Source organism: Phoenix dactylifera, chromosome 8 (assembly GCF_051530095.1).
Source record: "Phoenix dactylifera cultivar Ajwa chromosome 8, Ajwa_hap1_PhDact_Kaust_v1.1, whole genome shotgun sequence".
In the NCBI taxonomy this organism is placed as follows: Eukaryota; Viridiplantae; Streptophyta; class Magnoliopsida; order Arecales; family Arecaceae; genus Phoenix; species Phoenix dactylifera.
The window spans coordinates 27,543,993-27,616,081 of record NC_143197.1 but is presented as its reverse complement, the minus strand read 5'-3'; the positions used below and the strand labels follow the sequence as shown (position 1 = coordinate 27,616,081).

The following is a 72,089-nucleotide window of genomic DNA, read 5'->3' as shown; positions in this document are numbered from 1 at the left end:
TCCTGAATATTCGTAGTGGTTAAAGTAGGACTCGATGATCCTCCTGAATCACTTTCCAAAAAAAGTTTGCCGAATGCGATTAATACACTTTACAAGCCAAATAAAAAGCAGAAAATTGGAAATTAAATAATGGTGCGATTGCAGAGAGAGAACAAGTCTTCATTTTGTCGGTTTGGAATCCAGGCCAAACAGGCAGGGTAGTGTATATGAAGAGGCCCATAGTGATTGTTGCATGCCCCGTTGGATTTGCGCCACCAAGGATATGGTTTCATTCTATATACTCATTATATATGAGATCAATTAATATCAAAGGAACATACTTTTCTTGGACTTCAAAAAAAGAAAAAGAAAAGAAGATAAAGAGATTTTGATAATTCTCACCTGAGATTGCTTCCATGCATGAAATTGCTTGGACCAAAATTATTTAGTTGACTCACAAGAATTGTGAAAACGTTGCTAAGCACACCTTAAGATTCCATACATTCTTCAACTATATATTTAATGAATATGTACTAGTCATATCTCAATTGTGTATTAAGAAAATTACTGTATTCATAAAAAATAAAAATCTATTTTACTTTTATATATTATATAGTTTCAGTAAATTTTTAAGAAATTTGTTTAAAATGATCAAGACTTCCCTTAGTTTTACTGACCCAATTAGTTATGAACCAATTTCCACTCTGAGCCTTAGTCTACATAATATTTTGGCTTAAGGCCAGCTTACCCCACTCATTCGTAGGGCTGTTAATGAGCCGAGCTGCTCGGGCTCGGCTCGGTAAAAGCCCGGCTCGGGCTTGGCTCGTTAGTCAAACGAGCCCGAGCCCGAGCCCAATATGAGGCTCGTTTACACCCGAGCCCGAGCCCGAGCTCGAGCCCGAGCAGCTCACGAGCCCAAACGAGCTCTAGTCTCCCACTGAAAAATTTTATATCAGCACTATAATTCATAAAAATCTGACCACATAGAGAAAAATAGCCTATTATCAAGCCCAAGCCCGAGCTCGAGCCCGATTACGAGCCCGAGCTCGAGCTCGTTCTGGAGCTTGTAATTGAAACGAGCTTTACGAGCTCAAGTCCGAGCCTTTGCTTTGCCAAGCGAGCGCGAGCTCGAGCCCAATATAGAGCTCGTTACCGAGCTCGAGCCCGAGCCCGAGCCCGAGCTTCTGTGAAACGAGCCGAGCCGAGCTCTCCCAGGCTCGGGCTCGGCTCGGCTCGTTAACAGCCCTACTCATCCGCGCACTGCTCTCTCTCTCTCTCTCATCTCTCTCTATGTGTGCGCGCGCGACAGCAAAATGGTGAGAGAGCCCACCATATTTGCCGGTTGCTATCCCCACATAGATATTCATACTCTTACAACTATCGGTTTGAAAAAAAAAGAAAAAAACACAATGAACAGTTAGAATCAGAATAATGGTCTAATTGAAGGCTCATTAAATCCTAATTCCTCCTTTTTCTTTCCTCTTAACGGTAAATTTATTTTAAGAAGGATTTTTGAGGAAAAAAGATCGATTTTCTCACATTATGCATCTAACACTAAGAACACGCTATGAAACATCTTTGATAAGAGATCCATATATAGCTACATATCAATCACTTTATCGAATTAAAAGAATAGAACATTTTCTCTCTCTTTTTCTTTTTCTTTTTCTTTTTTCTTTTTTTTTTGATGTAATAGAGGCTAACGGAGTTTATCCCATTTGCCGCTAGCTTTTATTGGGATAAAAGAGTTCAGAATGTACAAGATATACTCTGTGATATATACAAGATGTAAATGAGCTTTGAGCGTAAGTGATTTTACAAAAGCAGAGAGAAAAACTTCCTTCTTCAACAAAGGAAGAACACAGATCAATCTAGAAAGTCGAATCCAAAAGAGACAGAGAGGAAGAATCATGGAGAAAGATCCGAGAGTTCCTTTCTTTCCAACACATCCAAACAATAGCTGCAGTTAACATAGGGATAGCCAGCTTCACATCGTTTTCAAAGAGTAAATCCAGGCAAATCCACGAGTTTCTCTATAAATATTATTTGGCACCATTTTGGTCTATCAATTCCTGTGTTTTCCTTTATAAAGTAAATATTCACCTTATTTCCTTTGTTGGAACCTACCACATATAACCAGATTATACATGCCAGGTCTTTTACCGAATGTATAGCCAGATAATACGCTTCCTAGGATCATTTCGACCCCCCTTCTTCCCATGAAAAAAGAAACAAATCAATTAATTCCTATCATCATTTCGAGCCCCTCCCAAGAAAAAAGAAACAAATCAGCTAATTGAAACCTGTTTCCTTAATTAACAAAGGATTGCTTATAAAAACAATGAAACCTCACCCCCCTTAAGTCCTATACCCCGCCCCCTCTCTCTCCCCCCGCGTCGTCCTGCCCATCTCGACAGCCATGGGAAAGGTCACCCCCCACCTCAGCTTCGTCCTCGCTCTTCTCTTAACAACCCTCGCCGCGAAAGGTTATCCCTCCCTTCATCTCCCAGTGGATCCCTTCTAATTTTGCTCTCATCTGCAACTCACTAACCTTTTACAAGCCACATGCATGCAGGAGACGTTGCTGCCTTGGAGCCGCAACCGACCAACGACCAATTCGTACCGATGGGCACGGTCGAGTACCGCCCCATCCACAGTGTCATCGGCGCGGGTGTTGATGCTGCCAACCCCCCCTTCCGTCAATGCGCGAAGTGCCAGTGCTGTCAAGGCAACAACAAGACGAACTGCCCGTCGATGCAGTGCTGCTTCCGCATCAAATGCAACCTTCCCAACAAGCCCTTCGGCACCTGCGCCTTCGTGCCCGAGGCCTGCGACTGTAACTTATGCAGTGGATCCCTCTAGATGCGTGCGATAGAATTAATAAAAATCTAATTGCATTGGGATAGAATAAATTTGGTCATCGACGTCGGTGAATAAGTTTAGTGTCGTTGAATTGATTCCCTTGTCATGCATGTGTTGGAATCGGAACTTAATTTCTAATGTGAACGTACAGTTCTAACTTTCGGCTATTCGTTTTTGCCTTCTTTTTGCATGGTATGCATGTTATTGACTGCATGCCGAGGAGTATATGATGGCTTCTATTCGTATCAAAGAAAGTAGATAAATTTGCCCGTGGAGATCGTAATCCATGTGTGATCTAGAGAGAGAGAGAGAGGATAAAAAGAGAGGAGCAGGAGAAGCATTAGTTACTACATTTACGGCGAAGTTTTCATAGATTGGCACACTTTTCTATTCTGCACAACAGAACCATATCTGATACACTAATTTATGAGAACATACTCAACTTATGGATTTGAAAAATGTTTCAATAGGTATATCTGAAGTAGATGATCATGATTGGTGGGGCAATCCTCAATGTGATTCCAGTATAAGTACAGCACCAAACATAAAAAGCTTGCGGTTGTGATAAAAAGACTAGGAGCGATGGAGTAAGATTAAAAACATAATATGGTAGAGTTAGCAATAATGGTGACAACTAGAGGCTGTGATGATTGCAATGATGGTGGCAACATTGAGATGGAGGCATCAAGAGTGGTAGTGGTAATGATAGTGACTGCAGCAGTGATGGTATGGTCATTTCTTATTTTGAAAATAGTAGAAATAATGATTTCTTGTTTTTATAAATAACAAAAATAATTTTAAAACTGAAAAACAATAGTGCCACACATATTTCTTTGCCTTGGCTTCAATGCTCTTATTTTAAAAATTAAAAAATAAGGAATAAATGTGATATCAAATAGGACCTAAATTCTATGGATTTCTGCATTTTTCTCTAATGATAAATTATTTGCCTTATCATATTTATTTATATCCTACAATAAAAAACCAGATACACTTTCTATTTTAGCAACAAATCACTCTTTCATATCATGTAGATGTGGTATCACCTATTGTATAAACCCCATGTAGTACAAGATTCTACTTACAATTTCTTTTATGAGTAATTATTGCATATGAAAAAATCTTTTCAATTCTAGGAAGTGATTCTACCAAAACATGCAAAAATACCAATAATGGAACAAAAGCACAAGATGAGTTATGAGATACCAACATATAACTAAAGATGCAAAAGAAAATTTCAAATTAGATTAATGAGTTGAAAATAGAAAGATAAATTAAATGGAAGTAGAAAACAATAAACTAAAATATTAAATTGTAAAAAGTATGCATTGATATGATAAATGATGAAGTTATAAAAAAATGAATATATTAATTTGGATACTAAATTTTAAAAAATTAAAATCACATAAAAATAAAAATAAAAAGAATATACGCAACAAATGAATGAAAATTCATCAACCAAAAGTATTATAAAAATAAAACATAAAATTTAAAATAAGTTCAAAAATAAAACTATAATGAACTAAAAAATATAAAAACGTACATAAAATACAATAATGTAAGAAATAAAAAAATCATCAACAAATTTTTGAAATATATATGTGTGTGTGTGTGTGTGTGTGTGTGTGTGTGTGTGTGTATGTATTTATGTATATATATGTATTCATATAGGAGAATATGAGAAAGCTCTTCTTTAAATATATTTTCAGTTTTTCTTTATTTAGAATTCTTTCCAATCAAACCATGTTACCATAGGCAACATTCAATAGTATAAGATAAAATAGAGTCTTTTGCCTTCATCTCTTAATTTTAGCACTGCAGAAGTCAAATGGGTTGTTGAGATCACTAATGCCAATATAATTTTGTATAACATTAATATTCTTTAAAGAAACATATGTATTCTCCATATCATATTGTCTTGAATTGTTGGAAAAAAATGGAGAGGCATTACCCAAAATTTTGTACAAATTGCCCGAAATAGTTTTACCTCAGAAATGTGGCAAAGTTGAGGCGTGGACCAGATAGCTCTCCTGATACAATATTTGCCATCTGAGAAATTTTCCAATGCAATATATCAATAATTTTTTGCACGCCTTCCCCAATATACAACAAGCCCAACCACCCAATTGTATACCTTACAAGTTTGTGCACTTGTAAAGTGAGAAGCACTTCGAATAGCATCTTCTTTACACAAAAAATATAATATCTTCACCCTTGATGAAAAAGAATTGCGAAAGGTATAGATAATATAATGGAGGATAGTGAGAAAGCAAAACTAAAGTTAGAATTTTTCTAGAGCCCATGATTATTCAGCCTTGCTCTACTTACATGCCGATAGGGAGCATCTGGATTAAATAAGTTTTAATGTGCAAACATTTTTTTTCAAATTTTTTAACTAAGCAATGAATGAGATTTTAAAAACGTAAAACTGAAATCATTAAACCTTAATAGCTAAAGTTTAAAATTGAATTTGTAACCCGCTAATGAATGTGATATAATGAAATCATTCTACTTTAATGGCCAAAGTTTCTCAAATGCAATTTTAAAACTGAAATCAGCCAACTTCAATGTAATAGTTGATACCAATTAGCTCCCAAAAAATCTCATTCATTTTTTTTCATTTTTATAAAAATATACCAAGAACTCCCAAAGGCAGCAGCTTTCTTCCCTACATCCACAAATTTTAAAGCTTCCGCCTCACCTTTTTGAAAATTAATGCTCTAATATGCGGATAGATTTCTATGCAATCTAACCATCTCCACAGGTAAGATTCTGGAAAGACCCACGTTGGAGTCTTAATTACAAGCCTAGAAGACCAGTTTTCCCGTGGCTGGCTCTTGCGGCACACCTTTAGAACATCTCTGTTATAAAATGAATAACCTTCTCCATGGAGATTGCCTTTTCAACAAACTATTGGACTTTGAGTCTAATAGGGACCTAGTTGATCTCCTGTAGTTTGTAGTAACACAGTTAAGTATGGCCCAAACACCATAAAGTGGCGTTGGACAACTCCCAGGTCCAGCTTCCCAGTCGACTTCAACTTTTTGTGACAGCTCCATTGAAACCTCGAACCGTCTGAATTGGAGTACTGATCTTCTCCATCCTCTCTGCTAATCTACCATCCTTGCTGGGCCAACCAATCAGGATATTATCCCTCCTTTTCTGCACATCGTGCAATTTGGAAGGAGTGTGATAGCCAAATCTCTAACAAGAAGAACATAAATCTTTAACAAGTGGTCAGCTTATTACTTTGTAGTCCTTTTGCCCTCCTCTCCTTTATCTTCTACATTGTTCAACTTGTAGAAGGGATGCCTGATACCGCTCGGATCGATTTGCAATCCAATAGAAGTGGAAAAAAAGACAAAAATATTTTTTTTTGCAAGGAGGAAGATAACTTTAATTCAAAAACTTGGATGTCTCCTTATTACAATTCATGACTATTTATAGGCAAGCCATAAGTAACATAAAAAGACAAAAAAATAAAAGGTTAAGAGTAACTTACACAATAAAAAAAACATCAAAACTAAAACCAAATTTTTTCAGAGAATTTAAAAAGTCAAAAGACATCTGCTTCTTAAAATACCTATAACTTCCCAACTACAACTCTGATTTTAATGTTCTTGGGCTTGTTGGAAAGAAGAAAAAGAGATCTGAAATTTTCATTTCAATAACTTTTGCAAATTCGTCCATTTAATATTCTTAAAATGGCATACAAAATTATATGGCGTTCATCCACCTACATCAATGCCACTCTCCAGTTGCTCCATCGCCGCTCCCCACCGACCTCCCAGCCAATCCTTGCCACCTACCGACCATTCCTGGCTCCGCTCCTTCCAAGGCAGCACCAAAGAAATGCAACCGTCGTAAGACACCCTCACCATCATCTGGGTGGGAACGTCCACTCTTTCGTTCATGCTACCAAAATTTACACCAGATCCAGAGGGAAGAATGCAGGTTTGGACGCTCAACCCCCAAGAAGGCCGGCCACTCCATCAACAGAAGGCACCATACCCTCTTTGGCATAGCGGCCATGTCACTGCTCGGCGATTCCGCATCACTCTTCGTTAGAACTCCTTTTTGATCTAAAGAAAAGACATCCACGCTTTCTGAAGCCACCATGACCTGCACCACGAGGAGCATGGACCCTAGTGACTTCTAAAGCCAATTGGAACATGGAAGTGGGAAAATACAGGCAAAGTCAACGTCGAATCCCACGAAGCTGACACGACTATATGAACAGCAGGTCATGGTGGCTTCAGAAAATCCATGGTGACCTATGAGATGAACAAAATCAATCATAAAATTCAGCCACAATAATATAACTAAATAAATCCATCATTTATCAAAATAATAATGTTTACTCAATTACAAAATTTTAAATGTTCATCTGGTATCAAAAAAAAGCACTAACTAATTAACGACTCCACAAAAAAAAAAAAAAAGCAATAGCCGGATACGAGCTTTACAACTCAGTAAGAATTCTCTACACACGCACACCGGCATGAAGATGAAAAACAACTTTTAATAAATATATAGTTGATAGAAAAATAATAAGATTTATACATCAACAATTTGGTAATTGAATAAATGCATAACGAAGAATCTAGTGTATATATTTATATAGCACGTATATAAGCCATGCCAACATACACATTAAGTTTTAACACTATAACAACTCAATTGCATATATATCACCATAATAGCAGTCTCGAGATGCATGTCATAATTCATTACAGTTTTATGATACACATCGTATATCACCCAATCAACAATTCCATATTTCAACAGTAACCAATGAGATTACTTATCATTAACTAGTTAACATAGGTCAAATCATGATAGCATTATCATCCTGGTATTGCACTAGTCCTACTCATGCTCTAGCCCATGGCAGGCCAAACACACCATGTTTCCGCCCATGGCCAGCAACCATAATTTCGCAATTTCAACCCACAGTTGAAATCATATTTACTACATTTTGCGTATGCCGACTAGTCCAAATGCTCTTCTTCACCCCGATCTTATAGTTATGTAAAAACTTGGTTTACTTAAAATTAAACATAATTTAGCATTTGATTTGATTTCGCATGGGACTAGTCACAACCATACTCTAGCCCGTAGCAAGCTAAGCACATGGCATGCTTCCATCATGGCTGGCAACTACAATATCATATCTTAGCCAATGGATGATACACCATATTTCACACATGGCCGGCTAGTCCAGATGCTCCTCTCTTTTCCACTAGTACAATTATGCAAAATTCAAATTAATTATGTCACAACTATGACAAAGTGCATCTAATTATTTGGAATTGATTTTTCAAAAATGGATTAGTTACAACCATGCTCTAGCTCATGGTAGGTCAAAACACAATACTGCATTTCAGCTCAAGGCTGTCACAACATATGCACCACGTCTTTTGCATAACCGACCAATCGAGATGTAGCCCATACCCCATCGTACGATATATCAAAGTCATGATTTTTCTTCCTCTAAATTATTTCTATTTAAGCTCCAATTAAAAAATTTCATACAAAGCTAGACTAAGTAATATTATAAACCATACAACATTAAATAATCAACACATAATGTACATACCAATATATAAAATATATCCACAATCATACCGGATATATCTATATGCAAAACTTTCTATAATCATGTAGGTGATTGCATCGAAAAATTCTTACTTCAACCATCATAAATTCATAATCAATAATCCTGAACCCTCTACGTACTGTGTCCATCACTTGTCCTCTAGAGCATGGAGAGAGAAAGAGAGAGAGAAATCAGAGTGAGCGAGAGATTTTTTAAAAATTTCTAGAGAGAGTGCAAGAGTGAAAATAGGGAACTCCTCCCCTTTCAAAAAATTGGAAAGAGGAGCTTCCATGGCCCTCTCAAGCAGGGGAAGAAGGGAGGAGGGCCGGCGACCGAAGGGTATTGGTGAGGAGCACCGACGATGGCAACGACCGGAAGGAGAAAAGAAAAACAGGGCCGGCTGCTCCTTAGATCCGGCAATTGTGAAGCAGAGAAGAACATGAAGAAGGAAATCCTCTCTGAGTTTCTACACTCCCTTTCCGGAAAATAAAAAAACAGAATTTAGGACCGCTTATTATTGTAGGCATCGAATCTAGTGCTTTCTGAGTGAGTTGTTAGATACCAACAAAGACTTGGCCTAATGGTTGCTATCTTAGGCATAACTTGATAATGGCATCAAAGATCAATCTCTTCCCAAAGGAAGATAACTGGCAGCAAAATTCAACCTTTGGGAGAGGTGTATCCAACGGCCCATTGGGCCAGGTGGGTTTGTTCATCCCCCCATTGTTTAGTGACAGCCATGATTTGATCTAGAAACCTACAAGAAAAAGACAATCCACCCAATCCAGCTAAGCCGTGGACTATCTTCCACGTACTGTCGAGCACATCTTGTCCTCCACAAGAACTTAATCATTAGCTCGAGGGACTGACCGGGCTTGGCATGGCTTCGAAGTCACCGAGTTAATAGATAAGGAGGAATCATATACTACTCGCACGGTTCCATGACAGCGATGCTCTCTTGGGAAAGCAGACTTGGCTAATATGGACAATCGATGTGCCACCATAACAAGCACAGACACTTTTGTTCCATCCCAGAAATGAAAGCGCTACGCAACCTAGGCAGCTCTTTTCTTTATTTTTTGTGGATAATTAAAAATTACAGGCAAGCATCTTTCAGATAATCATAGTAGTTTCTGAAATGAACAATGATTGTTAACCAATATGAATCTCGGCTGGATCCCTCTCTATTCCAAGAGAGGGCCAAAGTTTGAATATAGCTAGAAAGTTAAACCGAGAAACATAGACAAGTTATTGAGAGGAAAAAAAAACCCCACTAATAATTCTTAAATTAACAAAATAGTTTTAAGTTCCCCATCCTTCCAATAACAATCGAGCTCCACCGTATCTATGTTACTAGTTACGACAAAATGTTTAAAGCAAAATCTGAGCATGCATGGTCGTTTATGTAATTGGAACAGAATGTAGATTGAGATGGAAACAACTGATCACTTCCCCATAACACAACCAAAGCTTGATTGGTTACCAGGTTTATGGTACGACCCTTATATTTAAATTTGCTGTTCGACTTAACGAGAGAGATATGTTAAGAGGAACAAAATATTCTGATAAGATCCACTGAATTCTCATAGTTGTGCACGAATCTTACAGCTGACAATAGCCTACACATACACAGTTTTGGAGTTTACAGACCTACTCCTCTCTTCCTTTTTTTTTTTGGAAAGGGGGTTGGGGGACTGTGAACAGTGATAAACAGTATTAATATGATGCTTGAGAAAATTTCGAGTGGGATCAAATTAATAAATTTTTGACCTATCCTGTCTGAACTCATCCGTATTTGGTCCAACCCGATCTGACCTGAAAGTCACACAAGTAGTACTGGTAAAATGAAACATTGCTTCGTGCTGTGTTATGTTGAGACTTGTAATATATATATATATATATGTGTGTGTGTGAGTGAGCTGGAGCTGTTTGTTTAGCTAAGTAGAGCATAGACTTTGGTTGCCTGTTGAAGGTCATCAGTCTTTTTTTTTATAAGTTTTTCTTGATTTTGGTCTTACATGGCTTGTGCAATTCTTTATTAGCAGATCCTTCCCTCCACTAATCTGGATTTTGGAAGTATCCCATTTTCCAGAACCGTGGACTCTGCTCCCGCACTCACTCTCTCTTTAGTAGATCCTCTTGGATCCTGTAGGATATTCCAAAATAGGTTCTTGATAGCTAATCACAATCTTGCATCCCCATGCTCTCCCCCTCCTCTTCCTGCACTCCCTCGCACTCTCTTTATGACAGATCTATCAAATCCTACAGGGTTTTCTCAAACAAGCTCTACGCGAAATCAATACCTAGTCAGGGTCCTGTCCAGTTCATACCTGAATTGGAGAGGGTCAAGTATCCAATCACAACCATTCATGATTGGCACGATGGCTATGATTGGATGGGCCACACCGACTTACTGTCCATATACCTCGGATCTAATCATGTTCACCATGCCAATTATGAATGATGGTGATTGGAGAACAGACACTCCATAGTTTAGGTCTGATTATTATGGGGGATTCGAACTCATCAGCACCTTGATATTCATAAAGTAATAAGTATTAGATATTCATAGGTAAAGCTAAAAAGGCAATAAATAAAATTTACATTTCTCAAACAAATTTTTATCAACAAATTTATAAGGTGAATAACTTAACATCAAAAGAATATATATAGAAATTGATAGACCAAAATGGTGGAAAATGAAATTAAAGTGAGCATCTTGCTAACTGTATGTCTAGTAATTGAAATTATTCTCTTGTCCATCACTTTAAACTTGCCATGATTCTCATAGAAAACTAAGTAAGATGATTTTTATTTTACTCCATTACTCCTAGTGTAAATTATTTTCTTAGAATCATAAGTTATCTTTGTGTTCGTTGTTGTCTTCAGACTGGAACCTATGCTCAAGAATTGCTCCATTGATCATTTTCTACTTCAGACATGCTTCTTGAAGTTTTCTGTTTGGTGAATTTCGAAGTTTGTTTCAAATCCAAAAATTCAATATTTTCCCCCGGATTAATGAATCAGGTTATGTTTTTTCTTTTCTTTTAGGTGCAGAATGAGAAGCAGTGTGTCAATTTTTGAAAATTTCATTGCAAATGGAGTAAATATAAAATACTACTAATTGAAGAATTTTTTTCTCCTTTGCTTAGCTTTCTTGTTCTTCCTCTCTCTCTCTCTCTCTCTTCTCTCTCTCTCTCTCTCTCTCTCTCTCTCTCTCTCTCTAGTGACCGCACATGGTACATAGCGTTTCTAAGCAAATATACCTACTTCCAGGGACAAGAATCTAAGCCATCCACGCGCACATATCCCTCAGAATGCAGTCAAGAGCATGCGTACCATGACATATTGAAACCACACAAAAAAAAAGAAGAAGAAGAACAAAAACTCTTAAGTAACTGCGCATAAGACATTCCAGTTCCAACGCATGCATGACAAAGAATGCAGCGCAAACCCACCAAACTTTTATTCACCCCCATCCCGGCGACCAGTTTTATTCTACGCCATCATCATCCAAAATCATGTCTTTTTTCTATCACATAACTATGTATCCGTCCGCCCATATGGGTCTTGCGAGACACCATCTGAGGAAGTCCTAACATGAATCTTTTGTATACCTTAAATCATTAAGAAGAATCAACTGCATGAGGTGCAGTTGCAGGTCTTTGGGACGAAGGCGCAGACGCCGAAGGGCTTGTCGGGGAGGTTGCAGTCGATGCTGAAGCAGCACGGCATCGACGAGCAGTTGTTCGGATCGTTGGTGGCGCAGCAGCGGCACTCCTGGCAGAGTTGGAAGGGAGCCAACTCGCGGCGGTTGGCATCTCCATCCATGGCGACGGCTCTGTCGATGGGGCGGTACTCGACAGCAAAGGCTCCTGCATGCATGTGGCTTATGAAAGGTTAATTAGCGAATCGGTGAGTGCAGAAAATTTGGGATGGAGAGGGAGATGAAGGGAGGGATCACCTTTGGTGGGGAGTGGGGTAGTGAAGAGAAGAGTGAGTGTTAGGATGAGGGGAGGGGTGAGTTTGGCCATGGTTGTCAAGATGTGTGGGGGAAGAGAGAGTTGCAGGGGTTGTGATATATATAACAGGTAGAGGGGAGGAGGGCAGCAGCTTCTCCTTCTTGGATTCCCTAAGAAGTGATCCTGTTGGGGAAATTAAGGAAGTTTCAATTCATAGATTTCTTTCTTCCTTCTTCTTCTTTTTGTTGGTGGAAAGGGAGGAGGAGCAAGGATCAACCATAGAAGTGAAATGACAATATTAGCTATTGGTGTAGCACAAACAGGTGGATGAATGAGATGCCCTTAGACAAGGGTAACTGGCACATTAATTTCTCCACGCATCCCCTCCCTTTGTGATCCACCCCTTAATTTCGTGTTGTTCTGGTTGCAGGATCCGTCCCGTCCATTTGGTTGCGAGGGAAAGAGCCAAGTAGCCAAAATGAGCCGTTGGCCTGCAGCTCGGTGGTCGCCCCCCTCGGAAGAGGACATTAGCTCGAGTCCGGCCAAGAATAGCTGCGGGCTGGAAGCAGCGGTTTTCGGGTGGGACGGATTACCGTAGTTGGCTTTGGTTCAGAGTGGCACAATCTTTTTCTTTTTTATCTATTTTAGGATCAGGATAGGAGGAAATCTAGCCGAAATCGGGTGAGTACGAGACAGGGTTTCATGTTAGCCGAAATGTCAAGTTCGGAGCACCGCTGGGCACTGAAGGATGAGATTGACACTAGAATTTAGCTCTTATACATTACAAAGGAAAGATGTCATTAGATTTTAGAATGTTGCAATAAGATATGTATGTCACGATTGATCCGAACATGACAAAATATGCGCCATCACTAATTGATAGATGTAATATATAATTATATTAATTTCAGCCTATTATGATTGGAAATCAATCAACCAACCATCCCGCTTTACAATCTCAGAGAAGATGAATTAGTATATTGCAAAATACATTTCAGAACCAATGCTTTAATTTAAAAGAGAAGTTAATGTTGATTTAATTATATTGATCGGTATTTGAATATCCTGTTTTTGTAAAGATAAAAATCTAGGAATATATCTGCTCTTTGTGTCTGTACTCTTTCATTCCGACTCAATATAAATTAGGATTTCGGTTCATCTCATATCAGCCACCTATTAAGATGGCCAATATATCGCACCATGCTGGTCTAACCCAGTTTCATGCATGATTTGATGCAGTGTGGGTGCAATTCAGTGTAGGTAACGTATTTGGTCATGATCTAACATGATTTAGGTATTATAAAAGCTAGGTTTTGCATGGACAATTTATGTATTATGTATTTGGGAACCTTGTATCTCTACTCCCCTCTGATAACCATAAATCTGTCCTTAAAAAAAATCTTTAAAAAGAAAAAGTACTAGGCAAAGCTATCTGATATTTTGTGTTCTTGGTTAGGGGGTTAATATATTATCAGGTGCTGAATGCTCAATAACAGGTGCAGTGGCATTTCTAGTACCCATTGTTTCTCTGAGAATAGGAAGGAACGCCCTATCTATCCTTTGTCGAAATTAGTCTTTTCTTATTCTTGTTTCTCTTTGTAATTAAAGCCAACAAGCTTAAGATTTCTCCAAAGGATATACTGCAAGAGGACCCTGGATGGGCAAGATACTTCAATACAAGCCACTCGCAAGTATTTTGCTTTATTACTTTGATCGAACTCAAACCTCTCAAGTGCTTTCCCGTAATTTGCTATGACGGACTGGCGTGCGACAAAAGAACTCGGAAACTTTTCCACACCAAACCCCACCAGGGAAAAACCAGCTCCCCAGTGTCTCTCTTTGCAGAATGGCTTCTAGAGTCCGGTGACACATGGAAACCACTACATGGATAATTTGCGCACGCACTTTGAGTAAGAAATGGGCAATTAATTGAAGGAGGATCCATCGTTGTCCGCCCACTGTCACCAACAAACATAAACTGTAGAGTTTTTCTCAAAAAGATAACATAAACTAATATTTGAAATAATATAATATAATATATGTGTGTGTGTGTGTGTGTAATGACAAAAAAAATAACTTTCATATAAAAATGGAATAAAAAAACTGATCAAGCAAGGAGCTGGATAATGGATAAATAAATGTTTCACAGCCCTTTCGAAACTCATGTTGATACCATGAAGAAAACCTTGTGGCTCCAGCATAAAAATCCAAAGACGCACGCAGAAGCCCAGAATGACGAGCACCCACCGAGGAGGCCGCTAAAGGCCAGCGCAGTAACTCTGCTAGATCTTACGTTCTCTTGCCAACGGGCCGACGACTTACAAATGATGGGGTTGCAAGGTCAGTATCCATCAAAGTTAATGAAAGACAAGGGTTAAATAGGAGAAGGGCAGGTTGACATCACTGTCATTTTTAACAAGTTAGTCTATTTCTTTGATGATTTACTGGGCAGATAAGAAGCCATGCCATTCAAATTTGAAAACGATCCTATAAGCTTTCATGTTGAGAGAACCTGGAGATCAATATTCCTCGCCAGTGCAAAGCGAAAATTGTGGTACAAATGTAACAAAACTTTTTACCAAGACATCCATTTCACTCCCTTGGCTGTTCCTATCAGCCTCTGTTCTTCGTGGTACTCAATGTGGCTCGGATAGTGCGCACCGCGAGAGAATATTTAATGACACGAAAGTCATGCAGCTGTCCATGCAATAAGGAATCTCTTTTCTAACTATCCATTTCAGAAGCATTTCAAACTTTTTTCTGTTAGAGGTTGATCAAGAAAGTGACGATGCTTCCCCCACATACGGAAATAGCTTTGCACTCGGAAATCTTGTGGCAGCTCCACCATAGACGGTGGATAAGATTCCGGTGGCCTCATGTTGGTTTTGTGTACGAGTAGCCCACAGGACTCTATGGGTAGCCACTTATCTTGTCGTCACCGTTTTTTTCCCTGGATAGCTCTTGTATTCTTGTTGAACACTGATTTTGTTCGGGAAAAGATAAAGTGGCCCTCCATATGTGGCAAAAGAAGCTTGTAATCTGCCAAAACTATCAAAACCAATGCGCAGCTGAAATCCAGTGATTTAATTCTCTTCTGTTTTATTCTTGGTGAGTGGGAGCAGAAGCAAGCTACTTCGTATCAACGACAATCATTATATTCCTTATCAAAAGAGGGAGAAAAATATGATGAGTATATCTTGTCATAGTCTTTGGTGGCGATTAAATGTCCTGTGTGGCTACCAAGTATTACATATTTAGCGTCTAGTTAAGGGTCTATTTTGTTTGTTTGCTCGTTAATTCATGCGTGCCACGCGTCATTTGTGAACCTACGAAAGAGAGACCATAAAGACTTCTTCGAATACGCAAGGCATGGCCTCAGAATTTCTTGGCACAGAGCTAGGGGTGGCAAAATATGATCCGACCCGCCAACCCGACCCGTGTTCGACCCGCCATAAACAGGTTTGGGTTTGGCCTAAACAGGTTCGGGTCATAAACAGGTTGACCCGTTTAACCTATTTATTAATTGGGTCGGATACGGGTTTTAGACGTCTGACCCGTTTAACCCGTATAACCCGTATAATCTGTTGGGCTGGTAGATAAGGGCCAGGAGACAAAGGCTCAGGGTGGCCCAACTTTCTGCCGCACGCCCGCATGGGCCCGCATGGCCCTCGGCTCGATTTCACCGCGAGCTCGCGAGGGCACGAATTGATCACTCGATCAGGGATTCAGGGAATAGGGATTTCACCAATTCAGGATTCCCTCTTCCTCTCTTGTCCGCCGTCTTCCCTCCCGTCTTCCCTCAAGACCCTCACAGAGTCGCCGCCTTGCTCAGATCCTCGGAAGATCAGGGACCGCACGTCAAGGGAGTGGAGAGAGGAAGAGATGGGAAAGAAGGCCATGGCTCCAGCGGCGGTGGCGGCGGCGGCGGACCTTGCTCTCGAATCACTGCTTTGCCGAACTCGATCTTTCCATCTCCGCTGTCATCGATCTCGGCCTCACCCTCTCCGCTAAGATCCAAGGATCGCCGTCCCCGACCTCGTCGCCGCTGATTTCAGAGGCGCCCTCTCAATCGGTATGCCTCACTCCCTCTATCCTCCCCCCACCCCATAAACCCTACCACCAAACCCTCCTCCGGCGCCACCACCACCAGTCTATCACTCCATCCCCCTCAACCTCAAGCCCTGAGTAGGGGTGGCCTATCGATCGAAGCAGGCACCTCTCTCTCTCTCCGTCGAACCCTCCCACAATCCCACCTCTCTCTCTCTCGTCGAACCCTCCCACAGAGGCACAGACCACAGTCTCTCCGTCGAACCCTCCCACAGAGGCACAGACCACAGTACCACCTCTCTCTCTCTCTCCGTCGAACCCTCCCACAGACCACAGTCCCACCTCTCCGTCGAACCCCCACCTCTCTCTATCTCTCTCTCGCCAGAAGCAACCCCACCGGCGGCCGAGATCGATGACAGGATGACCAACCCACCCTCATGGCCTCCCATCTCTCTCTCTCTCTCTCTCTCTCTCTCTCTCTCTATTTGGTTAAACGGGTCAGAGAAGGAAACCCGACCTGTTTAAATGTTTAATCGATCTGTTTATTAAACAGGTTAAACGGGTCGGGCCGGGTTACCTGTTTAATAAACAGGTCGGGTTCGGGTTTGTACTTTCCGACCCGTTTAATAAACAGGTCGGGTTCAGATTTATACTTTTCTGACCCGTTTAACATCTGACCCGACCCGTTTATGTCCGACCCGACCCGATTGCCACCCCTACACAGAGCCCAACCCAAATTAGCTGCAAGAGCCTCCACGCCCGGTGCACCAGAAGAGAACTTCATAGCCATGCAGCGAGATTGGAACATCCCGGACCATCTCTACTTCGAGATATATTAGCCGTGTCCAGAGCTAATTAAGTATACAGCAATTGCCGAGATGAAGTACATGTTCCCTGACCTTTAAACATGCAAGCTAGCCAGGGATAACAATCGCAGAAATTATGAGTACTTTGGTAAAAGCATTCGACATTTTGCAAATTGTAGTTTTACACTCAAATAAGCTAACAGAAGTTTAGCTAGAAGAGTGGGGGAAAAAAACTACTCGGAAGACCAAAAGATTCATGGCATTTAGTATGCCTGATTTCAAAATCCAGAAACACGCATCAAGTTTAGAAATGAGGAAGGTGCTATTAAGGACATGTTAGGCAATGCAGTCCATGCTAAAAAATATACATATAATGGAAGTAAATGGGATGGAAAGGAAAGGGATAAGTGATGAAACAGCATTAACATTGTTGCCTTTGAGAAGTCAGTCAAGTCCTGCCTGCGGTTTGCTATAGATGGGATAGCCAAAACTGCCATTTTCAGCAGTTTGAAAAGGTGAAGATCTTATAAAGATGGAAGCTAACTGTGCAGTGGACAGTGAGTTTTTACCAGTCTTTCTCCACATCCTGATTTTAACATGCCCCTACAAGTAAGAAACTACTCAAATGCATTATCCATAGCGTACTGCATAAAGACTTCCAAATTTTATTTCCTTATAGATTTAAGATCAGTTTTTTTCAGTTCAACTAGCTTCCATTAGTAAAATGAAACCCCAGCCCATTTGGTAAGGGTTGCCTCAGTTGAGATACATAAAGACGGGTAGTGAAAATAAAAGACCTTACAAACAGCAACAGTGGGTGGATCACATTTACATCACAAGAATAGCAGAGAAGCAAAAACCCACACAAACAGCGCAACCAGATTGTCAATATACAATAAGTGAACCTATTCCAGAGAGGAAAATATAGGACTCACCTCACCCTGCATGCTGCCACAGGACTGGGGGAACATTTTGGGCTAGGACTTGCTCTACATCCAACACCATTCCCCGTGATCCTGCGGTGCATCCGATAGTCAGGAAGGCCATCGCTCACTGGGGCATGACCTGAAACCTTGCTCCCGCTGCTGCTCTGAAGGGGCTCAAGAGTCTCCACAACATCACTCATAAGGGGCCTTGCTTTTGGGTTTTGGCTCAAGCAGTAATATGCCAGGCTACAGGCCTTCTGGGCAGCTCGCACTGAATACTGACCCTCCAACCTGGGGTCAATGATCTGCAGCATCTTTCTCTTGTCATTAAGCTTGGGGCGAGCCCAGTCAACCAAGCTATGCTCCTTGCAGGGACGGGTCTTGTCCACAGACCGCTGTCCTGTTAAGAGCTCGAGAAGGACAACCCCAAAGCTGTAGACATCACTCCTAGCTGTCAAGTGACCTGCTCATAGAATCAAGTATGATTCAAAATGAACTCAGAGCAATTAATTCGAGAAGCAAATGAATCGATGGTATATTCCATTTGAAAAATGAAGGGAGAAACTGAAGAAGGCACATAGGTTTGATAGATTCTACTTATCATGTTGCTCAAGAAGATCTCATGATCATCATACAAGATTAATAATCAAAGGAATCTCCAAATTATATCCTGAGAACAAATAAAAGGCCATATGGGGGAAAAAATCCAAGTTGTGAAGAGGCAATACCAGTCATTACATATTCAGGAGCAGCATATCCATAGGTTCCCATTACCCGTGTTGACACATGGGTGTCATCACCCTGTGGTCCAGCTTTTGCAAGGCCAAAATCAGAAAGCTTCGCTGTATAATCCTGTGAAGACATGCAGGAGAAGCAGCAGCAAACCATGTCAAAAGGGTTTATTATTTTGAGTGATACATGTAAAACATATAAATGATAAAGAAACTAAGAGCAACAAAATAGACTGCCACTTAACAGAGTCCAACAAAATATTTGATGTCTTAAAATCTCGGTAAATGACAGGCCTTTCCGCATTGTGAAGGAAAGCTAGCCCTTGAGCAGCACCAAGAGCAATTGACATTCTTGTTGCCCAAGATAATGGAGCAGCTGTCTCTGGATGCATCAAGCAAGACAAGCCAGGTTCAGAGAACAATTTTTCATGAGAATAATGAAAGACCATGATTTAATATAGTTTATTGTACAGAAGACAGACCAAAGAAGAAAGCAGGTGAACTTCTTGTAGTCAAAATCTGATATTAATTATCAAAAATGTAGTTGGCAATGTAACAATGCAAATCAATCTAGTGATCTACTATTACATAATTCGGGTTGCAAGAAAAATAAACAAAGAATTCAGAACACCATGCTGACCCGAACCGGATGGTACGGGACGTACCGTACCGTACCAATTCGGTACTGGTACCCGGTACAGATGACATACTCAGTATACCAAAAAAATTCTGTACTGTACCGTACCGGCATTGTGTTAGTGTGGCACCGGTATAGGGTTCGGTACCGAGATGGTGAACCTTGATCCAGAGTACAATGACTAAATAGAAGTTTTCATGAAACCATGTGCAAGAAGTTATGATCGATCGTGAAAAATGAATGAAGATGGCATGCTGGATTGGACAAAGAGAATACACTGTTAAACAGAACCAGAAGGAAAGAAATGCACTGGTAACAAACATTCCCATCATAGCCAAGATTAATAAGTTACCTATGGAATGTTTTGTAAGGAAATTTAGAGATATAAAACAGGCTATCCACCTTAGATTATTTTCTTTGTTTTTTAATTTATTTTAACTCATTGCCTTTGCTTGGTGCACAGAATTTGCACAGCATGGAAGGCCATATTTTTCTTTGTATGGGTCCCTTGACTCTATAGCATGCTAAAATATTTCTTTCAGTGTTCCCAATTATGAACTGCCCATAAAAGAAAATGGATCAATTGCACCAGGTTAACTTTTTACCCCGAACTTTCTAACCAAAAAGTAGTCCAACTAACTAAGAAATAGCAATTTTAGCATCTACCATATCAAATCCTATAGGATCTGCACACTCATTTGGCTCATTCCTTTGTTATCTCACTCAAAGCTTAAATTTGTTAATGTCAAGATAAATCATCTTCCTGTTTGGAAGAATAGGGAAAAATAGATACTTAAGTTAATAGTCTTCATCCTTAAATGGCAGGCTAGAAGTCATTTGTTTTTGAGCTTATTACTTCTATAAGTTCTATTCATTGACCAATAAACAGCCTACTCCTCTTACAACATATGCAAACCCCTTGACTTTCACCTTTTGCCTACATCAACAGTCTCTCACACACCCATAGTCACTAAAGCAACGAGACTGCTATAGGAAGATTTGTGGAGAATTTGGAATGAATATGACAATTATAGTACCATAGTATCTTATCATAAATTTCATTATTACAACTCAACATGCCATGAGAGTCAAAAGTTTGACCCTCTTCAACACGCACACACAGGCAAGCGCACACATATATAGTCACTAAAGCAACCACACTACCATATGCAGATTCATGGGGAAAATAGTATCTGATCTTGAATTTCATTATTACAGCCCAACATGCCATGGGAGTTAAAAGTCTGACCCTCTTCATCATCTAAAAGATTCATTAGGTTATATACTCTCCACACAACTTGCTGAAAAGCAGCTCCATTTAAAAAAAAATTTCATAATATGTATAAAAAACAATTTGTTAACACATCTTCAAGTGTTCGACAACTTTTTATTGCCTCAATTAGTGTTTCAGTGGCTTATAACCTGTTTGTTTGAGATTATCTGGCTCTTTAAGCATCTTATTTTGGCTTTTCAACAATTATCCTGTCATTGTGCTCATCTTGTAGCAGATTTTACCTTCTTGAGCTCTCTCAAACTGATTGGCCTTGAATATTTGCCCTTGTCGGCAAAGAATATCATACCAGGCCCCTGTATGATCTTCCATCTCTTTATTGTTAGAAAAGGCCTACTTTTAGTCCTATTTGTTGAGGGCTTGTTTGGATAACCAAAAATTACAACATATTAGGCTAAGATAGAGAATATTGAGACTTTGTAGTAGAAATTCCAAAGTGTTTGGATAAAGATTTTGGAGTGTAAAAAAGCATGGAGTATAGCCCCAAAACTCTGTAATTACAGCATGCTTCTAACATCCACAAGTAGCTCTAGAATTTCATCCACTGATTACCAGGAGCTTCCCCCTTCCCCATTGGACTCTAATATCCAATCCCCTTATTCCCTTCCTCTCTTGTCAATCAGTTGAAGGCAATCAAACATCCACCATCAATGGCAATAGGAACAACCAGCACCGATGAATATGGAATGGTCAAGAATGATGAAAACAACAGGAATTGCAATGGTGACCCATGTCCAATTGAGATGACAATGGCGACCCACCACGGTCAGCCCCAACCAACACTACTGCCCCATCATTGTTGACATCCCACTTCCCTTCATGACTCCAACAGTTCCCAAACATCACCACTACAAAATTGTCGCTAACACCCACGTCCCTTTCCAACTTTGGTGGAACCCAAGCACCACTACTATCTTAATTATTTCCAATCCCCACCACACCACCCCAACTCTAGTCAGCCAGCTATTGCCGCTGCCCCCAACATGATTGAAACCATGGTCTGCCAAACCAGTCCATACCGGCCGGTTCGGCCCGGTACAGACCGGTCCGGCCCAGAACCGGTATCCAGACAGCGTGGTTACCGATTCCAGCCATTTTCGGGCTGGTACCAACCGGCACGCAGGCGTACCGGTGCGAACCGGATACCGATTTTTTTTTAATTGCAGCGCACGCACTGTAGATTTCAAACCACAGCGCGCACGTTGTGGTGCAGAACGCGTGGCCCGGAAACATGCGGCGCGATTCCACGACGCGCGGGCGCGACTCCCCGCACTGGGAATCACCCCACGCGCGGTTCCCCCGCGCGCAGGGCAGCACGCCCGCACGGGTGCGGGCCAACTCATCCGTGCAGGGCAGCGTACCTTGGTTGAAACCCCAAATCCCCTCTCCCACTCTAACCAACCCAACCCCAACCTCCATTCCACCCCCTGCATCACCACCTTCAACATCACCATCAACATCAACATCACCATCAACATCAACATCACCATCACTACCACCACTGCCACCATCACCACCATCGCAAAATCCACCACCATTACCCCCGCCTTCACCAATAACCATCACTAAATCATCACCATCACCAATTCAGCAACCATCACCACCTTACCACCATCACCACTGCCACCACCAAATACACCATCTTTACCATCAACGACATCACATTCACCATCACCGTCTTAACCATCACTACTAGATAATACTTGAAAACATGGGGCGAGAGAGAGAGAGACAAGACGGTTGTGGTAATGGTAATGGAGTGCGGTTTGAGGATCAGGGCTAGCTAGAATGGGGGAATATGATGGGGAATGATAATTGAACTGATAGAAAATTTTTCTTACAATTTTGTTTAGGTCGCGTCCAAATAGTTTAGAACTCTAGAGTAAAAATGTTGTGGAATATTCACTTGATGCACCACTCCATTACTAGCGTCTTTTGATTGGCTAGAATTTTCCTATGCATCCAAATAGGGCTTGATACTCTTTGATTCTTTTAGGATATGTCCATTTAAATCACAGTAGGCTCCAATGAACTCACCAATTACTACATCACTTGGTCCCTCTTGGTCACTTTCTACATGCCTAGTTCTTGTGCAGCCTTAGAACTCTTTCTAAACCCATTCACATGGTAAGTCCATTTCTTGTAATTCTAACCTACTAAGAGGTTTTATTCTTCTTTTAGCATCTTTAAGGGCCTGTTTGGATGTCTTCCAACAGGACCTTTCTTTTTTAGAAAACACGACTAGAACTATGCCAAAACGAGTTTGGGGCTGCCATGGTAACTCCAAACGAGTTTGGGGCTAAGTAACCCTTGTTTCTTTGGGATAACTAATCATGTCTATGAGGTGATTTATCTAATCCATGAAATGTAGGAATTAGTTACTCCTCTAGCCTCCCTAATCACCTTCGTTCACCGCATTTCTATCATAATTTCAAAGGTGATGCTCCACTAGAAGACCAACATCCAAAAAGGCCCTAAGTTGACTAGGTATTCCTGTGCATGTTATTAACATCATTTCTTCTTGCATATATGTTTGTCTATTCCACTTCAGCGAGCTCCTTTATAGAATCTTTTCATCCCATAGTTGACATCATTTTGGGCACCCCCTTTACCTTCCTGACTTTATAGCTTAGTCTGGTCTCTCAATAAATTTCAAGATCACCTTACTTGTCACATTATTCTTATAGTTTGATTTGAATTTTAGGCTTTGCTCCTTATTAGCTTGTTCTTCATCGCCTTATAGAAGTTTTCTGCTGTTACACCATTTTATATACTGGCCAACTTCATTGTCTGGTTAATGCTCGGTATATATGGCACCATTGCCATATACACCCATAATTGATAGTGTCAGATCCTAGACTTTGGAATTTGCAAGAAAGTTAACATATTCACAAGTATACCACCATCCAAAATAGAATGGTCTAAATCAAGATTTGTCATACCAGTAAGTACCATATACCGACCATATCGAATCGGTTTATGGTATAGGGGGCATACCAACACTCGGTATGCCGAACTGACCCCCGTATCGATCATACCGACACTGTAGTAGGATGGTACCGATACAGGATCCAATAACGAGATGGCGAACCTTGGTCTAGATCAATTAGCAATAAAACCCACATCAGTTTTCTTATTTACTTTTTCCTGTTCCTTTATGGAGGTAACAGAAATTGAATTGTAGTAATTGAGGAGAAAGGGCTAAATCAATAGGATTCACCATATGAACCCTCAAAGAAAAGGGATTAAAGCCTACAGTGAAACTTTTTATTTCATTTAGTGGTTAATATTAAATAATATTTTTCATGATTTGAAGAAAGACAAAGGCAGTGCTATACAAAAGGCCATCTTAGATAGTTTCATGAGGAGATCAGGTCTCATTTTAATCCTCTAATGTCACTAAGAAAGCTACCTAATAAAGTTAATAATCTTAAGGCAAAGTCAACAGCAAGCCCCAATGGGTCATTCATAAATAAACAAGAAGAGCACCTTCCAACATAATGATAAAGCACAAATCATGTATACAATAATGAGTCAAAGCACAGATATTATTCAACAATGCAGGTGAATTAACCTATCTGGTTAAAGAGTTCATTACAAATTCGTGTTTGTCTCTATACTAGAGGTAAACTTAGAATAACTTCCACATTCAGTTTTCATAACTTTCCCCTTTTGTTTTTGCAGTATCCACTCTTGTCACAAGGTAATTTCCAAATGAAACCTATATAGATAGTTAAAAGGATTATGGATAATTTGCAGTATCCTTTGTTGTCACAGGGTAGTTTCCAAAAGAAGCCTGTGCAGACAGATAAAGGATTATCAATCATTTGCAGTATCCTCTCTTATCACAAGGTAGTTTCCAAATGAAACCTATGTGCACAGTTTAAGGATTATGGACAAGTGTTGTAAAATGTGATATAAATTTAGAGTGTCACAACTCACAACTATCTGCAAGGAACTAGTTCTTTAAAAGTTTAATCTTCCAAGAAAACTACACCCTTTTCTTTTTTCATGCATGCATATGTCAACCTTACAATTGAACTGAAAGTCATGGAGACATCATGAAGAAGCAGCAGAGGATTCAAAAAGATCTGGAAGAAACAACCGCATATATAAGTTTATCAAGCAACAAGAATAAAAACTTCTCTAAAAAAGAGAATGCAGAGTTATGTACTTCGAAATAAGTGATTCTCAAGGCTCCCCCGGAACATAAACTCATAGACAAGCAGCCTGTGATCATGCTCGCAGCAATATCCAATCAACTTCACTAGATTAGGATGCCTGAGCTGTCCTAAGAAATTAACCTCTGTCTGGTAAAACAAGGATAAGAGTCAAACTCAAGAAACATTTCAAACTGCCAAATAACAGAGCTAACTATCTTAATATTAGCATTAACCCTATTATGTTGCTTGTTCAAACCAGGGACACCTCTTTGATGTGGCCAGGAAATTGTAAAAACTTAACTGGATGTCATGATTCAAATGTTTACAGAGTCCATTTGCTGGGCTTCGTACTTTAATGCCCTTAACAGAAAGTGAGGTTATGTTCAAGGAATGAAAGTGATAAAAAGTTAAGGAATATCTGATAAGAAATATGGAAGGCTACTCGAGCTATGACATTGGGGTGGCTCTGCATTGTAGAAGCAAGAATAATCTCTCGTAAGAGTACCTAGTTTGCTAGTACCTATCATACCGTACATATTCCATCCGTATCGGTAAATACATATACTTATCTGGTAGAGATTTATACTAAACAAGCATACAGAAAGCCAATGCATGCATATCTTTTCAGACCAATAATTACTGGTTCACATTTTCTCCTTTTTTTTTCTTTTTTTTTTTTTGCTTTAACGAAAAGGGGTAGGGGGGAGGAAGGGACAAGCCCACCCCCGCATAGCAGCCCCCACTAGGCCCCCGCCCCACCAGGAGAATGTTCGATGCGGGCAGAAATGGCCGTGTGTTGGGCACCCCGACCGGTTTTACTCATGCTTTCCCCACCCATGGGCCCGGCTCAGCTACCCCTCTGGGCTCTGGCTCGAGTTCCAAGTGTGAGTACGTCACACCTGGCACCACCCCGGCTACTAGCGGTCCTATACCTCATGTCCAAGCAGTGGCCAAAGCCACATTTTCTCCTGTTTGTCAGAAGAAAAAAAGGGCCAGCAGGAAGGAATAATGGGCAGGATTTCCATGGACGCAATAACCAATAAGAACAGTACACATTGGAGGGGACATCTAGCCAATTTTAGCTTCCCATACATATCTATTGGTTGTTTAACAATATTTATGTGCACTCAAAAATTTCAAACATGTATATCTTATGGCATCTGAAAAACTGCAGCATCTGTCTTTTTTTTTGTTTTGATAAACAGTATCTTCATGTTGGCAAGCAAATAATTCAAAACCTTTGCACTGAAATCTAGATTATATCCTATGTTCAAGCAACAGGAATTAATCAAAGGCTCGAGTACTCATCATCAATGAAGAGAGGCATCTTTTTCCTTGCTCAATGACTTCAGTCACAAGCACGATCATGCGTGCACATTAGATGGGGAGATGGAGGAAGTCGGCTCATGGGAGCAAGTCAAATAGATGTACGAGTAACTTATCGAGCACCCATGTGATAACATGTCAAACCCAGATGAATTATAGAGCCTCTAGAGACTTTACCAGAGCATAAAGGATAAACATAAGATGATGAGAAAGCCCACTTACAAGCCATTCTCTATGCCCTTGATGACCATCTTTATTGAGGACCTTGACGGCAACAGGAAGGGATTTGAGACCGACCCTCACATTCTCATCTATGTATCCCTTGTAGACAGTCCCAAATCCTCCTTCACCAAGAACGTAGTCTGGACGGAAGCTCTTTGTGATTGTCTCAAGCTCAAACAAAGTGAAGGCAATCACATTGGTGTATATTGCAATATTCCTTGCATCTTCGACGTTTCGAGGGGTTGAAGGTTCGCTCATGTCCGAGAAAGAGCGGTGGTGCTTCTTCTCAGGAAGTGCATTCTTAGCAGGAAGTTGGAACATCTGGAGCTGCTGAACTGAAAGTGAGAAAGCATAGAAGACAGGTTAATAAGGAAGCACAGACAACATGGGAACAATCTTTAGGAAGAAACACAATTTACGAATGATTAAGCTAGAAGAAATTTAATCACTGCACATAAAAGCATGCGGAATTAGAACTTCAAATGGTCAAGGGAGAGAACAAGGATGATGTAAAACCAACCAAACTATCGATCCAATGTAGTAAAGTATTTATAGTAAAATAAGTCGAAGACTGAGAAATAGCAAAACAACTCGACCTTCTGTTACTCAACCAAAATGGAATATAGTCATTGAAAAACTAAAAAATAAAGATCTGAAGACAGCTGCATGAAAATGACAAATTTTGCAAGACAAAAAAAAAGTCGCCTTCATGAAAATCAGATTCCAACAACTCCCTGTCGGTGTGATCCTTCGATTCAAAAAGTAACTCGAAGAAAAAGGTCCGAACTCCCCAACGAATTTAAGCTAAATTAAAGAAGAAAATTCCAAATTTGACGAGCTAGCAAAATCAAGGTCATCCCTTTAGTATGAAAAAAAAAAGGTAATATCCAAAGAAGAAAAATAAAGGACCGCTCCTTCACCTTGAAGGAACAACGAAACAAAGATAAAACTAAAATAATAACAGAACCCAGAATGCAGCAATATAAAAGAGGGGCAAAAAAAAACAAACATCAGGACATACAAAATCCTCAGGAACCAGCATGAAGTCCGATCCCACCCAAAAAACCGAACTTTCTAGTAATCCAATGACGATAAAATTCAGTTCCCAAACAAATCAATGGAAACAAATCAACAATGGCCAAAAAAAAAAGGGAGCGGAATAAGAGCAGGCTGAGAGGGGGAAAAAGAGAGAGAGAGGGGGGGGTGGAATCCCAAAGATGGGAACTTGGTGGGAGAGAAAGGGGGGGTTTAGAGGTTTGGATACCTTGGGCGTGAGCAGCGACGACGGCATTCTCCTCCCGGGTTCCGCAGTTGCCCATCCTTCACGACCTCTCTCATTCTTCGCTCCTCCGCTCTACACCAACCAATCCCCCCTCTCGATTCCAAGTCTCATATGGCTCCCAAAGCCCACATAAGAGAGAAAAGAGAGAGGAGAAATTGAGACTTCAACTTGAAGGAAAGGGGTTAAAGGTGACGTTTTTTCCTTTCCTCTGTCTCGCTCTCCCACTCTCTAAAAAGTATAAATTTTTTGACCGCACGAGGAGTAGGAGCAGCACAGCCACGACGGCGAGCACATTCACCACCACCTCCCAAAAGATTCCCTTCCGGAGCGTAATTAATTAAGGGCGAAGGAATTCCCCTGCGAGCGTGACCACGAGGGACAGGTGGGGTGGTGGAGCGGGGGGGTGTGGCCGTGTGGGTAAAGGAGGGGAGGAGCGCTAGGGAGGGAGGAAGGTATCCCATTTACCAAACTAGCCGTACACTGTATTTCTAAAAAAACAATAACAAAAGCTATTTTTTTAAGCATTAAACAATTATATTAGATTTTGTTGAAGAATATTATATTTTATTTTATGTTTTTATTTTACATAATTAGTATTTTTTGTGTTTTATATAATTTTATATGATAAGACTGTGAAAATAACTTTTTTTTATATTGTCTTCTCAAAGGCATTTCATGAGATTATTGCAATGGCGTGGTGGGCCCACCACCCGACAAAAATAGAAGCTGAAGACTGAGGCTGTCAACCGTTGGATTCGGGTTGGATTCTACCACTGAGATCTACATCTTATCTCAGTTTTGTAAGCTGAGCAGTTGAGGGTGCAAAAAGAAGTTGAGCGCAGCCAATCGTTGGGATACTCGAGTTGGGTTTAGAGGGTGTGAAGGGAATTTGAGATCAACGTTTTAGGATTGGTTCATTTGGACAATTATCTAAGCTTTGTCCTAATGGGCTTCACCAACGGCTGAAGCTCTACTCTGAAGGTGCCTAAAACCTTTACTTTTGACGAAAACTAGATTACTAGGTTATTCTTAGAAATATGGTGGGGACACTTGCACAAATTTTGAAAACCTAAACAAGTGGAGAGGAATACTGATTAGCTAAGACTAATCACTATGATGAAAACAATATCTGAATCAAAAATGTCTCCCTATCCTAGCATGTTGGAACCATCTAAATTTAATGAAATAATATTTGAAACCAAATTTTGGATACAACCATCAAAAAATGTGACCAACAGGCGAAGCCGATAATTTTGAATTGTATTTTCGAGTCAATGAAAATTATATTTATATTTCCAAGTTGATTGTTGTTTTAGACTCTATTCTACTATTAGCAAAATCTGGTTTTGTTTGTTTCGGTAGCTCCTATTAGAGCAGCTTCTAATCACATAAAAATTAATATTTTTAAACGAAATCTTGCCTGCTATGTATATAACATATTTTGAAGCGTCATATTGATCAATTAGGATGCAAATAAGTTTTTCCTAAGCCTTCGGATAGAGATGAATGGTCCCCCTTATACGAGTGGAAACATAGATAAAAATCTATTAATTCAAAAATTATGTATAAATACACACAAAATATTTATGTATGTATCCCTCATAAAGCAATCATTCAGCAAGTAATGCTTAAATTATATCATCCTCTCACCTCATCAACTTTCTAAAAATAGGATATATTATTTGTTATTATTTATTTATGTAAAGAAAAGATCCACGACGTATATAATTTGTTTCATGCAACCTCTTACATTTAGGAGAAGTATGCATGTTGCCACTCACTAATAAAGCAGCAGACCTATGCGAAGAGGTTATACCATGGATGGACCTTGATGTGGCCTTTCAACAACAATTGTTCGCATGTGCATAGCTGGGGTTCTTGAGGTTTGGTCTTGGTTAGCCCAAACAGCTATCGATCTTGAAGAAAAGCATCTCTTTTCTCAAATATCATCTCAGGAAACTCGTGGTAGAGAAAAATGGGTAATGCTATAAATAGGAGAGCTTTAGGCCAACTTGGTCTCCTATCTCCATTATTTTTGTGTCACCAAATGAGCCTCTATCGACATAGTGGACAAGCCAACCTCATTAGAATAAAGTTGCCACTTTAGTGGCTTTATTTCAGGCCAATTTCCAACACGCATTAAACTTTTTAACCATGTTGAAGAGGATATTTTGGTCTCAGTATTTCATTTTGTGCGAGCTGAGAAACCTACTTCTATCACATATTGTACTTTATATGCATGTTTTTATGATTCGCATTGAATGGAATTTAAGCAGGGGAAAGCACATCTATGTGGTGGTGTTGTCTTATTATTTATTTGACTCAACATCAATACAAATTTAGAGAGTGATTGAAGATTGAGGATTTTGATTTATGTTTCAACATCGTAGATTTAGTATGATGGATTTCGTGGTCTTATTCATAATTTTTTATCTTTTTATCTCATTGCCTTTTTTTGGGGGGGGCAATGAAGTTATGTACTAGCCTTTTTCATACCCTACACCCAAACCTTGGTGAAAGTAGAAATCGATCCTAGATCACTTAGACCAGCTGCCAAGATCTTTATCAGTTTGATAAGCTATCACCTTCATTTACTTGATTTCTAAAATTAAAAAAAAATTATTTCTACAAAAGATAAGAATAACTAAGTCACCATGATTTTTTTCTCCACTATTTTTTCCAATGTGCACGGTGAGGCCATGCTATTGCATCGTTCTTGTCTCATAAGGGAGCAGACCTGACCACGGTCCGGTTCTAACCAAAGAACTGGACCAGAACCGAACCAGAAAGAACCGGAACCGGAACCGTGTCTCACGGTTCTTAACCGAACTGGAACCTTGAGGAATACGGTTCGGTTAAGGTTCCAGATTTGATGGAACTGGAACCGACGGTTCGGTTTCGGTTCGAACTAAAAAATGACTATTTTACCCCTCCTAACAACTAAAAAATGGCTAGTTTGGAGGTCATTTTGGGAAACGACTATTTTACTGGAGGTCAAATCTTAGATGAGCGACGATCTTATTTAAGGCCGAATAACTTGGAAGCCCAAGCATGTGTTGACGATTGGAGAAAGGCAGAACGTAGATTACAAGATAACACATTTGAGGACAGTGAAGACTTATTTAACATTGGAACTAGCAGATCGTCTACAACCGGCAGCAATGATAATGATTGATCATTGAGGTAAGGAGGTTAATTGCTCAACCACGAAGGTAAGTGAACTACGAGGGCTTTGATTCCTCTAAACCCCAAGAAGATACGTAGGTAGCTTAATTTTAATTAAGTTCAAGCCTAATTTTTTTTAGTTCCAAATTTATTTAATGTAACTTATTATTTTTTTTATAATGTTATCTAGTTGTATTATTAAAATTTACTTTGATAGTAAAAAATAAAATGAGGTACAAATTATCATTTTGTATTAATTACACGATTTATTTGTATTTCAAATTTTTTTCCAAATTAATTACACAATCTATTTTTTTTCAAAATTTTATAGTTTATGTTGAAAAATCGAAATCGGAACCATTTAGAACCGGAACCGGAACCGTCTAGAACCGGAACTAGAACCATCTAGAACCGGAACCGGGACCAGCGATTCTAGAATCGGAATCGAACCGACTATTTTTAATTTCGGTTAAGATTCTAGATTTTTGTAGAACCAGCTATTTTCAATTTTGGTTCAGGTTCTAGATTTTTGTAGAACCGGAACCGCCGGTTGCATAACCAAAACCGGGGGAGTCGCCGCATCTCATATTCTGCATTTGGGCTCTCATACTTGTTGTCCGTCGTAGCGTAGTGTCAGGCTATAAAGGCTACCATTTGAGGTATGTGTCAAACCTAACGGCATGTGACAGTGGGATGCTCCAAGAAACTGGTGGCCAAAAAGATGAGTACTTTACTGGCATTTATCGAACTCCAAGGCATGGTAAGAAGAGGTTGAGGGTGCGCGAGAACATGGCCCACTGGCCTTCTTCCTTATCTTTGTTTCCTTAAAAGAAATAAATAAATAAATAAAAGACAGCACTCGGGTCATTGTCTTTTTTTATGGTACTCGGGCCAAGTCATGAATCCACCTTAAGCATTCACATTTCTGACTTCTTTTGAAAATGGGGAGACAGAAATTTGTCTATAACTTCTGTTGGACGACATCCAAGCCATGACAAGCAGTATCATTAGTTTTTGAGCAAAAAACAGTATTACTAGTAATTTTAACAAGATTTATAGTCTTCATCTGTAAAAATTATTTTAAATTTCAAAATTATAATATCATCTTTGGGCCTACACTCGATTCCTTTCCATCAGAGAGATAACAGCATTAGTTCTGATTAACATCTAACAATGTATCAATGCCCCTACATTCTTTTTAAATTGTTAAAAAAATTTAATCTCACGAAAATCAAGATCTCTGTCGTATAGTAAAAGAACATAAATCATCTCACATAGTAGAATTATAGAAGTACCAAGCAAGGGATCATTTCCCTGCTAATTGTAATACTACATCGACATATAATTTTATAATAGCACAACCATCCAACAAAGACCGTACCTATTTTTAAAGTAATTAGCATCAAACTTAAATTTTTTTAATAAAAAAAGGTGCCATAATTCTCCTGTGCTGACAACATTCCAACGGCTCTTCTAGCATGGCAACATTGAAAAATCATATCACGAATGAAGACTTAAATTAGCAAATTAAATTTGCATCAAGTTTCAGAGGATGAGAGTGATTTTGTCATTTTACCATCAAAAGAAACTTATTTTTTAATTCATGTATCACATATATGAAATTATAACAAGAAAACTATTAGATCAATAATTCAATAAGAAAAATCTTTTTAGCAACATATTATTAACTTATGATTACTGTTACTAACGCCCGCTCACTTGCAAGTAATGATTAGGATTGAGACAAGCATGAGGTACGCAAGGGTCACGCGAGGGAGTGGTGCATCTTAACAATTTATTTAATTAATTAATTAAATATTTTTTATTAAAATAATTTTAGAACATAGAGAATCTGAATAATAAAGGAGTATTTTCATATCTAGAAATTGTCCTCGTCCCTTTCACCTGTTGTTGGAAAATAGTTGGTCCACGTAGCTTCGTAAAATTACAGCATCCTTGATGTGACCTGACCCCAACCAGAATCTTTTCAAATTTCAAAACCTCACATCATTAGATCCCTACATTCCACCAACCATCTTTAGGTGGCCGAGTCATTTAAAAGATGACTAACTAATCCTGTCCCCGTGTCCATACCAATCTAAAGACAAAAAACAAAAAAAAAAGAGCCATCACTTATAAGATTCTTCTTTGTTGAGGTGAATGTAATCGACTTAAATCTGACGAAACCAGATGAACGGGTGCCTGCAGGGGGGGGTCGCTATCAATTTGTACAGTGTCCAATCTATCTTATCTTTAAAAACAAAAGAGCACGAGCACCTCACCGAAAAGGTTGGACACCAAAATCCTATACCATTCACATCATATCAAAATCTCCGGCTATATGATTAAGCCGAGGTTAACGACCGTTTTAAAAATTTTCAAAGATATCTACATATTTAGTTACTAAAAAAAATTTTAAAACCATAAAAATTGATTAAGAATTTTTTTTGTTTGGGAAAGCAGGACTAGTTGACTATAAATCAACAAATCTCGACTGATATTGACATTATGACCAGCCAAGACGATACGCATCAAAACATCAGCCATGTTCTCCTGTCCATTTGAATGCCTGATACCAACACAAGCCAATATCTCAGTCTCAGAAGTCTGGAATTAAAAAAAAAAACAACACACATCGCCAGATTATGAGATTGCACGATTGAGTGGACCGTGGAAATCTCTTAATCCTGAAGCAAATCGAGCAGTAGATCACTCAGAATGGTGGGCCCAGTTTTGTTCAGGCTGAGAGGAACAGTTTTCCTTGGCGGTTATACTAGTTAGAGCTGCAAATGGATTTGAACATGCATTTCGGACTCTGACCCAACTCGAGATGGCAATCTGGTTGGATTGGCCAAGATATGGATTGAGTCAGAGGATAGATCAAAAATCCACCAACCTGCGCCTCTTCTATTTATTAAACAGACCAAAAACCAGACCTAAATTTAACCATGTTATTAAATAGATAAGCTAACCCAATCTAGAATGAGTTGAAACACGTTAAATGGGTTAAACAGTTATGCATCATCCCCCTTAGACCCAACCTAATTTTATATTCGGGTCCTGATTTCAGACCCACACACCTATTGGTTGATCAGGCCAAGTCTGACTCAACAAATCTTGGGGTGCAAAATATCAAGGTTTAGATCGAGGCTAGGTTTGATATATAATTCAAGTCAAACAATTAGATCTTAGTTTACAACCAAAACATAGCACTCGATAATGAAATATAAATCTATTAAAATCATTTAACTAAAATAAAAATCCAACATAAACATGAATTTCCATTCAAAAAAGTTTTTTCATTTGATCCAAGAAAGTGATCATTATTAATATACAAGTCCACAAATTATGAGCTTAAAAAATAAATATTGATATACTTGAGAATATTATAAATATAAATTTATTAAAACAAAAAATATGAATGTTTAAATATAAATAAGTAGGTGAAAAAAGATATGGAGTTGTTGATACAAACATGTATCAGTTTAAAATAACGTTTAATTCGATGAATTGAGAAGACATTAAGTGTGACTCTGGACATAAACTGCGTTTTCAAGTTGGGCTGGATCAAGTCTAGGTCAGACCTATTTTTTTTCTGACCAAAATTAGACCCAGATTTATTATACGGGTCAGTTGGATCAGAAAATACAACATCCAGACAGTTTCCAAATGTGGACCAATTTTTGACCTGACCAGACCCACAGATCTCCAAAACCGTATAAGATCAGGTCTAATCGTGTCAAGAACGGGTCAGGACACAGACTCACAGGCTGACCCAACACATTTGCAGCCCTCCAAGTAATTCTCAAGGTACTATTGCCTATTTACACGTCTGATGTTGGCTTGAGACACTGAACGGTGGAGGATTTCGGATACAAATAGAACACAACAAAGCACAGATACCACCACACATAGGCAGCAGTTCTTTAGCTGAAATCACAAGTTAATGTACGGGGAAAACAAGTTGGGCCAAAATATCCCATAGCCCAACTGGTGGACAAATTCTCCCCCTCCGCGTGAAAATACAAGACAAAATATATGAAGATTATAAGATGATCACATTGAAGTAGGAAAATAAATACATTCTCCGCTATCTAATAATACAAATGACTCTGTGCTGGAAATAGCACGGTACAATAGGAAGACGAAAAAAATTGTGGAAGCAAAAGAAAAGAAGAGCCCAAGAAATCCTATTACTCCAACGCTAGCAGCAGTCTGCCCGCCTATTATCTTAAGCTATATCTAAATGCCTATAGACTTTAAGAAAGTCAAACCAATGCAAAATTGCCACCACTCCATGATGGCATGATGTTTGAAACCTGTGTGTGTTAGAAATGAAAGGTTTTCAAAAGGAATTTCTGCTGCTAAATTTCCTGGGAGTTAATCTCCAGATACATAAGTTTTACCCTCATAGTACCTCCTTTCACTAGCTTCCTTCTTCTCATTCCTTTTCTGCAGAAACAAATATTCTTAAATTAAGAATAAAACTTAAACAAACCCAAAATATTCTCAGTTCCCGACTATAAAATAATCATAACTGCTGGAGGCGTCATAAAACATATGCTTAAGTAGCCTTTCATCACCTGGAGTGACATTCACCCATCACATGTATGGCCATGATTTCTTTTCAATTGAAAAATGCTACCTGGGCAACAGAGAATTTTGTAGCCAATTGAAGAAACAGTGCATGGTTCATCATAGGAAGATGTTTGCAAGATGGAGTAAATTTCAGTTGGGAACAGTTTGGATTGTCAGTACTGAGTAATCCAACTGAACATATACCAAACCGAAGGTCAACAGAAACTATAACTAGAACCATCACCTGAAGACACTAGTAGGCTACTTAATGGTAGGAGGCAGCACATGACCAGCTTTCACACCCCGATCAAAGATGCATAGGTCAGGGATGACTTAGGTTCACCATCTATCATTTTGATATATGTTAGTCACTTTGAAAGACAACTAAATCAGGACAACATGTCATGACAGGAACAGGTTACAAATATTTAGTCACAATTAAACTCATCAGGAATAACTGCCCACATAGAAGACGAATACTTAATCAAGTGATTGGCAACATTTTCTAATCAAGCTCAGTTACATAATGAATGAGGCAGCACTGACTACAAACAACACAAGCCGAATTGCTCAAACAACTTATACTAATGGTTCTCATATAACAAAAGATACAGAATAATAACATTAACGCACAATAGAAATTCGAGTACTGAAATTAATAGAGTTAAATGGAACATTACCTGATACGCTTCATGATTTGAAACAATCCTCCTGATGATCGTGCTAGTTGTGATGTCCAGGGGGCTTTCTATTTGCAGATAGATGCCCATAGCCATTGGAACAGCATATGGATTAGATTTCTCCTGAAAAAAGTGATCCATACAGCTGATTGGAACCTGATTATTCATATTCTTATGACAATCATGTATGAAAATATAACACAATTTACCTTCAGAAAATCCATATTTTCTGCAATTGTTCCATGGACAACCATCGAGATGTTGAAGGTAGTAATCTGCAAATAAAACGAGTTTAGAAATGTTAAATTAGTCTTACAAGCAATCTACGTTATATTTTCTTAGTCTTTAGCTAAAAGATGAAAGAGGAGAGCCAAAATTGATACCTCAAGAAGGTATGCAGCATAATCTCAATGAAAATTAAAAAGAAATGAAGCTCACAAATAACTGCTTGAGCTGTTGAAACAATAATTTCACCATGAGAAACTTGTGTTGATATGTTCGATAATCAAGAACAAATTTATCTAAGGTATCCAGTAAAATTTCTCCTTTTTGACAAGTTATGAATTTGAGGAACAACAACATGATCTGTTGGCAACACAAATACGCAACAAAAAGCATGAACGGGTTGCGATTTGTGTGGGCACAGTTGAAGTTGCCAAAGTGGTGTGATGGATTCCAGTATAGGGAAAGTTTAGTTGCTAAAGTCATATAACGGATTCTTGGTTTAGCAGTGCACATGACAAGGTCACAGGCTGTGTGCCCAGCACCCCACCATACCCACTAATAGCCTAAGGGATGATCTGGCCTCTGGCTCTTCAGCGCAAAACCATTGGGCCAAAAGTCTAGAGGCTAATGCAGCACCAACAATAAAGGAAGGAGGCACATGTCATAACTCCAGGAAGAAAATATTCTACTATTTGCTTGCTCAAGCAGTCAATAATGAGGACCAGAAAATTTAGACATCTAACACATGAACTTTGAACTTTTTCATACTTCTCTTTTTCAAAACCGGAATAAGTCTCTGCAAAAGGCATGGAGTTGATAGTGAAGGTAGCAAAAATAGTAATTGGGTTCTCTACTCCGGTTTTGCTCATGGTTATCCTCATTTCAACTACGATATTCAACTTTGTTTTAACTGGTAAGGTGATACTACCTTTAAAGAAGAAATGAAGATAGTGTAAAGCAGCTTTTGGCACATGCTGCTTCCTTCTTCTGGTTTATTTCTTCAAAATGACTACACTAACAGACAGATAACAAAGCTAGAAAAATATGCCAAAGATAGGATTCGCCACTTAGTAGTTAGCTACAATGACTGAAGAGGGTGAGATGCCATTATCCATGATTATATTCCTTCTTAAATACTTCAATAGACATGACCCAGAAAGTTCGTTGTAAAGAGGAAAAAAAATGACAGAATGCAGAAGAAAGGCAACAAAGCAACATAATTGATATCAGCCTGAACCCTTCAAATGCTTATAGGATGCAACCTGAGTTTGTTAAAGACAGGGATCACTGTCATCTCCATAAGGAGGCCAATATCAAGATAAACCAAGATCTCAGTTTATATTGGCCAAGATTATTTTTGATTGGACAAAAGCCATTTGACTATTATTTTTTATGTACTTAGATATCAGAAGACCTTATCTGCTATATCCCAGCTGGGTATCGAAATACTGGCCAAAACTGGGAATGACCCTCAATTTTTACAGTAATGTCTTAATTTAGTAAATATGGATGATAATATAATGAATAGTGATCAAATTACTAAAAAAAAAGTTACCTATATGTGATATAGGTAATTGTAATATAATTTTATTATTTATATGACAAGTTAAAATTAATATTAAATAATTAATCATACTCTTTAAAAACAAATTAAAATATCTTTTACTATAAGCATCATATAGCAGTGTAATAATGATAAATAATAAATAATTTAACTTAAAATAAATATGCAATAATATCAATTATCCTCTATGTATTTCAATTTTTAGTAAAGATCAATGTACATTGACTATGAAAATATCTATGCAGTATGTCATGATCTGTCATTCATTTCCAGACATCTATTTATTTATTTTTAATTATTTCTATTCATATGGTCAATTTGTCATATCAATAATACTTTTTTTTTATAGTTTTCATGTAATGCCTCTATTCCTAAGAAGAGGAATAAAGCCATGACATATTTAGATTATCTTAAATGTATTTATTCTTCTCTTGCCATGCGAATTTTTTCTTGTACATTACATTACACAATGTGCCTTGCCCTATCATGAAAAATGGAACAGTTAGCTTACACTTAGCGAATCCTGAAAATTTTGAAATATACTTATCCTTCAGGTAGTCAATATTGTTATATCAAACATTTAATTTCTTTTATTATATAAAATAATAATCATCATACAAATTGATTTATCATGCAAAAAAAAAAAAATCCAATTAAAAAATATTATCCTATGGTTTCATCTCGGCCAAGATATCAAGAAGTTCTTTATCTCAAGGATCTTGGCCAATATATCTATATAGCTAACTTCAAAATGCCCAGAAAATAAACTATCTATTTCCGTATCCTGATTGATATGATAAAAAAAGTATCTGCCATTACTATCACCATGTTAGTTTTATCTGAGCCAAGGTTTCCGCTTACATGCCAAAATATCCTAGCCAATGCATTAATCTCGTATCAGCTGATATATCAAGATATCCTAGCATACATCAACCAATATGACAAGGGCTGACATTCTAGATGTCTCATATCAGTGGGAAATCCTTGGACGCAATCAAGCTCAAGGTGTACAGGGAGAACAACAACAAAGAGAGCCTCATTTTTAATCACATGGAAACATCCCAAGCTCCTTCACCAATAAAACATAGATCTAAAATGTGATTAGATAGATCAAAATATCATAGAAGATACATCAATTACTTGTGACGACATTTTATGAGTACCCATGAGAAACTAATGCTACTGTCCATCTGGCTTGATCACTTTGTTGTCCTATGATTTTTAGTTCATAAAACCAAAAAAACCTATGTTGAAAACTACAGATGTAAGAGAATGTGCAAACAATTGAAATACATGGACACAGAAAGTAGATGAACCTATAAATCCAAGATTTATTTGCATTCTGGCACACCTGACATGGAGTTTATATGACTACAACCCTAATTTCTCAGTCAAACACCCAAACTGCATACAGAAAGCAATGTCCACCGTACCAAGGCTACCAACTCCTCCAACAAACTCAGAAAGATGGATGAAACGAGAGCTTCCAGCCTATGTGCAAAGGGAAGATGTGTTTACTTCTTTTGAAACAAGCTGCTGATAACAAATAGAAAATCCATGTATACCCATATAACCTTTCAAAAGATTGTTCCAATGGATTCTGCCAATCTCCACAACCTTCATGAAATGAGGCAGGGGATAAGTGGGGGAATAAGAGGAACTGATTTAACTAGGAACAGAGTGGATGGAGAGAGAGTGTGAGAGAGATTTATTACCAATTGTCTGACTCAAAGACAAAATGCTCTCTCATAATAACCCAAATGATTGAAAAAACATTCAAGGTGCGATTCAAGGCCAACCCTGTTAAGTTTGTAATCATGGTTATGCAAAACTTGCAGGTACACGATATGCTCTGGTCAACATTCTCTGCGTTCACAATGCGGCCTAAAGATTTTGATTTATGATATTGTCTTAGATATTCCTTTCACTGCAAAGTCAACATGAATCAGTTCTTCATTTCTTTCCTTCATTTTTAATTTTGAGGGAAACATATTTTTTTGTAATTATATACAAAGTGGAATTGGGAACAAATCAACTTAGTGTAAAAGCAACAGTACATCATACATTGAGCATGAATCACACAAACACAACTAACCATGTCTTTTGAAACTTGCCAAGGGGCACCAATAATCACTTCATCTACATAACGACAGGCCAAAACACTCAAGCTTCTTTCATGAAGATTCATGATCGGCCGATGGGCTCCTCGAGTAGAACTGTCCATGGGATAGAAAAACAAGTATTAGTTCATTAAAAACTTTATGTAATTAAGAAAAATTATAACAGTTGACATGGCCAGTAAAGCAACAAGTAAACCTATAATATCTACTAGATCCATAGACCCTTGGCTATATCAGGAATCCATCCAAAATGAGTCCTACCGATACCCAGAATCATTTTTTGAAAAAAAAATAGGGATATTAACCTGAAATATCCAGCACGTATTATGCTGTGACCAAGGTTCATCATATCCAATACATAGCTACTACAAGCATGTCTCATAGAGATGAATAAGTTTTTTCCTCCTTGTCTCATGTTTTCTGGACATATATACCATGGTATCCTGATCTCCTTGGTAGTACTCGGAGTAATACGTACATTGTAAAATAGATGACCGTTCATGAGCAGCTCAAGTGGCAGCTCAAAATCCAGCTTAACTTTGGCTTGCTCCATTAGTAAATGAACCAAGATAAAGCTAAGCTTGGATCACCCGAGCTCAGGTTAAAACACAACTATGAAGATTTTATATATAGTTTATACTATTTTAGTATTTTATAATACAATTACTAAGACTAATATAATTTGTATTAACATATAAACAAGTATATCACAACTACTATATTGGTATAATGTGAAAGTTAGCCTGAAGCCTATATATGATAGCCTTGAGGGACTTTGAGATCTCACCAAGATCTCTTAAAGGAGCTTTCTTCAGCAGCTCAAGTTCAGCACATAAACTAAATGAGCCCAATCAAGCTTGGCTTAATTACAAAAATGAGCTGAGCTTGAGCTAGGCCTGGCTCACTTGAGGCAGCTTGTATACACCCCTGATCATACATTTGCATTGCACGAACGTTGATGCTTAATACAATAAAATTTTGGGCTTCAATTAGCATTTCAAGTCCAAACCGCTGTACTTAGATCTTCTAGCAACTAGTTCATTAAGTTGAACACTGTTTTAAGGGCAGACTGCATTTACCTTTATTATGCATGATATAGTCAGAGAAGACCAAGCTTTGATGTGAAAGGCAAAAGTTTTCCCCCATCATATGATTGGTTATATGACCTTGTATATACTAGGTAAAAAACTGAAAGAGTGGAAGGTCTTATTAGGGTGAAGAAGATTCACTAGAGTGTTTTATGGAAGTTTTCTTTAATCGTCCACATTGTTAGGAAAGAACAACAAGCAATCAGTTTGAAGATAGCTGATCTCGAAGATTAACAATAATCACTAATGGGACTTGTTATATGAACCTCACATAAGAGCTATGAAAAGACTGAATATTCTCCTTTCTCATAAAGCAGAGCCTAAGACTGTTGAGTAGCATATCATCAATATCCAAGCTTCATAAAGGCAGGCAATGCATGAATTTGAAGAATATAGACCATACAAACAACTTACCCTATAAGGATCACATGATTATTTGGAAAAGGGGGATAAAAGAAATAAAAAAGGAAGACTGCATATAACCTGATTGTCTGATCAGTATGAATCCCCACAAGCAAGAAATCTCCAAGTCCTCGAGCAATCCGCAGTATCTACACAGAAGATGATAACAGCTCATCACAAAGAGAACGGTCCATAAGCACCATGCAAAATAATAAAATAGCTTAGCTGAATGAAGTAAAAATTAACGACAGACATGTAATCAGTATGAACCATGCACACATGCACAGGGTTGGCTGCCAAGCAAAGGTTTGCCTATGTTTTCACATATCATGGCAACCAGCTTCACTTTCATGACAATGGAATGCATTCAACCACACTGATCAGAAGATGGATGGGGGGAAAAAAGTAGTGCCACCAAATCTCTAAAAAAGGTTAAAACAATCAGGTGATACTAATCTAGTATATCAGGGAAAAATGAATGACTAGATAAAGCACAAGAAATAAAGCAAAAGCAAACGAGATAGCCCAATTCAATAAGAAGAAATAGAACAAAATGCACTGTCAACACTAAGCTAGAAGTACGACTAGCTTTTTTGCATAAGAGTAAGCATTAAATTGATATAATGCAAACAAAGCATGATATAGAAAGATATACAGCTTACTGACATGTTACAATCTACTACAGCAAGGAACTTGTTACGATCTGCTAACATAGGAAACGTGCAGATCCAGTAATTGGAGCGAAATATTTCAGGGGAACTTTCAGATTCAAATAAAGCATTAATATTCAGTTTAAAATGAGGACGAATCAAGCATTCAAAATGCACCCAAAATATGAATGGCATAGGTAGATAATTACAAAGTGACAAGAAAATGCATGAGAGATGGGAGGAAATATGATAAACATTAAAAAACTCTCATTTTGATTAGCCTACATAAAAGTACCAACATGCAGCGATCTAATTGGTGCAAAAAACGAATTCAGTATCTACAACCAAAAGGGCCTTAAAAGCAGCCCAGATAGGGAACAGAGAAATGAAATTCAAGAATGAGTAGCAGAAGCTAAAAGCAGGCATGACAACGAAGGGAATGGGATTGTAGTTGAAGGAACTGCAATAAGGAAAAAAAGAATCTGAATGAAGCATGAGGAAGGACCAAAGACAATTCTTATCAAAGCTCATGTGGTCATATGGGAAATGCCTTCAGTTTATCACCAAACATCAGTATCCATAATGCTAGGGAAGAACAAAAAAGGAAGGAACAATGGAGAATAAATAGTGAATACCTCGACATGTCCTGCATGAAACAGATCAAATGCACCATCAATGTAAACTATGCGAGCATCCGGACCAGGCCCCTGCATGAGCAAAAAGTACTCTCAGGATGAATATCTGGGATATAGAAGCCGTATTTACTCACCATGATTAAAAACAAATAAAACAGCACCATGATAATCAATTTCTGAGCAATCATAGATTCAATCAATTCATTGGGAGGAAAAAATTATCTCATTTTTAAATTATATTCACTACGGGTTTCAAGGTTTTTGAAGACTTGATAGGAAAAGATAACAAAGTTTCTTATATTGTATAATAGTTTCTAATTTATTCGAGCTTAGTTATTTTTTTCTTCACCGCATGTTTCTTCGTTTTCCTTCGTTTTCCTTTCATCTCCGAATTGCTCACATTTTCCTTAAAATTTCACCAAGTTTGATTTCTTTTTTATTCTTAGTAATGACTAAACTAATGAAGAATCCAATTAAGCATTTATGTTCTTGAACATGACTTACAGAACTCCCATGATATGACATGAAAAAGAAACAGATTCATGAATACATAGTTAAAATGCAAGAAAAAGATCAAACACTACTTATTCAAAAATTTATAAGAGCAGCATTACAATCTTTCTCATGTCTACTTTGGTTAAATTAGAAGCTTTTTATATCTGAAATATATTTACCATAACATAGAAATATATGCAAGAAGCATCTAATAGGAAACTAATTTTGTCGACAAAAGGGAAGAGGGGAGTGCTACTTGGACCCCCTGTCACACGTACTTAGGCATGCAAATTTTAACAGGGACAAAATTGATCAGAAATGAAGAAGGTTTTGCATGAATATAGATAACAACCAGAAAAAAAATTGGTCAAATATGCAAAGTGCTTTTTAATTTTTGCTCTACATATTTGGATTGAAAAAGCAAACACAACATGCTATAGAGGAACAAGCTCTTAGAGAAGTACTAGAGAACTATTCCCTTAGTCTTATTCAAGTTGTCAACTCCAATTTGGAAGATGACTTGCTCAGCCCAAGAAGAAAGTAAATCTAGTTTCAGTTGTGGTATTTGATTCCCAAAATAAAACAAAAAACAAATCAATCGGTAAGAATAGAAAATTGTTTCACATCCATGTGTAACTTAATGTTTCATATATTAAGCATCCCAACAAATTTTATTATATTCACTGACAAAGACTTATTATTTTTGGGCAAAGGTTAAGCTTTTCTTGCTTCTCCAAAGTCGTTCCAAAAAATATTGGCTTTCAATCAACAACGAGATTTCATCCAGGATCTAAAATTTTATTTTCTATATACATACATATATATATACATATATATATATATATATGTGAATATATTGTTGAGGTGCTTGTCAGAAATTTATTTTCTGGGATCTGAAGTATCTTTTCTTTATGATTAGCCTTATTATAGAACTTAGCTATCTAATCTCCAGGTGGAGCCAAACAAAACAAACTTAGACATGCAGAATTCAGAAAAAAGAAGAGCATATTGTACTCCATTCTGTTATTGACCGACCAAAGTGGCTTAGAGACTAGTTCATCCAAAGAATCTGATAATTCACGAAAAAGCATATTTGACACCGATCAGGAAAAATCTACACATTTTAGATGGTAAATAAACCCTAACTTGATCCTAACTAAGGGAGTAGGAATAGGTCACCTTTGGTACTACCTCAACTTAATGGCTTTAAATCTTAGATGTGGACTGAGATTTGGCCTATTTATTTCCATTATAAACAAATGTAAAGTTCAATTTCCAGGCATGTGAGTTAAATACCAATATTCTAGGCCAACATCAACTTTCCAAGTATGCTTGGTCAAAAAAGTTTGATACAATCAGGTCAAGATTCCTTAACCAAAACCCTATCAAGTTTAAAAACCAGATTTGATTCAATACCCATAACGGAGTTATGGGTCCAGATATTGAACCAGTGTCAAGTTTCAATAAGGTAAAGTCTGAATTAAATCCAGGAGTACCAGATCTAACATGGGATCTTAGTCCTTTGTTTTCAAAGGAAAACAGATGCACTTAAGTCGAGCAAAGGATGGATGAAAAAGTATCAGCAGGTTTATTGCCCAGTAAGGGTATGAGTTAAAAACAAGAAATCCCTCGGACAACCTTCAATAAGTACTGCAGTCAAGGCTTGAAGTCTCTTGACGATAATCAGCCATTTGCTTAAGGCATGGTAAAATTTGTAGGCGGATGCTTTGGAATTTTATGTTGCATGGATTGTAGTGAGTGCAGAATCAGGAAATCTTTGGTAATATAGTGAGCGGAAATCACATTCTTTTAGGTGAACTTAAGGAGATGTCAGGCACAAGGGTGAATGGAGTATTCAGGGAAGGATGGTTGACCCTGATACTGATAATTTTAAAATTTTTGTGATGGTACAACCTTGTTATCAACTTTGAAGGTACAAGATTCTACCTATTCCAATCCGTCAAACTTATTTAGATTATTCATATTACCTTAAACAGAAAAAAAGACATAAGAAAACAAAGGAGTACATATTACGTTGAAACTAACTTCTACAATTGGCATTTTTAACAAGGATAATGACATCTACCACTTGTCCTAGAAAACACTACTATACCACCCCCACCAAAGGAATGTTTGCTGGTATTGCTTGATACCTCTCTCTTGCTAAGCCAAGATGTCAAGATTTTTTTTAAAGAAATTCTTTTAGCCCTTAAAAATACCTGAAAACCTGCTCAAGAGAAGCAATCTGGAGAATTTATCAAAAGTAAGGGTTTTGATGCTAAACGTTTGATGATCACGAGGGTTCGATCTATTTTGCTGCAAGATGAGGAAGTGACTATCCCTTTTGAACAAAAACAGCCGTGCAAAGTAAGAAAGGTTGATCAACTAAAGTCATATTCAATTGTTCATTACTCTCCAAAATGTCCAATAGTGCTCCAATAACATAATAAGCAATTTTATCAAAATTATATGGCAAGTCAATGAGCATAGCAGCCAAGCAATGCACTTCACATGTGTGGGATACATTTACACAGAAAACGAAATGGATGGATTTGCTTCAATAAAATTTGGTAACACTTGGGGTATTTCCCAAAACACAAAAGTATTTCTTCACTGAAACCACAGGTGAACCCAATATGCTAAAAAAAATATAACCATTTAGAGCTTCCACAGGTAATTAACCCAAAATGCACAAGCATTCGAGCAAAGGCATCCAATAACTTCTGCTCTGTACTAAAGGCCAAGGCATTTAAATCTTGTGTTGCCAGTTGCCTTTGGAGTATATAATCCTTCATTTCCTAATTAGCAACTTCAAGTTTTAGTATTTATCTTGTCGCCTTGTAGTACACAAGTCTCTATGATTGTAGTTAGAAGCATCCAAAAAACAGAAAACAAGAGAACAGTGTTTTGCCAACCATCTTTGCTCGGTCATAACCAGGACTACATGTGATGGCATGTCAGATCATATCAGGTTTAATTGACAGTAGAAAGCAACATAAAGCGGATTATCAACTTTACAAACAGGTGTATGCGGAGAGTACATAAGTGTTAGCTTACTCAATTCTCTTGTACAAGTGTCTATTTTATTACAATACTTCTTTGGCAAGCAGGCCAGTTTTATATCCATCAACAAAGTAACTTCCTAAACCACTAGGTTAAACCCTAAAGGACTTCACCACACAGGTCTAATAAATCATTAGAACAAAAAGGAATGCACACGAACAACCTTCCTGAGGAAAGGTTCCTAGTTTCCATTAACATATCATACTTCTGCGGACAAAAAGATAGATTTTTGGTACTTTCATCAGGTTAGTAAAATTCGGATGAGATATCAGTGACTATACCTTTCCATTCGAAAATTGCACTATTCGCCGAGATGTTGGCAAGAAATGATATATCCGAGTTCCACTACTAGATCCACCATCATCAATTTTCTGGCCGTGTCCATGGCTGAACTGCCTTTGTAAAGAAGAATGATTATGACTATCACAAATTGATCTCTCCCTCACACAAAGAAGCATACGACCTGTTCATGTAATATGTTTAGATACATCTTGAGTCGCATATATAAATTTACCAAAATTTACACAGGATAACTTTCTAGCTATGATTGCAAATTTGCAAGGTATTTGGCCTCCTGCAATATAATAAACTTAATCGACCATAGTCGAGATAAGAGCATACAAGCAAAAAACACCACTCCAATTTTCTATATTACAAAGCAAAATTAGACATATACCAGAACCATTTTTAGGCCTTCAAATTTCAAGGTCATGGAAAGGTAGTAAACATAAAATTAATCCTTCAATGGACACTTTTCATATTTATCCTCCATATAAAACACATGTCAACTAATCTTCATTATGTATTCAAGATTTTCATTTACCATTAGAAGAGGTCACCACAAGGATTCGATTGCCATATAAATATCAGCAAGCAATTTGCAGTTACAGTTATGATGGGCAAACTGTGCTGCAGCCCAGTGATTATACCCCTCCTCCATATGGCAGGAGGGGGTGCTCTGGATTTGGATTATTGGTGTTGTTTCGCAAGTATTAGAGACAGTTAGTTCTGCATGGTGGTACTCTCATCTCCCACCATTATTCTCAAGATAAAATTTAAAAAACGAATATACACTCATGACAAGGTCATGCCAGTTCAATTTTAATGGACTAATATTATCATAGTGTAAATGAACAGATAACAAATTCGATGAAAATATTACTAGAAATTACCATATATTTTGTTAATATTAAATAAATATTGGTTGAAGTTCTCCTATAGTAACATTGCACGAAAGGAGTATGTAATTTTATGAATGTTAACTCATGAAAGAGACCTTGGCAATGTCAATGCCACCAACATCTAGCTTGATGTCAAACCACTGGGACAAGAGGTTGCATGAGATATCATTGGACTGTCAGTTTTATCATTATATTGCAGTTCAACTAGGCAAATGTCAATTCAAACCAGGTCCATATCACCACAGCATATTTAATTTCATCGTAATGAAGAAAAATCGGGGCAACAACTAATAATTTCATGATTTAATTAGAGATAATCTATCTAGAGTTCCACACAGAGGAAGTCGGCAAAGTTGAAGGGTGAAAAAGGAGTAGAATCAGTACCAACAATATCTGTGCTTGACACTCCTTCGGTTCTTTTGATCTGCTTATAACGACCAGCCTTCTTAGCAAGGGCATATGCGTCAGTACCATCTGGCAGTAGGCAAGGATCATCCCCATGGATAATGTAATCTATATTATACTCAGTAAACAGCTTGTTCATGAACTCTTCTGTGATAGCGTAAGGAGCATTTGGAATGACCTCATCCACCCATTTCACAGCACCTACCATTATCATCCTGCAACCAGGGAGGGGAAAAAGGAATAATTCACTAATCACACTAGATAGGGATTTCCAGTTATGACTAAAATCATAGAGATGGATCTGATCAAACTAAGTTGTTCGAACATATCTATTAAACATCATAAAGATATCTTAGTGTGAATTGTGAAGACTTAATCCGGTGGCGTCAAAATATGTTTTATATTATACACTATACAGTTTCAAGGTAGAATATATCAAAACTAATTGCTAATTTGAAACTATAGATGGTTTTTCAAAATACAGGCCTAAGATTTAGAAAACAGAAATAATTTATATTTTACATTATTTTGATTGAAATTAAAAAGAAAATAAAGTGATAAAGAAAATTGATGCCAAAGAGATTTTTGTGCGATAGGTTTAATTATCTTGACCTAACATCCAGCAGGTCAAATGCACATGATCGCGTTTTATAATGGATGTGATTTTATCACGTGATGTGCCTTTAACTAAAACCAATTGTAATTTATGGATTACTTTGATTTCATCAAGTGCATAAAAATTCTAGTAGAAAAATATCTAATGGATGGCTGAGGTACCATTGAAAATAAAGCATAACAAGCTTTGATGCTTTCACCGCCATTGTTTTTTATTTGTGTGAACTATTTTGCACATAACAGATTATTGTCCTTTCATATGTTATGCTATCACTTGGCAAATGCTATGTACATGACTAGGTCAAAAAAAAAGGAGTTTCTAAATGATGGCTATACTCCAACCAACTAACAATACTTGACATTTGATGAAGTAAAACAATGCTATCAACTTAATTTTATTGTAACATCCATGTGATATATTTCCACAGCATGACCTTTTACTGGATATATCTAAAATCATCAGTCATGTATATGACTGTTCCAAAGGAAAGGGCCATCTGACATAAAATTGAGATCCTCATAACTAAAGAGGGAATTGAGCAGTGATCACTCAATCTAATTAAATGTCATTTAATGTTTATGGATGTGTTATTTCAACAGTGGGGTGGTGGAGATTGGTTTCTTCTTCGTTTCTCTTTCGCATTGGTCATTAAATGAGCTGAGGGATAAAAATTCCAAGGAAAAATTAAATTAGTATGGAATGAGCAAAGTGGAGAGATGAATGTGTGGCATCATGTGATTGATGTGTTCACTAATGACTTGAGCAAGCATTCCGCAAGTAAGACAATGAAACATTTTATGGTTCGAGATGTTAAGAGTGATGATTAGGATCGAGCAAATAAAAGGAACATGATGAAAATAAGAGTATCGAGAATATGTGGTAAAGCAAGAAAAGATGGTATGGACTAAGTATATTGAACGAGCAAGAGTTGCACATAATTGACAACAAAGTAGTGGAGAAAGAAACATTGTGCAAGCAGTTCGATGAAGATTCCAGGAGGCAGAGGTGAAAAAATCTATGTCCATAGATCTAGAAAACAAAGGGAAGGATGTAAACTAGCATGTTCAAAGCTGTGGGAGAGTATGTGTGAGAAAGCTTATAACATAACAGAGAACTCTTACTAGAAAGGGCCAAGTAAGAATGCATAAAAGTTAATCACAAATAACAGGAGAACACTTCAATGTTAAGTCTATTGTACATACGTCAAAATAAAATAGTGAATATGTGTAATGTCAAAGGGAGGAAATAACAAGAAGATGCTTAAAAGAAAACTAGAGGCCTGTGCATGCCATGCACATGCTTTGATCAGGGACTTGGATCAGTTGGTGAGCATAAAAGTTAATCACAAATAACAGGAGAACACTTCAATGTTAAGTCTATTGTACATACGTGGAAATAAAATAGTGAATATGTGTAATGTCAAAGGGAGGAAATAACAAGAAGATGCTTAAAAGAAAACTAGAGACCTGCGCATGCCATGCACATGCTTTGATCAGGGACTTGGATCAGTTGGTGAGCATAAAAGTTAATCACAAATAACAGGAGAACACTTCAATGTTAAGTCTATTGGACATAGGTGGAAATAAAATAGTGAATTTGTGTAATGTCAAAGGGAGGAAATAACAAGAAGATGCTTAAAAGAAAACTGGAGGCCTATGCATGTCATGCACATGCTTTGATCAGGGACTTGGATCAGTTGGTGAGCCCCATCTATTAAAGTGTGTTAGAGAGAGAGGGAGGGAGGGGCGAGAGAGAGATAGTAGAATGTAATATGGTGGTTCTTTTTTTTTCCTCCTTTCTCTGGGCTGGCGGAATGCTGAATCACACCCCAAACATGGAACAACCTCGAGACCAGCATGCATGTTGTGCTCAAGGCTTTCCTATTACATATATAGTAGATGGACAACCAACAGCTCTGCAAATAATGAGAAATTTCTTTTTTCATTCAAATAGTCCAAAACTGGAATGTGCCCACCAATAATCATCAATTGGGCATCAAAGCATGTGCAGATAAAAGTAACAATATATCATGTGATTTCACCATTAATTGAAATTTGGCGAAGAAGAAGAATCCATAAATAGTGAGAAAAATTTTTCATTCAAATGGTCTAAAACTGGAATATGCCCATCAATATACCATCAATTGAACATCAAAACATGTGTAGATAATGTAAGTAATATATCATGTGATTTCAACCATTAATTGAAACTTGGCGAAGAATTGCTCCTCTATCAGCATCTATGACATAATATCGATGCAAGACATAATTAAAATATTAACAAATAATCAAGATCACAAAAAACATGGTGATTTGTAAACAAGAACAAATCAAAAAGAAAATAACTCGTCATTTGCTTTCCATATTAAAGCCAAAAAACAAAAGGAAAAGAAAGGTCAATTACAAGTCGGATTTCAATAACAACGAATTCAATATGTTTTTTTCACATATCAAGAATAAAAGATGCAAAGAAAGGCAATAACATGTCAGATTATGATAACAACGAATGCAGGAAATTTATTACAACTATCAAGAAAAAAGAATGCTATCAATTCTAAATCCCCAGCTGCCATTCAAATATATAAGGCAAAAAAAAGAAGCAGATTAAAGATCTTTTCACAAAAGGCCGCTATTAGAGCTGCAAAAGAATCGACCTCTCGTGGAGGGGCGTGACCGGTGGCCCCTTGTTGGCCGTGATCTCGTCGTCGCTCACGACCCCGACGACGAGCTCATCGCCGAGGGCTCGCGCCTGGCGCAGCGCGTTGCAGTGGCCGTAGTGCATCATGTCGAAGCACCCGTCCATGTACACCCGGACGGGCTTCTTCTTCCTCCGACGGATCCCCAGCGGCGGCAGCACCGGCAACCCCCGGCTCAGTTTCCCCGCCAGCACGGCGGCCCCGAGCACCAGGCCCCCCAGCACGCACGCCGCCACGAGTCTCGAGCTCGCGACGCTCTCCATGGCCCCGTTCTCCGATCCAATGGGAGCAGCAACAAAGAGTAAACCAATCGAGATCTAGGGTTTCTTCAGTCTCTAGGGTTCAACGATGCTTCTTGGAATCCCGCCATCACAGGTTCCGATCTCCGCTCGAGAAGAAGAAAGAAGACACGGCGGAGTTATTTATGGGAATCTTGGAGGGCCGATGGCGGGCTAAAAGGGTGATTCGATTCGCTTAAAGAACGAGAGTGACCGCAGCTGGAGAGCGACAGCGGCGGGGAAGAAGCCTTTAATCGCTTTCTTGCTATCTTTCTTCCGGCTTCGGCCTTTTTCTTGGAGCGGGCAGAGGGAGAGCGGCGAGGGGAAGAGAGGGATGGAGAGATTAATGGATTGGTCCACGAAAGGAGAAATCTGGACCGTCTGATTAATGGGTAAAAGACGAGAGGTTCTTGGGGAAATGGGAGGCGGCGGAGGAGACGGATGTGTTCCTTCGGTGGGGTGAAATAAAATTATTTCATTTGACGGAGTCCTCTTAAATGCCACGTGGAGCCGCAACTGTGTCCCAGATGGACTGGAATTTTCCACCAGGATTTGAGACGAACCTTTCTTAGCAAGATTTTCTCTCATGTGAATCTTCCAATCCTTGCTTCTTCCATCTGTATAGTTTGGAAACAATTCGTGCGACCACCTCTCCTTTTCTTTTACAATTGTATTGAAAAAGAAACTCAAATTTGATCTCCTTTGCCGTTGCATGGTTCGTAGGAGAAGGGGAAAATGAGAGCTGAACTTATTACATGGACAGAATACTGGATTTTGTGATATTACAATTCCCAGACGGACCAAAAACGCCGGGTTTTGCTGTATCTGAAAGTTGGCTCGACAGGAGGGTGGAAATGTAAAGCTGCGAGATCATACCGCAAGGCACGTAAGAGATTTTCTTTTTCTTTTTTCTCATTCTTTTCTGGTGACGCATGAGACCAGATATAGCAGCTGGAGATGAATAGAACAATTCTACATGCTATGATTCATAAAGAATCATAATTCACTTTTTTAAGGTTGAACATTTTATCTGAAATTTCTCTTCATCAAGCTTAGTCTACTGCAGAAGCTGATAAAGAAAACTGCTATATAGAACTCTCAAATTTGCTACAGAAAAATTAAATAAAGCAATCCAGGAGGAGCACAAGTGCACGCATGTGCATAAAAAAAACCTGTAAGAAAGAGAGAGAAAAAAAAGAAAATCAAGTTAAAAGTAATAGGAGGCAACAAAGTTCATTTACTCAAGCATTAATACATTGAGGTCAATATTGATACAGGTGTAGTTAGTCAGGTTCTATTTGTCTAATATTTATGTACAACAAAGCCTGAGAGTCGGCCAATATCATAAGGATCAGAAGCAAGGTTTGAGATGGATAGCCAGATAAATGAAGAGACCTTGAAACCCATGCCGATATGCATCCTTAAGCTACAGAGCCATTTCTGCCTGAAGTGCAGCCAATTCATCCACGTCACTGGCTGGATGTGGGGATTCCGTGTTGGGTTGACTCTGATTGGGCAATGGTGCTGCAGGGACTGCAGAAGGTGGCTGGAGGATCTCTTCTTCCAATTCTTCTTCTTCAAGCTCTTCAAGCTCAGCTTCAAGTTCATCCTGTTCCAAGATTTTTTTCATATAACTGAGTGAAAAGTTTCTGACTTATTTTAAGTACATTTAACCAATATCCAACTCAAATCTTGGGAAACAGGACACCTCCTTGCCAGAAATCAAGATTGCAGTCCAAAAGTCATCAAGTTCTACGTTAAGATTGTAACTTCTGTTTGAAATGATATCAACTGTTCCTATCCTGTTGGTTATGACATGGATTAGCTCTTAAAATTAAATAATTACCATGAAAATTTTGGTTATGAAAGTCCAATGGGGGGAAAAAAGGATCATTAATGCAAAGATTCCAAATGAAAATACAATCATTTGGTTCTTTCATTCTCTACTTAGACCAGTTTCTGTGGTCCACTCTATTGCCTGTGTTTGTTCCAGTAATTGAGTTGCTTTGTGATAATTTCTCCCTAAGTTCATGTAATAAAATGGAAATGCTACAAGAAATGTGCAGCTATAAAGAAAAATTAAAAGAAGACATCGCTAAACCTCGTCAAAGTCAGCTGCAGCACCCACTGGCGTTGCAAGCGCCTCCTGTATCTGCCTCATATTTTCTGAGTGCTCATTTGCTTGTTCCATGGTCTTCTCTATATCATCAACACTCCTGCATCATTGTTGCCGGGTTATTTCTCTAGCATGGTGTATAGTATGTTAACAGAGCTTCATCAATGAACCAGGCCACCAGCTTGAAAAACTATCCAACATTGGGATTAGTGTTCAGCTTAAACTCATAATGAGCATCTTGAACTCATAATGCTTGTCCCATATCTTTAACAAATGGAATTGCATGAGCATATTGAGAGTGCAGCTCATTTCAAAGGAATGCAACTATATACATTCATAGATTGGCGTGTTGTGAAATTGATAAGGAGCAAGCATGTCAGCTTCATTAAAAAAATAGATAAAATCTATGAAATTTGTAAAGCTCATAGAACAAAATTCATTTCTTAAATGGTTTGGAAAGTAAAACACAACACTATTTACGGTGAGCCACTTAACCAAGTGTTTAGAATCAACGGGAAGCATGCAGCAAAGAACCTCAATGGATGAGCATAATTGAATTCCTCTGCCATATCGATTCAAATAGTGACTTGGATATTATAGAAGCTTAATTTGAGAACTTCGTTCAGCCAATGCAAATACAAGTCCTACTGAATGGATTAATATGTAAATTGTTCACTTAACAAAACCCAATTTTGGAGGTCAGAAGCAAATGAAAGCTTACAGCGACTGTTGAATGGACTTAACAGCAGATGATCCTGTTCGCAAAGCATCTATGGTGTCTGTAGTTGCCTTTGCCCCTTCGAGCGTAATCATCTGCATACAAATGCATAATATATTTATATCAAGTAATAGTTGTGCAATGAAAAGAATTCTGGTTTACATCTAATACTTATACCTGATCATGAACTCGCAACTGGAATTTCCCCAGCTGTTCTATCTGTGCTTCATATAACTTCTTTTTCTTTAAGCATTGAATAGCAGCTGCAAGAAAGCAAAAGCTGCTTTTGCAAAATAAGTTGTGAAGATGTGATAAAAGAACAATTAACTGACTCCACAGCAAGTGCCACCAACTGCCAGTCGGAATGGACCACGTCAAGCCAGTATCTACACTGGCCCTAGGTTGGCATGGCAACCTTTCAAATATTTTCTTAGTTTCTTTTCATCAAGATAGAAATTTTTAAACTTTTAGGTCCTCTCTTTTTCATCTTTTTGACATGGCTCCAAACATGCTTCAGCATGGCACAGGTACATGCCTATTGATACACCCCATGCCAAAGGCACTTAAAAACCTTGCTCTTTAGAGATGTTTCCTTAGACTATGTTGTACACTATGTAACTAAGGAGAAAAGACCCTCCAAAATTATGGTTGGCCTTGGATGTTTTGTTTAGCTAGTTACTTCGCTTCTCTCGTAAGTAGTAGACAGTAAATAATGTCAAACCGGATGGTTCAGTACGATATTATATACCATGTTTCAAGGACATCTTTGGACAGCAATCACATTCTTGGTACTATTAACTTTAGTAGCAAGAAACAGAATGGATTTTGTGATCCACAGCAAGGTTAAATAGTGCAGTTGAAATACATTACACAAATGTTTGCCATACAAGTTGGATAACCAATTCTCTGATAATTTAATCACAATTATTTTTCACATAGGTAGCTACTACAGTGACCATGTACATGCACTCTACGAATTATGACTGTCATGCCTTCACATACAAGGCAAGGAAACCATACTTCCTAAATGAAAAAACATCTCTGAATTTTTAACATTATGAGTAAATTATCTCTGATGTTATAAAAATGATAGACGCACATACCTTTTTTATTTTTCACTTTTGTGTAATCCTTAGCCTTTTCTACTTCTATAGAGATTTTCTTTTGAAGAACATGCTCTTTCTTCTCCAACGTTTCGAGCAGCTGAAAGAAAAAAGAATAATCATAAGTTATAACTTCAGATAAAAGAGGCGTTTGGAAGGGGGAAACAGAGGCTTGTAGACAGAAAATAGATGATAATAAGAGCTACTGCTTGCAAAATTAGCTGGTGACTTGCACTGAGCATTTAATACACTTCTCCCCAAATCATTGCAAAAGTAAGCAATTAGTTCATCCTCTTCCTATCATCTTTTTGAACAACAAAAACAAATAAAAATTCAGTTAACATGCAAGCGTTAAATTACATCTAGACTGGTTTTCAAAGTTCTATCCACATCCTTCAATCCTTTTCCTGCATACTGTAGCTTACAGTCGGAGCTTTATCATCTTCTCTTTGGCTTCTTTTGGAAGTGCAAGAGCACGACACCTTTAACTTGTTCATGAAAGTAAAGTTGAATACTCGGGCAGGTACAGAAAAGCTGGTCTCCCTAAATATCAACCAAAACCACCATGCGATCTAACAATCAAATAATTGCCATGGCCACCAAATCAAATGCGCGAAAAAAAAAAACCCAAAAAGAAAAGATTTTCTTCCTGAAAGAACAAAAATCACAGCCAAACGGACCAACTTGTCTTGAAAACTGGATCTCTGTACCTCTCCACAACCAAAGAAATCTTCAAATTTCACTTATGCAACAAATCTTTTAGCCTCCACATACGGGAGCCAAAATAAAATAAAAAGAGCCCATGGGCGCTTTTACTATTCCGGAAACTAAAAACAACAACAAAATTCCTTTTTAAAAAAATGGATTTGACCCCCTCTTTTAGTTCCCCACACAAAAAGGAACGAAGAAAAGAAACCACCGAAAAAAGAGAGAGGGGAATAATTACCTCGTGGAGACGATCTAAGGTCGAGAGGGCCGAGGGGGCCTTCTTCTTGCTCTTCGTTAGCAGTCGCTTCAGCATCTTCGCACCTTCGAGAGGGCAAAGGGAGAGGAGAATAGTAGCAGAAGAGAACGGGAGGGGAAAGCTAAAAAGCAAAGTCCAAGAGGAGAAATGGATGGTGTCCCATGTGGAAAAGGGAAGTAGGAACCGACACGATGGGAAGGAACCGGGGCAGTGCGACAGCTGATGTAAGAGATCCATCCAAGCGTATTTTAATTAATCTTTAATCTGAGACAGTAGCAGGGGTAGGTGAAATTCTCCGGTTTATTTCTACGCGCACGCCGGTTTCTCTTGCCTCGTGTGCCGATAAATGGATGGAGGGGGATAGGGCTGGCGCCCACGGGAGAGATTCTCTACGATGCGCATCTAAATATTGGGAATTAGATCTTCTGCTATCTAACCATAAACCGTTATGATTTAGTGAGATTTTGTTAAATTATAATCAAATATTATCAAAAAAAAATAGAAAGGTCAAAGTGAGGCATGGAAGCAAGAAACGTTGTCATGAGAAATCTAATCTTCGCGGCCATAGATAAAGTATGTTGTTGATGCTATGTTATCACGAGAATTCTGAATTTTAGTGATGGACTTTTAGTGGCAAAATATAAATATAGTTACAAAAAACTCTGTATTCACTGATGAATGATTATAATAAACTATTTTTGTTTGTACCTTTAATGACGAAATAAAATGCACAAAATATATATTTTTTTGGAACTATTTCTCATTTTGTCACAAAAAAATAATCATTTAATAGAATTTTTTTAAGGTAGAAAAATACTTTTAGCACCAAAATTATTTTTGGTCAACTCACTAATAATGATTTTATGATTCATCATTAAAACTTATGTCTTTAGTAATAATATTTTAAATAGGTAACTGTAGATATACATCTTTAATGACAAACTTATAGATTCGTTGTTAGACGTCTATATTTTTAGTAATGATATATTATGCTGATATAATTTTGGTATCAAAGTCAATATTGGTCAAATCACTGGTGATAATTTATAATTTGTTGCTAAAATTTATGTCTTTAGTGATGATCTTTTAAAAACACTTTTGATGGAGACAACAATCTCCTCGTGTCTACACTTTATCAAGGATAACTATAAGGCATCTTGTTGGCTTAAGGAACGGCGGGAGGATGGACGCGGGAGTTGGGGTAGAACGCTGGGTAGATGGATGAGAATATTGGAGTTGGGATGGAATAGGTTAAACCAGCCGGGAAGTGGGAAGCTTCTATTTTCCAGTCGCATTATTTGACTAGTCAAAACACATGTATTAAGTCCATTCACAAAAAAAAAAAAAAGAAACACATGTATTAAGACAATATGACATGTAGGTGATGAAAACGTACACACCCTTGTACTAGTAATCCTCACAAAAATAATAGTATCAAAATCAAGAGATAATTTTTCTTGGATCCATTTGTCAATTTTGTATTCAAGAAAATCATTCTTGAGTTGTCTCGCTATCATGGACTTAGAACTCTCGCCTCCTTTCCCATCATACCTCTCTTCCAAAACTCCTAAATAAAGTAGATTTTGTATCCCTTTCTTTAATTTGACTCCTAATAAAATGATTCAACTCACTCATTCTTTTTTTTATAGGACGGATGTATCATACAGTACGGATAAGAATACACTTAAAAAAGTTGAAAAATAACAAGTTTCAGAGCACACCGGATAACTCTCTCTCCCCCACCCAAAAAGTATCTCCGAAATGGTTCGCCATATAAGAGGTTAACTCGCTCCTTCTTCTCCATTCTCTAGAATGTGGTTTTTTTGGTTAAAATAGTATTTCATTTCATATACCTTTAACGTGAATACAGCCTAGCATATCAAAAAAAAGTAAACAAAATAAAGAGTGTGGGATACAATCTAGGCTAGTCCAAAGAACCTCTCCAGTATGCCGGGCAACATAAGAGGCGACCCAGTCTGCTGCACTATTTGCCTCCTGATATACACGAGCAATCTGACATGAGGTCAGCTTCCGCACCAATGTGTGTGTCCTGTATCAGAGGGTGTCCATCCTCATACGTTTCTACTCCTCGTATCCAGTCAATCACCGTGAAAGAATCACCCTCAAGAAAAAGGCTATCGGCCCCCAGCACCCATCTCGCATATAAAATGCCCTTCCAAGTTGCCCACAGCTTCGATCTCACGGCCGTCATACCAGGTATGCTCCGTCCTTCAGTTACAGTAAAACTGCCTCCTGGTCCTTGATCACAAAACCCACGCCCCAAGAGGCGCCATCCTCCACCATGCCACCATCAAAATTTACTTTAAGATAACTAGGAGGTGGGGGTACCCAAGAGAAGTAACTGAACTTGGATGCTGAAACAACAATACAGGTACCCCAGATATCCCTGGCCCTCCCAGGTTGTATTGATGTGGCCATCATAGATATCTCCACCGCCTACCGTAGGGCTCTCTCCATCACAGCCCGTGGGGATGATCGCTCGCCTTCGAACAGACGATCGTTCTTGTCCAACCATATGTGATAGGCTAAGTAAGCCGCTAGAGTACATGTCTCTGCAGCTCTCAGCCTCCGAATAGACTCACTCAGATACCGGAGCATATCCTCCAGCGACTCCCACAATGGAGGGAGTAGTGTAGATGCACATCTCCAACACTACACAGTTGTAGGGTATCAAAGAAGTATATGGCTAATAGTCTCCTCAGCATCCAGGCATACCTCACAAAGCGAAGCCATCCTCATCTCCCACCTGGGCAACATACTCCTGGTCGGAAGGCAGCCCCAGGCCGCCAAAAATTGCCACCCGGGGATGCACCCTCATCCTCCATATCCAACTACCATCAATCCGCCTATCCGACTCCCTACTAGCCCAAGCATGAATATCTCTGGCACGTACCCTCGATCGGCCTGTCGGTAGCCAGACCAATCTGTCTGGCTCCACCCGGGACAGAATCGGTAAAGCTAAAATCCTCTCCACCAACTGCTCCCCAAAAGTCACCCATATCATATCCTCATCCCATCTCCCCTCACCTGGGACCAGCAAATTATAAACCCTGTGTCCCATCAGTCTGCCCGAGTCCACCATGGTCGGTAGTCTATTAATCGGTAGCTCAATCGCCCAACTATCCTCAGGAACGTCCACCGACGTTCCGTCCCGATGGCCCACCGGATCGCCTGAGGCACCAATGGAGCTCTAGCACAAACTCCATCCAGATAGGGGAATGGAGTCGCCTTGCCCTAACACCAACCGTCAGTGCATCATACTTAGCCCTCGTCAGGGAGGACCATAAACTCTTGGACTCCAATATAAAACTAGCTGCAAGCCGCATAACCAATGCCTCCCGTCTCGCCACCAACGACAGCACTTTCAAGCCACCATGCCTGACCGGCTGACAAACCACATCCTATGCCACTAGATGGATATTGCCTCTGTCACCACGCCTCCCCCAGATGAAATGCCTAATGAGCCGCTCAACTGACCTCAACGAGGCTTCAGGGAGAATAGAGTTGGACAAAAGATATATTGAAATAGAACTAAGTACTGACCGTACCAATGTGACTCTGCCCATCATGGAAAGTGTGTGCATCTGCCACCTCTCAATCCTGCGTCCAATGTTGAGCTCAAGAGAGGAAATGTCTCTTCTACATAATCGTCGTCCAAGTATCAGCACGCCCAGATATGTCAACATACTCTCCCGCTTGCCTACTCCCAAGATCTCCATGATTGCGGCCTTTATCTGAGGTTTTCTATGATGTGGTTTTCACATGTATGATTGCTAGTAACATATAAAATAAAACTCATAAACCAACCAACCAACGTTACTACTCTACCCAACTAAAAATATATTTGTGAAATGGCACTTTTTTCAGTCACGCTTTTCCATGTCTCACGCATCTAACCAGTAACACCTCATGCATCTCCATGAAGCTAGCATCCGACATGATTTTTTTTATTTTTTTGCTAAAAAATGAATCTATTTGCCACTTTGCTCATTTCAGGCCTCTTCCCAACAGCAAGAAATCTCCTATGCAAGCTTCAATGGGGACGACAGCTTTGACGTCCTTAACCGATGGCTCTCGGTGGACGACCGTCAGCTCCACGAGCAACGAATTTTTATTGATGATTGAATACATTTGACCAAAGGGCTGTTTTGACCCAAAGCACACGCCACCTACAAAGTCGCCGTAAAGACAAACCTCAAGCACGGTCTAATCAGGCAAAAGAATAGCATTACTTCTCGCCTCTGCCAACCCCAAAGACCACTCTCTCCCATTGTTTGCACCCCCTTCTCTCCCCTCTTCCAAACTCGGCAAAAGAATAGCATTATTTCTCGCCTCTTCCAACGTTTGCACCCCCTCTCTTTCCCCTCCCCCAAACACAAGGGCCGCTTGCACTCCAAAAGCGCTCCGTTCCCCGACAACAAGGTTGCTGGTTAACGGAAGTTATCGATGAGCAATTCGACGTATGCGAGCAGCTCGCCGGTCGACTTTCTAAGTTCCCATGGAGGAAAGGCAGAGTTTACTCCCCTTGTTTGCTATGCCGGAACCACGACCATGCACAACAGCATCTGGCATGACGAGAACCCATTAGCATACTCCTTCCCTCTCTTCCTCCTCCAATGCATTCTCATCATCGCCACCACCCGCACCATCAACTTCCTCCTCCGCCCCCTCCGCCAACCTCGTTACATCTCCGAGATCTTGGTAAATTAAATCTTTTCGTTTCTCTTAATTACTTAAATATATATACCCATGCACACACGTATATAGCAAATTCAAAATTTCGAACTTGAGAAATAACTTCTTCAGATTATGTATGATGGTGTTTTTTTAACCAAACTTGGCCTTTTTCGCATAATATATAATATCTCCCGACTAGTAAAAGAGGAAAGATAACATGTGACAAAATTAGAATATTGCATCTAAATAGCCAACATGATAAAGATATGAAAATATTTCTTCCAAATTAAATCATGCTTGCACAAAAATACTTTATAAAACATGATATTACTTTTCTATTTAAATTCATTTCTATAGCTTGTAAGTAATGTAATTTAATTTTAATTTACTTTATTTTGTTTAACTCAAATGTGCATAACGTATGCCCAATGGCTAGTGTATGTATATCAGCTATTGTTGTAATATACACATGGTGTAAATTGAATATTTTACACCAGCACAAATTTCAATAATTCAAGTTGCAAATCGAAAATCTAAGCTATAATTGTGTATAAAAAATATATATATATCTAGATGTCCCTATCCGTGCATCAAGTCTTTCCAAAAATCAGCATATTATATTATTTTATTGAAATTATATATTTCAAAATACTTGGAATATAGGTAAAAGATTTTAAAATATTTCCACAACCCCACCACGCACACGCACACAATCGCACGCTCGTGCTTGGCTACATGCATGCTGTAATTGATATACCCAATGGTGCAGGGTGGGTTCGTGCTGGGCCCGTCGGTGATGGGACGGATCCCGGGTTTCGGGCTCACCACCTTCCCTTTGTGGAGCCTGGTAACCCTCAACGCCATCGCCCATATCGGCCTCATCTACTCTACCTTCTTGGTGGGCCTCGAGGTGGTCGAGCTCGAGTCACTCAGTAGCGGGGGACCCCGGTCGTTAGGGTTCACCGCGGCTTGCGTGCTGCCGCCGCTCGCCATCTCGTCAAAGATGGCTCCCATCGTCCACGACCTTCTCCACGAGAGCACCCACCGAGAGGCGTTCCTCGCCTTTATCGGCGTCGCCGTCACCGTCACCGCCTTCTCGGTGCTGACCCGAATCCTCGCGGAGATGAAGCTGATCGGCTCGGACGTCGGCCGGATCGCGCTCTCCTGCGCCGGCCTCAACGACATCGTGTCATGGATGCTGCTGGCGACGGCGGTGGCGCTCGCGCAGACCGACTCGGAGGTGGAGAAATCGATATTTTCGGTGCTGTCGGCGATCGCTTTCTACGTGATGTGCCGAATCCTCGTGCGGCCGGTGGTGCTGTGGGTGGCGCGACAGGCGCCGGTGGGTGAGGAGGCGAACGAGCTACACTTGTCCGGGATGTTGGTGGGTGTCCTGGCAGCGGCATTCATCACGGACAGCATCGGCATGCACGGCATCTACGGGGCCTTCACGCTCGGCATCATGGTGCCCAACGGACCCTTCGGGGAGGCCATCGCCGAGAAAGCGGGGGACCTGGTGGACGGGCTGCTGATGCCATTGTTCTTAGTGATCAGCGGGCTCCGGACGGACTTGTCTACCATCAAGAATTGGGACGGGGTGGCGTGGTTGGTGCTGATGGTGCTCTTCACCGCAGCGGCCAAGGTTCTGGCGAGTATGCTCATGGCCGCTTTGTGCAAGATGCCTCTCCATGACGGCTTGTCCGTGGGACTTCTTATGAACTCCAAGGGGGTCATCGAGCTGGTCCTCCTTAACATTGCCAGAGACAAACATGTACATGCATAACCGAGACATGCACTGTATAACTTAGGCTTTCTTATATTATAATATGAATTTATAATGTCAAATTATTATAATATATTATATTTCTGATATTATTAATATACTGATACGTATTTCTAATATTTAACATAAAATATATCATGAAATATAGTTATTTTATTGACTGTATATGATAACTACAGTCACGTATTATAATAATAAAAGGTTCATATTAAATATAGAAAAATTATACATTATATTAGACTATATAAAATATCTTATGTAAAAAATAGTAGTTAATATTTTCTATCAATATATTTTTGGTGCAGCATATATTCATAAATCGAATATATGAAAAAAATTATGTTATTACCTAGGCACAAATTTGAAAGTGATATCTAAGTCCCCTATGCGTAGTTTTATATCATTTATGAAAATTTGATATCTATTGGAATATTATTTATGTATACATCCAAAAATTAGTTATCAAATAGGAACATGGACCGAAATACAAAATTGGTACCATTTATGACTCCTATCTTTGCAAATAAAATACAGCCTATATTGAATATTTTGTTTCAGCACTAACAACGTAATTATCCAATTTCTTCTTCGAGGATAGTTTTAATCCGACCAAAAGAATGATGATTAGGAAAAATCTAATAAATGAAAGTTACCTGAAAAATATAGTATAAAATGGTTATCAGAAAAATGTTTGTGTTTGTTCAATATTTAAAATTTAAAGTTGAGAAATGTTCAAAGTTATTTTCTAGTGTAGGAAATTTCTTTTATATGCTCATGTTATTATGTTCGAATCCAACTTTCATTCTATTTCTTCCATCCCCACCATGTGCACTGTAGGTCATCGAGGGCCAGACCTTCACCATACTGGTACTCATGTCGATGCTGTTGACGGCGACGGTGAGCCCGCTGTTGACGGTGGTGGTAAAGCCGGTACGACGGCTGGTGTCCTACAAACGGCGGACCATCTGGTGGACCAACCCGGACTCTGAGCTCCGCATCCTGGTTTGCGTCCATACCCCTCGTGAGGCCCCCTCCTTTGTCTCCCTCCTCGACATCTCCCACCCGACGAAGCGCTCCCCAATCTACGTCGATGCCCTCCACCTTGTCGAGCTCACCGGCCGTGCCGCCGCCATGCTCGCCGTCAACTCTGCTGCCCCCCCTGCCGCCGCCAAGGACCCCCACCACCAGCAGCACCTCCCGGCCCTCGGCCGCATCCAGGCCCAGTCCGACGCCATCAACCACGTCTTCGAGAGCTACGAGCAGCATGCCGGCGGCGTCACAGCCCAGTGCCACACCGCCGTCTCCCCCTACGCCACCATGCACGAGGACATCATTGCCGCGGCCGTGGACCGTCACGCGGCGCTCATCCTTCTCCCCTTCCACAAGCACCAGACCGTCGACGGTGGCATGGAGGTGGTCCACCAAGCGATTCGCAGCCTCAACCAGGCCGTCCTCGCAGCCGCCCCGTGCTCCGTTGGCATCTTTATCGACCGGGGCCTGGGAGCAGGCGACCGTCGCACGTCAGGGCACCGGGTGGCGCTGCTCTTCTTCGGTGGGGCCGATGACCGGGAGGCTCTGGCATTCGCGGGACGCATGGCTGGGCACCCTAAGATCAACCTCAAGGTGATTCGCTTCATGTACGGGGGCGGGAAGAGCCGACAACAACAGCACCACCACCGCCTGGGGGCGGCGGCAGCGACAGCGGGGTCACCTAAGGCCGAGAGGGTGCTGACGGTGATGACGGAGGGGGAGAGGGAGCAGCGACTGGACGAGGATTCCTTGGGTGAGTTCCAGGCGAGGTGGGGCAGGGGAATGGTGGAGTACGAGGAGGTGGTTGCTACCAACGCGGAGGAGACGGTGGCGGCGATCCAGAGGGTGGAGGAAAGTGGCCATGACCTCTTTGTGGTGGGGCGGGGACAGAACATGGAGTCGCGGCTGATTGAGGGGCTGAACGATTGGAGCGAGTTCCCGGAGCTGGGACCTATCGGGGACCTGCTGGCGTCGACCGACTTCGAGGCCACGGCATCGGTGCTGGTGGTGCAGCGCGGCGGAGGCCCAGCGATCGACATGCTCGTGTCGCCGGACAGTCCCGGGAAGCCTTGGCCGCCATTTGGGAACAAGGGAGAGCAATGGGCCAAAGGCAGCAGGGTGTAATTTTTTTTAAAAAAAAAATAGAGAAAACCAGGGAGTGATTTTTTTTTGGCAAACGCTTACAAACTTGAAATAAACTGGTTTTATTGCCCTGTCTTCGATGCTTATAGGTTCTCTCCAATCTTAGTACTGGTGCAGTGATATCTATTTTATTTATTTATTTATTTATTTATTTACAACGGCCACTCACATACAATGGATGTGAATGTAGCTCATAAAATCAAAAAGGATCAGAGAATACAAGGACAGTAGAACCAAAGATAGGTTGTTCCAAGTGAAACCTCCGGAGTACTAAGCTACGAAGGATGCGATCCCAGTCGGTCGCACTATTAGCCTTTCTGTAGACATGAGTGGCCCGGTAGGAGATATACTCGCCCAAAAGTCAGCGGATATCATAAATCAATCGCAGCTTGACTCCATGAAGCAAATAGCAAAAGAAGCATTGTCCGACAACTACACTAATGCATCTCACTTCTCCTTCCCGTCCTCCCTTGCATGCAGGAAATCTTCCTTGAAACACTACTATGAGGCAACTTTTAAGGGCCGATGGAAGGTGCCAACAATTGAGCTCTATGTTATTTGCAAGTTGCAAGTAGTGCATAATTTTTTTTGCGTGGGAGCCGCAGACCATGCAGAACCGTGCAAATATACAACGGAAAATTACAGCCAAGTTTTTTTTTTTTGCTACAGCAGATGGCTCATACACTTCTAGTATGGATACATCTAAAAAAAAATTAAAAAACAGCAAATCTCGGACCGCTCTAAGCAGCTCCTTTCTCCAACCCACAGGACTTCTCTCGAGTGATCGGCCACGTACGAGGCCACCCAATCCGCAACCCCATTAGCTTCTCTATAAGCATGCTCGACTTGGAAAGTATTGTTGCCACTAACCATGGTCCGAATATTTTGAAGTAGGGGGTGGCACTCACCTACACCACCAGTGCTTCCTAGATCTAGCTGATCACCGTGGTTGAGTCATCCTCGAGAAGGATTGCTCTAGCCCACAAAATACGCCGTGCATAACCCAGACTAGCTCACGCCGCCCTTAGCTCCGCCCCCGGAACATAGGTGTCGAAGATCTAGCACCCGACATTAGCATCCACTTTAGAGTTTGGGCCTCTATGACAAAGCCTGCACCGCCCCTTGCCACCGTCAAGTACGCATCTGTCGAAGTTGACCTTGAGAAAACTGAAAGATCATAAAGGGCTTCTAGTTGTCTTGAATTAATCCATGCTTATTTGTGTAGACCGATGAACACCGAATCATTTGGGGGGAGTCGGTATTTTCTACTGTTTATCGATGATTACAACTGCATTAGTTGGGTGTATTTTTTGAAGTATAAATCAAAAACTTTTGAGAATTTCAGAAAGTTCAAAGCATTGGTCGAAAAGCAAGGTGATGCAAGCATAAAGACTCTTCGCACATATGGAGGCAGTGAGTTTTTATCTAAGGACATTACCCAGTTTTGTGAGGAACATGGCAATTACAGGAAATTGACAGCACCCTACACGCGAGTGCAAAACGGAGTTGCTGAGCGCAAGAACCGAACCGTAGTTGAGATGGCAAGGAGTTTGCTTAAAGCCAAAGAACTTCCAATTCAGTTTTGGGCAGAAGCAGTTGCTACAACGGTGTATCTTCTGAATATTTCGCCTACAAAGGCAATTCTGAATCAAACACCATATGAAGCTTGGAGGAGTACAAAGCCTTCAGTAAGCTACTAAAAAATTTTTGGTTGTATTGCTTATAGTTTGATTAACTCACAGAATCTTCATAAACTAGATAAAAAATCAAAAAAGTGTATTTTTATTGGCTATTGTACGCAATTCGAAGCATACCGGCTATATAACCCAATTAGTGTAAATCATCAATAGAAATTTTGTGTTTGATGAAGATGTAAGCTGCAATTAGCATGGCAGCAATGAGAAAGATCAAGTTCAAATATGGATGGAGAATCTATTAGATGAAACAGCAAATTCAGCACCTTCCTCGTCAACCTCCAGCACCAGCGACCCCTCCGATGCGTCTATTTCATCTTTCTCAGGTTCCAGCAGCAGAAATTTATCTCAGGCAAAAAATTTAGATGCAATGGCTCCCAGAAAATTCATATCCTTGAAGGAAATTCATGAAAGTTGCACATTTGCTTTGTATATTACATATCCTACATCCTTTGAAGAACCAACAGAAAAAGAAGAATGGTGCAATGCAATGAAGGAAGAGCTTATGGCAATAGAGAAAAATGAAATTTGGGATTTGATAGATTTGCTGGAAGGAAGAAAACCTATCGGTTTGAAATAGATATTTAAAATGAACTATGATGCTGATGGAATGGTTCAAAAGCACAAAGCAAAAGACTTATGACAAATGGGTACTCTCAACAACAAGGTGTTGATTTTAAAGAAACATTCTCTGCGGTGGCAAAGTTTGAAACGGTGAGAATCATCTTAACCTTGGCAGCACAATTATATTGGCCAGGTTATCAATTTGATGTAAGATCTACTTTTCTGAATGGTAAACTGGAAGAAGTTATGTCTCTCAACCTGAAGGTTTTATTATTCATGGCAAGGAAGAGAAGGTATATAAATTAAAAAAAACACTCTATGGATTAAAACAGGCTCCACGGGCATGGTACAACAAAATTGATTCATATTTTCAAGAAAATGGATTTGAAAGGAGTGAGAATGAGCCGACTCTTTGTATGAAGAAAGAAGGTAATACATATTTTCTAGTAGTTTGTCTCTATATTGATGACATAGTTTATTTGGGCTCATCGGATTCTCTTAACACTGAATTTAAATTCAACATAAAGAAGGAATTTGAAATGTCTGATCTTGATTTGCTGCATTACTTTCTTGGCCTTGTGGTGAAGCAAGGAGAAGATGGAGTATTTGTCTCATAAAGGAAGTATGCAACGGATCTTCTTAAAAGGTTTAATATGCTGAATTGCAAGATGACAGCTACTCCTATGAATGTTAATAAAAAGTTACAGCTTGAAGAGGGACAAAAAGGGCAGATGCAAGGAGTTTCAGAAGCTTAGTTGGTGGTTTGACTTATCTAACTCATACTAGGCTTGATTTTGCATTCTCCGTTGGCATGCTTTCAAAGTTTATGCATAATCCCTCAAAATAGTATTTTGGTGCAGCCAAAAGAATGCTGTGATACATTGCCGACATGGTGGATTTTGAAATATGGTATTCACAAGTTTCCAACTTCAAATTGTTTGGCTTCACTGATAGTGATTGAGCAGGTTCACTCGATGATAGGAGAAGTACTTCGGAAAGTGTTTTCGGTCTTGGTTCAGGGGCTGTCACATGGAGCTCACGAAAATAAGCAACCATGGCGTTGTCTTCATCAGAAGCTGAGTATGTAGCAGTAACATCTTCAGCGTGTCAAGCCGTGTAGCTAAAAGGAATCCTTGCTGATCTTAAACAAGAGCCAAGAGGAGCAACTGAAATTTTCTGTGACAACAAGGCAACAACTTCAATGACCAAGAATTCTGCAATTTCATAGAAAAACGAAACACATTGACATCTGATTTCATTTCATTCCGGACCTAATTGCAAGTGGTTTGATAGTTTTGAAGTTTTGTGGCACAAATGAACTAGTAGCAAATATATTCACAAAGTCACCCCCTTGGGAGAAGCATTTATATTTCATATCGCAGTTTGGTGTGTGCAATTTTTAATCAAGGGGGAGTGTTGAACATTGATTCAAAAATTGTTGCTACACATCAGACAATGTTTAACCATATTTCGGAAGAGTTTCAGTAGAGTTTCAGCAGAGTTTCAATCATAGTTAAATTCCTAGATAAGGTTGTTTTTTAGATGCGATTTATCCCCTTAATTTCTGGTTTGATGTAGTTATTTATTTGATTAGGGAGTCCACGTTGTAAGCCTCAAGGAGGCATTAATTAGTTGGTAGTCTGAGGCTGAAATATGCCTGCCGCCATTGCTGTATTTTTCCCGAAGAACAGAACAAAAAATCGAGTCCTCTGTTTTTTCCCTGTTTTACAGAAACATATAAAACCAGTCCACTGATTTTAATCCCTCTTCTCCTCTATCCATCACTCCTTCTTCCCCCAACATAATTTAGTTGACTTTTTTTAAAAAAAAACAGCATCCTAATGAGATTTTAACCTTACCCACAAAACCTTCCTTGCCTCCGGACGTACCTCCTTCCCTTGCATCACACGTGCCCTACACTACAAACCACATCAACTGACGAGTTCTCTCCCTCTCATTCCCCTCGCTGATCTCGGGACGACCAATAGACCCATCACAACCTCTCCACCCCAAACTGCCGGGCTACCGACCGAGAAATAGCAGCGTACGTGGCTACGTTCCTGCCCTGGTCAAAGTCAAACCAGACATCACCTGACCGTTACCGTTCCCAATTGCCCTCCCCCTCTTTCCTGCTCCTCCTCCATCTCTCCTTGCTTCCCCTAGCCACAACCTCCACAACGAAGCATAGTGGAAAGAACACTGACATGACCGAAGATGGCATCCGCGAACCTCACCGATCAGATGAAGGAGCCCGTCACTGGCGGTGTCGTCTGCTACTCCCCGACGCTCATCACCACCAACGGCATCTGGCAGGGCAACAACCCATTGGAATACTCGCTCCCCCTCTTCATCATTCAGGTCATCCTCGTCGTCGTCACCACCCGCGTCCTCGTCCTGCTTCTCAAGCCCTTACACCAGCCCCGTGTCGTCGCCGAGATCATCGTAACCTCCTCATCTCTCTCCTCTGGTCAATTCGACCGTCCCATTCAAACTGAAAAATAAAAGACTCCTCTACTTTCAAATGCTGCATGTGTATTGACTCTTAGGGAGGCATACTCTTGGGACCATCGTGCCTGGGTAAGGTGAAAATTATCGGCGAATCGGTCTTCCCGACCAGGAGCTTGCTAACGCTGGAGACTGTGGCGCACGTCGGCCTCCTCTACTTCCTATTCCTGGTCGGCGTAGAGATGGATGTCATGGTCATAAAGAGGACCGGGCGGCGGGCGCTGGTCATCGCGGTGGCCGGCATGGTCCTTCCGTTCGGCATCGGCGTCGCAGCCTCCTACGGCCTCCAGCGCCACGTCTCCCAGAACATTCACCAAGCCTCCTTTCTCCTCTTCATCGGCGTCGCTCTCGCCGTCACGGCCTTCCCCGTCCTCGCACGCATCCTCGCCGAGTCCAAGCTCCTCAACACCGAGATAGGCCGCATTGCCATGTCGTCGGCTATCGTCAACGACATGTGCGCATGGATCCTCCTCGCGCTCTCCATCGCCCTCGCGGAGTCCGGCAGCGGCGACTCCGCGGGGAAGGGAAATTCCAGCGGGAACGCGCTGGCGTCCCTCTGGGTGCTGCTCTCGGGTGTGGCCTTCGTATTGTTCTGCTTCTACGCCGTTCGGCCGGCGATGCGGTGGGTCATGAAGCGGACGCCGGAGGGTGAGGGAGTCAGCGACTTCTACGTGTGTCTGATACTGACCGGCGTCATGCTGGCCGGGTTGACGACGGACGCCATCGGGATTCACTCGGTCTTCGGGGCTTTTGTGTTCGGGCTGGTGATACCCAACGGGTCGCTTGGGGTGGCGTTGATAGAGAAGCTGGAGGACTTCGTGACCGGGTTGTTGCTGCCGTTGTTTTTTGTTATTAGTGGACTGAGGACGAACCTGGCCACCGTAAGGGACATGAAGGCGGTGGTGCCTCTGGCCGTGGTCTTCGTCCTGGCAAGTGTGGGGAAAATTCTGGGCACCGTTTTGATTGCTATCTTCTTTACGATGTCGTTCCGGGACGGGGTGGCTCTGGGTTTCCTAATGAATACCAGAGGGCTCGTGGAGATGATCGTCCTCAACATCGGAAGGGACAAAGAGGTACTTCACTATTCTACTGGTTAGATTTTTAGAAAGTTTTTTATAGAATTTTCAGCTTAATTCTATAAAAATAACCAAATAAACCGTTAAGAATTCTAGGCTGGTTCAGTAGGATTCTAGGCTGGAACATTGATTGGATCTTCTAATATTTAGAAATATCCTTATAAAATATATTTCGATTTGTATTGCATGCACTTAAATTTATGAAAAATTTTATTTCGTACTTTATATTTATCTTTAGTTTACTTTAACTTATTTTAAAATTCATTATATGATTTCATTTTATATAATTTATTTATTTATATTTATATTCAATATATATGCTAATATGTATTTATACATTACTTAGATATTGTATTGTATATTATTATAATTATTTTATATCTAATTGTGCACTAAAATTTCTTGAGCCATCAATCAACTCGGATCATCAGATATCCAAGCCAACCAAGTTTCCATGTTCTTCGTTATTACTTCAACAAATCTATTTCCTTCTTAGGTGGTGGCATATATTTAAATAATATTTTTGTTCTATTAATATAATGAACAATTTCAAACCTCCACAATAGTTAAAATGTAATTTCAATACAAAATGAAAAATTATAAAGAAATTGAATTCAGTATGCAGCAACTATTTTTGTTCATATTCATATTCCATTAATAATCATGTAAAATGATAAACATTTTACGGGTAGAATTGGTTCTCCATATGGCATAACTGGACCAGAAATATTTACATTGCAGAAATATTACTTCACAATTTCAAAATAAAAGAAATTCTTATTTGTGATTATTATAGCAGTTATTTATTCATTTTTTAAATAACATTGATATTATTTACACAAAAAATAACATTGATATTTAATTGTAATCTCAATTATCTTTATATTGTAAACATAAATGATTTGTAATAAGGTTATTTTTGACAAAATATAATATTTAAAAATATTGCTGAAAACTGGATGATTGGATTTTATTTGAATTGATCAGGTTGGCCTGTTCATCGTTAAGTTCTTTCTACAAGTC

At 39.5% G+C, this 72,089-nt stretch overlaps 4 protein-coding genes and 1 pseudogene across 6 annotated transcripts in view; 2 read left to right on the top strand and 3 right to left on the bottom strand.

Moving 5' to 3' along the window:
* Nucleotides 1-17,897: 17,897 nt before the first annotated feature.
* On the bottom strand, nt 17,898-28,312 carry LOC103717880 (putative serine/threonine-protein kinase PBL8). The gene is made up of 6 exons (XM_008806430.6): nt 27,816-28,312; nt 26,552-26,886; nt 25,015-25,150; nt 19,158-19,294; nt 18,910-19,033; nt 17,898-18,644 (listed from the first exon to the last, which is right to left on the bottom strand). The coding sequence occupies exons 1-6, from the start codon at nt 27,868-27,870 to the stop codon at nt 18,187-18,189; spliced, it is 1,245 nt and encodes a 414-aa protein (XP_008804652.3). The 5' UTR covers nt 27,871-28,312; the 3' UTR covers nt 17,898-18,186.
* A 6,725-nt stretch (nt 28,313-35,037) lies between these two features.
* Nucleotides 35,038-52,263, bottom strand: LOC103717881 (ethanolamine-phosphate cytidylyltransferase-like). Of its 3 annotated transcripts, XR_605740.5 has the most exons (10): nt 51,354-52,063; nt 48,064-48,299; nt 46,780-46,961; nt 42,941-43,012; nt 41,737-41,804; nt 40,141-40,261; nt 36,640-36,709; nt 36,466-36,531; nt 36,257-36,379; nt 35,038-35,450 (listed from the first exon to the last, which is right to left on the bottom strand). XR_605740.5 is itself a non-coding variant. In XM_008806431.5 (9 exons), the coding sequence occupies exons 1-9, from the start codon at nt 51,656-51,658 to the stop codon at nt 35,379-35,381; spliced, it is 1,245 nt and encodes a 414-aa protein (XP_008804653.1). In that variant the 5' UTR covers nt 51,659-52,263; the 3' UTR covers nt 35,038-35,378. The 3 variants fall into 3 exon arrangements, 2 of the variants coding, with proteins under 2 accessions (XP_008804653.1, XP_088559481.1); XM_008806431.5 differs by lacking the exon at nt 36,640-36,709 and having other exon boundaries at nt 51,354-52,263; XM_088703355.1 differs by lacking the exon at nt 36,640-36,709 and having other exon boundaries at nt 35,447-35,643; nt 51,354-52,263.
* A 617-nt stretch (nt 52,264-52,880) lies between these two features.
* LOC103717882 (vacuolar protein sorting-associated protein 32 homolog 2-like) lies at nt 52,881-56,786 on the bottom strand. The gene is made up of 6 exons (XM_008806432.5): nt 56,557-56,786; nt 55,611-55,710; nt 54,685-54,770; nt 54,511-54,602; nt 53,775-53,889; nt 52,881-53,282 (listed from the first exon to the last, which is right to left on the bottom strand). The coding sequence occupies exons 1-6, from the start codon at nt 56,629-56,631 to the stop codon at nt 53,100-53,102; spliced, it is 651 nt and encodes a 216-aa protein (XP_008804654.1). The 5' UTR covers nt 56,632-56,786; the 3' UTR covers nt 52,881-53,099.
* Nucleotides 56,787-60,704: 3,918 nt separating this feature from the next.
* LOC103717901 (cation/H(+) antiporter 15 pseudogene) lies at nt 60,705-65,209 on the top strand (annotated as a pseudogene).
* Nucleotides 65,210-69,699: 4,490 nt separating this feature from the next.
* CHX15 (cation/hydrogen exchanger 15) overlaps nt 69,700-72,089 on the top strand; it is a 3,904-nt gene continuing 1,514 nt past the window's right edge. Inside the window, exons 1-2 of the mRNA XM_026808771.4 lie at nt 69,700-69,927; nt 70,032-71,063. Of these exons, the coding sequence (XP_026664572.3) occupies nt 69,700-69,927; nt 70,032-71,063 (1,260 nt within the window). The remainder of the gene's footprint in view (nt 69,928-70,031; nt 71,064-72,089) is intronic.

What these genes read in the sequence shown, in the direction of transcription:
- LOC103717882 (XM_008806432.5), bottom strand. Translation starts at nt 56,631, where the DNA reads ATGCTGAAGCGACTGCTAACGAAGAGCAAGAAGAAGGCCCCCTCGGCC. An exon ending in CCTTAGATCGTCTCCACGAG is followed by an intron (nt 55,711 to 56,556) that starts GTAATTATTCCC and finishes TTTTTCTTTCAG; the next exon opens with CTGCTCGAAACGTTGGAGAA. An exon ending in CTGCAGCTGACTTTGACGAG is followed by an intron (nt 53,283 to 53,774) that starts GTTTAGCGATGT and finishes ATCTTGGAACAG; the next exon opens with GATGAACTTGAAGCTGAGCT.
- LOC103717880 (XM_008806430.6), bottom strand. Translation starts at nt 27,870, where the DNA reads ATGGGCAACTGCGGAACCCGGGAGGAGAATGCCGTCGTCGCTGCTCAC. An exon ending in AAGGGCATAGAGAATGGCTT is followed by an intron (nt 25,151 to 26,551) that starts GTAAGTGGGCTT and finishes TTGTTTTACCAG; the next exon opens with ACAGAGGTTAATTTCTTAGG. An exon ending in TGAGAATCACTTATTTCGAA is followed by an intron (nt 19,295 to 25,014) that starts GTACATAACTCT and finishes TGATGCATCCAG; the next exon opens with AGACAGCTGCTCCATTATCT.
- LOC103717881 (XM_008806431.5), bottom strand. Translation starts at nt 51,658, where the DNA reads ATGGAGAGCGTCGCGAGCTCGAGACTCGTGGCGGCGTGCGTGCTGGGG. An exon ending in TGCAATTTTCGAATGGAAAG is followed by an intron (nt 43,013 to 46,779) that starts GTATAGTCACTG and finishes TTGCTCATGCAG; the next exon opens with GGGCCTGGTCCGGATGCTCG. An exon ending in CATACTGATCAGACAATCAG is followed by an intron (nt 40,262 to 41,736) that starts GTTATATGCAGT and finishes TCCCATGGACAG; the next exon opens with TTCTACTCGAGGAGCCCATC.